Raw genomic sequence first — 71,921 nt, forward strand, 5'->3', positions numbered from 1 at the left:
TAATTAGTGATTGATGGGGGAGAGGGCCCAGCCCATTGTGGGTGCTGCCATCCCCGGGCTGTGGTCCGAGGCTCTATAAGATACTAGGCTGAGCAAGCCACCAAGAGCAAGCCAGTAAGCAGCACTTTTCTATGACGTCTTCATCAACTCCTGCCTCCAGGTTCCTGCCCTGTTTGAGTTCCTGTCTTGACTTCCTCCAACAATAGACCACAGTGTGGAAGCATAAGCCAAATTAATGACCCCCCAACTTGTGTTTGGTCATGGTATTTTATCACAGTAATAGAAACCCTAACTAAGACAGCTAGTGTTTTTCCTTGTGGCTCACACTCTCAGATGCTTATTTGGATTTTCTATAGATTTGCTTTGTCTCATTGAAAACTCTCTCTCTCTCTCTCTCTCTCTCTCTCTCTCTCTCTCTCTCTGAGAGAGTTCACTTCCCAAGGCCTTCTCTATGGTTTTAGAAATCAATATCTTATTTTCATTTGCTATCCCCAGCCGTCTTATGCTCCACTAAGCCTGGTACAGGATGGATACAGCTTTCAGGATGGAGTTCTGCATCCCAGCAGGTTTGAATTAAAGGTCTTAGCATGACCAAATGGTGGGACTGAAAGTAGAACTCTATGGTTAGACTGTCCTGGGTCACAGGATGCTACCTGCCAGCAGTCTGGTCTTGGCAAATGACTTATATTGACAAGCTTTAGGCTCTTAGTCTGTCCAATGAGAACTGGAGTCCCTGGCACACAAGGTGGTGCTGAGAATCGAGAATTTGAAGAGATGATGTGAGTACAGTGTAGGTGTCTCTCAGAGCTGTCACTGTCACCATTGCTTGCACTGCTTCTATATTTCACATGGAGAAATATATATGCTTATATAATTTATATGTGCAATTTAACAAGAAACCATTAATGTCTCTTCCTATGCAGCAAACTGCAGCCTAATTTAGTATGGAAACAAACAGAAACCCAACGTAGGGGCACATGTGTTAAATAAACAGTAGGGCCTAGGCCAACACAGACAGCTGAGCTCAGCTAGTCACAGGCACCCTAAAGATCAGATCACACTGAAATTAGGTAAATGCCCACTCTCATTACTGCCCAAGCAGGAGACCTCCCAGCTATATCCAATCAGGCGATCTCGCCACTTTGTTACATGTGGCCTGTGAAAATTCACAACTCACACTGCTGCATGGAGCTTGAACCTCTTTTGGTTTCAAGGGCTGCCTGCCTTCATGAGTTCTTAGCCCAAATTAACTCTGCTATGATTATGAGCAAAGAACAGTGTTATGCAAGCATAAAAACATCATTATGAAATTTATTATTTTGTACACTAAAAAACACTTGATTTTGAATGTTTTGTTTTTAGCAATCCGCATGCCTATCTATCCATCATCTATTTAAAAAATTATCATTTATCTTATCTATCAATCACCACTTATTATATATTATCTAATCTATCGTTTAGTTGACTTACATATATTTATCCTACTTAATTTATCCATCCTACCTGTCATCTGCCAATCTTTTATTTATACTCCATCCATCTTATCCTTTTAATCAATCACATTCATCTATCAGTCTTTCATCTAATTTATCATCTACCTTATTCATTTATCTACCTATCATCTATATTTTATTATTTCTTAGAGACCACTATGTAAGGCCATATGATATGGGAGACGGGCTTGGAAGCCCACCCTTGGTGGAGTGTCAACTCCATAGGTGTTGGCTCTTGCCTACCATCTCATTCTCATCTGCTGTCAGTTCTTCCTTTGTTCGTTAAGTCCCAGCCATGTCAGTATTCTACATCTTCCTCCAGCATGCCACACCCATTCCAACTTCAGGACCATTGTATCTGCTGTTCTTCTATACTGCTAATCCCAGCCTTCATCCATCCTTCGGCCCATCCAGCTCTATCCAGCTCTATGGGCTGGCTTTAACACCTAAGATTTAGCTTCAGTGTCATTTCCCAAGGGAGATCTTTCTGTTTTTGCTAGGGATGCCATCCCCCCACCATTCTTAATCCCCTTTGGAGCTCTGGTTATTTATTTATTGGTTTATTTGGTGAGTTCCAAGGGGGAAGGGAGCCCTTGTCTGTCTGGTGCACAGATGAATTCTCACATTTATCTCCTGCCTGTGCCTCTACCTGTTGAGCATGAGTCACACTGCCTGACCAGCAATTTTGTCTCAGGTCACATGGGAAGCTGCGCTTACCCCTAAAGCTTTGGGTTCTCCGGTCAAGAATGTCTCCATAGGTCTAAGGTCAGGCGGCTGGGTGGCCCTGGGCGCCTGCGCCCCCAGCGGTGACTCTTCGAACTGCATGATCCCTGGAGGCTGGCACAGGGAGGTGGGCAGAATGGCTGGAGGCGGGCGGAGGCCGCTGGAGTTGCTGGGCGGGATGACAACGAACACACCATTGCTGGCAGGAGGTGCAGACATCGTGTTCAGAGAGCCTGGAGGACGAAGGCTCAGTAGATAACAAGGCAGTAAGGGTGATTACATATTTGCTTAAGGCTGTTGGTTGACAAATGGCACATCTTCCTGCTCCTGCTTATTGAGGCCCAAATTCCCAACTAGAGCTGGGGAAAGAGAAGAGACTCACAGAAGGGAAGTAGGCTCCTGGTGAAAGCTATGGGGGTTTTTGACTTGAATCTTAGGGTTTTTGGACTCTTGACTCTGATCTTGAATTCTCCTACATTGCATGGAAGGAGTTGTATTTTCAATGCTAGGCAGGGAACCAAGCCTACCCGCGAGGCAAGCCCACTGCTGCCGAGTAGTATCCTTGGCTCAAGTGGAACCTTTGAGAGAAGCACGTCGGGTTTCAGACCCCGGAACAAGTAGCTGAGGTGCCTATTTAACATATCAAGGTGGACCTGGCTTCCGGGTTCTCCCAGCATCCCTCAGTCCCTACCTGGCCGGCTTACCCTGCTCTCTGGGCTGAACTTTCCAGCCCAGGGGCAGGGCTTCCTCTCACTCAGAGGCTCTTCACTATATAATCCAGACATTTTGCTCCACCTCCTCTCCTTTCTCTTCTCTGCACTCTCCTCTCTTCCTTGAATTGAGCTTGAATTAGCTCATTCCGTTGGCAGAGACTACGTAGCAAAGCATTTATTTAAACATCTTCCTTTTCCCAGAGAGCGTGAATAACGGCTCAGGAACACACAGCCCAGTAAGGCGGAGCTTAGCTGAAGTACCATTTTATTCACAGGAAAAGGACCAGGTGGGACATGTCTCTTCCTTCCTTCTTCTAGGCCTACACCTGTTGACTAGCCCAGCGCAGCATCCTGCTCCCCTTGGCTACCCAAGGGATGACCACTATTGTAGCCAGGATCAACACGGATTATGAAATCCTTAGGTGCGGCTGTCCTGGGAAACTAGGGAACATTGGACCCATTAGCCAGATGCCAGGCGGCAGCTTCCCAGGTGCTGCAGTTACTAATCTAGTGGATTATAAGACATTAAACAGTCACCCTCCTTGCTGTCTTTCACATGTGGTGAAGGATCCAGCAGTCTAAGTCACAGCTCTGTGACAAATGCCAGGATCTGCACCCTGGGCAATGTAGTCACTGTGAGACAAGAGGCAAGGTGATCAACTTTTCCTGCCTCAGTTTCCCGACCAGAAATGTTGGGGGAAGGGCCCTAGACCTTATCACATGATAGGCCTGGTAAAGGCCATGATTTCCACAGTGAATTCTTCCAGCATCTTTACCTGAAGCATTTTCTTAAACATTATATATTCAGCTCACAAATGTGTATTTGCTCGCTGCTTTGAGGGCTGTGGTTTGTGTTCATGAGGCACTGCAGTTGTAGATCTGTGGGCGTCAGGCTATGCTCTGTTCCAAGTTAATCCACACAGGGTAAAAGGGTGGCTTTGGGCTATGCCCTGCCCTGGGTGACTCCATTTGAAAGGCAGCATTGGCCCTCCTGTGAGTTCAAGCGATGAGGCACGATGTCTCACTGTATACACAGGTACCACCCCCTGCCCAGCACCACCCACGAGGCACAACTCCTAAGGATAAAGAGTACCACTTGTTGCTTTAGATGTCATTTACACTGATTTCTGTGGTTTAGAGGATGAAGGAAAATAGATGAGCTACCAAATATTTTTATACAATGAAGGTAAAGCTGGCTGTGGTGGGAGTGGCTAGAGTTTGGGTCTTGAGTGTCCCTCAAAGGTGCACATGTTAGAGAAAGGCTTGTTCCTCAGGATGATATGACTGACAGGCGACAGAGCCTTGTATTAATTTTCTCATTTCTGTGACCAATTACCCCAAAATAAGCATGTTAAAGCAAGGAGGGTTTATTTTGGCTTAGCTTTCAAGGGAACACTGTCCATCCTGTTGGGGAAGGCATGGTGGCAGGAGTGTGAGGTGTGTGGTTGCAATTCACCTGTAGTGGGGCTTAATGCCCACAATTACCCTGTATGCCTCACCTGCCCAGGAACCAGGTAAGTTCCTGGGATGCTGCAAACTGTAGTTCTTGGGAAATGGCAAAGCCTCATGGGAAAATACGGTGGTTTATAGGGGTTGGCAATACACCTGTAGCGAGGAAGCAGCGAGTGGGCAGGAAGTAGGGCCAGGCTGCAAAACCTCAAGCCCTGGCTCCGCCGGCCCACTGTCTCCAGAGAGGTTCCATCTCTTAAAGCTTCTACAACTTTCCCAAATAGTGTCGCCAGCTTGAGACCAAAACTTCAGGCACATGAGCCACAGTGAACTTGTAGGGGACAGAGGCTGGTGGAGGGTCCTTTGGCCCTGAGGGTGGGGGCATATCCTTGACGGAGATTCAGGGGTCTTGGTTTCTTCTTTGCTTACTAGCCACATACTCTGGCCATCATGCCCACAGGCTCAGAACACAGGGGCAACTTAACATGGCAACTAAACTGGTCATCAGCCAGTTTGGCCAAATTGGTTTGCTGCAGGCCAGCAAGAGACCCTGTCTGAAAAAAAAAAAACAAAAAAAAACAAAAAGAAAAACAAACAAACAACAACAAAACAAACAAACAAACAAACAAACAACAACAACAACAACAACAAAACCCAAGGTAGATGGCACCCGAAGAATGACACCCAAGTGTCATCTCTGGCCTCTATATGTATGTGTGCACTTTTGGGATTCTGCTTCAGTCTGCCTGCCTATGATGTTATTGTCTACCTGCCATGGGGGTGTGGCCGTGCCCAGGGCTATATAAAAGGACAGACCCTCCTTGTGGCTCTCTAGCTCCCCTTACTCTGTCTCTGTCTCTCTTTCTGGGGTACACCTCCCCCTTTCCTTCTTCCCCATGCTCATTTAATAAGCCTTATATAATCTAATATCTGCTGCCTGGTATCTTATTACCATCTTATTTATAAAACATGCACTCACACACAGGCACATTGCATATATACATACACACGCACACACACGCGGACACTAAGCTGTGTGTTCCTGAAGCATACGCTGGCTCTTCCTGACCATTACATCCTCCAGAAATGGAGGAATATATGTAAAGCAGTAAGACACAAGAGCCTATTTCCTCAAGGAGCCTAGAGTATAGGAAGAGGAAGGAAATATGTACAATTCAGGCTAATGAACCAGAGAGGCTGATTGCCTCCCTCCCATTCACAGAGCATCTCGGAGGCTGAACTGTGATAGGTCCCAGAATTCCCAATTTCACTAAGGAGGACTCTAGAGAATTCATCCACTCCTGGACCTGAATCCTTGTTTTGTCACAGTGAGTGGGAAGCCGGGTTATACTTCCTTCCTCAGAACAACAGTGCAAATGGCTTGGTTTTCACACGTGGTCAAATTAAAAGCCAAATGGGGCTGAATGAGTCTTCTGCTGCCTGGCTTCCCCAAGTGAGGATGTTTAAAAAGTTACTAAGGACAGTTTAAGACCTCGGAGTCAGAAAAGGTGGGGATTTAAAGTTAAAAGGACACACTTGCTTTCATGGTTGTCATTTCACCAGGGACATGCGAAGATCATGTCTGAGGGCCATGATGGGTCATATGTGTATTGGGGACACTTTCTGAGGTCAGAAGTCCTCTGGGCTCCTACCAGGCTCAAGTCTCCTAGCAGGAGAGCACTTGCGTCATTATCAGCATCTCTCCCAGGCAGGTGGTGAGAAATACGTTCACACACAGACCCCCGTGATCCTCAGGAGAAGAGAAACACCTACAGAAATAGGCTTTGCACCCTCGCAGGGCAAGTGGCAAATCCAAGCAGGAGTGCTTAATGGTCCTGGGATTCACACTCTCCCCTCCCCCCCCACCTCCCCACTCTCCCAGCTTCTGTGGAAGCCAGTGAATCTATCTGTGGTATTCCAGGTGACCCCATCTCTGTGCTCCCCGCTTTCTTACCAGCAATCAGCCAGGATATCCCCACCACTCATGCATGCACAGGTAGGGGAAGGAAGGAAGAAAAGCCACTGCACCTGCCTTAAGGGAACTGCTGCCCAGAAACTCAGCATATCCCAGCAACACAGGACAGCTGTGTTGATTATCAACTGCTGAATGAGCCGTGGTCATTACTTCATGCAAAGCCCTTTACAGTTTATAAAGAGCTCTCCTACAGACTGTAGAGCAGCCTAGGGGAGGAGGTTGTTATTTGGGCCATTTTGTGGGGTTGGGGGTTGGGGGGGGGGTGGGGGCAGGGGATAATGGGGGCAGGTCATGGGCCTTGAAGGCCGATGTGGTTGGAGATGTTAAGGCCAAACTGTCAGCTGAGACCAGACTCTGAAATGAGTGATGTCACCAAGGGTGTCAGGGGACTTGTCAAAGGCAGGTGGCTGAGAAGCTGTGGGTGATTTTTTATACCCTCCCTCCCACAGCTGCAAGTGAGTTTGAGAGTCGATCTGACACTGTACAGGAAGGGGGTGGGGCATGTCTCCGGTTACCTTTCCACATGGTGGAGGAGTTTGCTGGGAGAAAGTCACAGGACCTGCGGGTTCCTAGGTTGGGTGAGGGCTCTTTTGCAAAGAGGAACACAGGAGATGGGATATGTCTCTGTCACCCCCCCTTTCCCCCCCCCCCCCCGTTAGAGAAGTGTATACTTCAGGGAGGGTGGCACCTACTCACAAAGCAGCCAGCGGGTGTGTAGTCCCTGTCCTCTTTCTCCTCCTTGACCCCTCCCCAGCCTTGGAGACACCACTGTTGGTCAGCTACAGGGGTGGGTGTTGGGGGTAGGGGAGTGGCTTGGAAAAAGATGAAAGCCAGTGGACGCCCTTCTTACCTGCTGTACCTACCTGGGCTGAGAAGCAGCCCCAGGTCAAGATATGACACAACACAAGACCAGGCAGGCTAATTGCTGATTACTAAATTGCTGCTATTTGGCCTAAGTGACTGGAAAAGCCACAGGACTGTCACTCTGCTATAATTGCTGTGAATTTTTAAAAATTAATATAAATAGTTTTACTTAGGGACAGATAGGTACCTGTTTACATTATAGAATATAAAATTTGATTTACATCCTACAAAAAAAAAAAAAAAAAAAAAGAACCAATATCCAAATTCAAAAGAACTTCACAGAGTACATTCCACCTTAGGCCTGAGTGAAACTGCAAAGCAAAGCCAAGCCTCCAGCACTCCAGAAAAAGAATAATGCCCAGCTACCAACATCTGGCCCAGCATGGAGGAGGGCTTTAGCTGTTAACAGCCTCAGTCACATAGGAACCTGTAGTGCTAGCTGGCATGCTATCCAGAGCACCTTTGGCTGGCCAGCCAGCCAGCACTCGCCTAGGAACATCTCCAGAGAGCCTCTTCTTCCACCCAGGTCCCAAAGGAACTTTGCTTATTTCCCTGTAGGAGGTGCTTTTTTGGGGGAGGTGTTGGCAGCTGGAAGGGAGTGACTCTAAGGGTGATCCTGAGATGAAATGCACGGTAACACATCTGGGACTAGGCAGCTCTGCTTGGTAATCAAGTCCCAGACCCTACGTTCAGCCTGGTAAGAATACACATTACTATTTGGTGAGAGGAAGTAGCTGAGTGAATTTGGGCAAACTGCCTAATCTCTCAGGGCCTCTGTTTCTCTGTGTAGCAGTGTGGTGAGGTGTTTCAGGCTTCTGAGAGTTTCCTATATACATATCCTGGGTTTGCAGCCATTTCTCAGACCAGGCAAGAACGCTCATCTATGTAGGTCTGGCTCTGTGGCACCAGCTCCGCATGTTGTGTTTAATCTCAGCTTTTCCAGGATGGCCCAGGCCCACCCCACAGTCCCAGAAGTGATGCCACCAGAGGCACACATGCCATGGAGAATCAGCTCACCCAGCCATTTTCTCCTACCCCCCCAGGCTGGACCTCACATACCCCATGGTCTTCTACTATACCCCCTGCCCCCCCTCCCACTGCCCGCCTCACCCCCCCCCCCCCGCCACCACAGAAGCTGGGCAGCAAGGACAGCCCAGTCCTCTCCCTGACTAATGCTTCTCATCTGCAAACAACACGGTATTTGCCCAGAAGACTTTTCCAGTAGCCACCCTGTCCTCTAGCCAGGGAAGGGACAGGCAGAACACCTGCCTAGCTTGGACTTCTAACCTGAGCTAGCTTTGGGAGGAAGGGAGTCTCTGCTACCTTCGGAGAGTTATTGTCTCCCTGGGGTTCCTCCACAGCAGGTACCTGGGTGATCTCTGGTCCTGGCTTTGAGGGGAGAAGACACACACCCCTCCTTTTTCCCCCTTCACTGTGCAGTGGGTCTCTGGTTGCCCTGAGCTGGAGTGGGTGGCCCTGGGACCCTCCTTCCCAATCTTAGTGCCAGGTGGGTTCCCTTCAATGATCTCTTTCTCTTTCCCTCCCTGGGAGGGGCTCCCCAAACCTCTGCCTTCTATAAGACAATAGGGGTACTCACCGGCTTGCCACGGCTGCTGCGCAGGCTGCTGACTCCCCTCTGCCTCTGCGCTCCTACATTCACACATTATCCTGTGAAAACCTTGCTATTAGTGTGGGGCTTGGAAATCACTGCTGGGGAACTGCGCCTCTGGTAGGTTCTCAGTCCTTCCTGGCTCAGAGGCCTCCGCCTGTCTCCCAGAGGTGGGGGCCAGAGGAAGCCACTTGTGGGGTCACTGGTCTGCAAAGAGCCCAAGAGTGTCGCATTCCCTTGCTGCAGCCTCTGGAAGAGAACACCAAGGCCCAGAGAAGAAAGTGAATTACTGGGCACCCATTACTAGTGTCAGGGCGAAGATGGGGACCCATATCACTTTCACCCTCCCCTTCACCCCTGAGAGACTTGAGCAGGGTGCCTGTGTTATGCTCACCCAGGCTTGACCACAGTTAGACAAGAGGCCCAGGAGGCTCGCAGCTCTCTGATGGCAGGTGGCAGAGGGTCTAATCATGAGCATTCGTGTGAACATGTGTTAGCATGTGTGTGTTTTTGTATGCACAGTACCCTTCAAGTGCTTGGGAAATTAGCCTGGCTTCAGGATCTCACAGAATAGCTTCTGAGGCAACTGGGAAAAGCCACAGTAATTAGGTAGAGCCCGTAGGTTCAAGACACCCTTGGGACAAGCCTGGGCCAGCTAGTCATTAACCCTGACATAGATCAATGTGGCAGGTTGAATGTAAAAAATGACCTTAGTCCCGAGGCTTCTGTGTGTTTACACCTGCAGAGAGGGTCAGAATTGTCCTCAAAAGTGGGCTGCCCTGTGACTTCCTATGCTGACAGGAAGTGGGAGTAACCAGTTCCCACCGGAGACCAGCAGATTTCACCTGATCTGTGAGCTTTGCATGTCACACTGAACATACTTGGCTTCCCCGATGGACGATGATGCACATGACATAACCCAGTTGTGCCTGGTGAGGCCCTACACATGCAGCTGTGGTCAGTAAGGTCCACTGAACACAACTGTATGAGGTAGTTCTGCCAACCCCAGGACAGACCAGACCTGCTCAGGTAACAGCAGACTGGGAACAAATGAATGCTTTCTGTGATATGCCAGAGGGTCGGCCTCTTTGTTATAAGCATAGATTTGAGCCACATGCTAAGATTTCTAGACTTATGGTCCTGAATAAGGAATTGGACCAGGGACACATGGATAGTGATTTTAGGAACAGAGATAGTTCTTGAGGAAGAGAAAGGCTCTTCTGAGAACAGACATAAGACAGACACCTGGGAGAGCTTAGTAGCTCAAAAGTTTCCAATATCAGGCCCCTTTTAGGTCATTTGCATAGACCTACATTTCCCTACACTTGCCCTCTGTGTGTGGTGCTACTCTGTTCCTCACCTGTAGCTGTGCTGGGGAGGTTTCTGGTCTCTGCCAACTGGTTTCTTACATTATTCACGATGCCTCTTTCTCCATGTCTAAATCTCCTGTGATAATTTTTGGGGTAGCCTGATCATCTCTTACATCAGCAACCATAGGCACTGTTTGGGGCTGAGGAAACAGATACCCCCAGAGCATGCTGCTGTGACTTTCTGAGCTAAGTGCCTTCCTTTCCTCTATAGGACACTGACATTTCAGAACAGGAAGGGACTTCGGCATGGTAGCACATCTCTGTCACACCAGTGCTTAGAAGATAGAGGCAGGAGGATCAGGAGTTCAAGATCATCCCTTGAACTACAGCTACAAGGGAGTTTGAGGCCAGCCTGGGAAACATGAGGTCTTGACTTACCTCCCCCTGAAACTACCTGAACCTCAACAAAACAAACAGTGGGAACAGGAGAAGGTGAAGATGTGGGAGTGGCCAGGCTGAAAGTCTAGCACCCAGCCCTGCTTCTCCCCACCTCTGCTGTAATGATTAATAATGAGATGCCAGGTAACAGATACAACATGGAGAAGTTTATTATAGAAGCATGGGAGAGCAGGAAAGGGGGCCGGGCACCCCAGAGAGAAAGGGAGAGAGAGGGAGATAGAGAGAGAGAGAAAGAGGGAGGGGGCAAGCAAGAGAGAGGAAGAGGAAGAGAGAATCAAGAGGGGAGCAAGAAGGGTATGAGAGAGAAATGAGGTGAGTTTGTCCTTTTTATATCCTGCCCTACCTAGTGGCGGGCAGGTAATGATGTCATAGGTTGCTAGGCAGACTGGGGGCAGTATGCTACCATCTGCAGCTTCACATAGACCTTGAGCTGGTAGTGATTCGGCCAGTACAGCCAGATCTCCCTCTTGCTGAATGATTCTTGTCCTTGTTTTTTCTTTGGATATGGCTGAATCTGTCAATTCTGTTTGTACATTTGCTAGGAAACACTACATAGCAGGCTGGCTCCTATAACACGGAGGCGTTCTCTTCCTGCTTGTCCTCATCTGCGAGAAGCCCCTTCCTACCTGCCCTGTGCTTGCACTGCTCCTCTGCCTCCTGTCCACTGCGTGATCCAAAAGTTGAAGCACTAATGACTGGCTCAGCACTTCAGCACCTGCTCATTTATTTCCACCGCTGGTTGTATCCTCATGGCTAGCACCCAACACACGATAGGTGTGCAGTTATTGCATACAGGAATGGATGAATGCTTCTAGCTCTCAGGTCCAGCACCCAGCACATCCCAGGTAGTCATGGCCATATCTTCTTTCCTTCCCTGCAGGCTCTGAATGAGAGCTTTGAGCAGAGGGGCAGCTCGGGACACAGGTTCTGAGAAGAAGTGATAAAGAGAAGGAGGTGGGGGAGGGGAAGTTGAGTCAAGAGGTCTGGTTTTTCTTAGTGGTGGAGTGATATTGGGATTTCCTTCCAGAGTATTTTTATGCCACACACTCCGAGGAACCAGCCCCAAACACAGGGACAACCCTTCAGCTAGTGTGTAGCACTTTGTCCTGCCCAGGGGTAGACACAGAGACTTTAGGGAGGAAGGGGAACAGGACAAGTTATTGTGGTGTGGTAGAAGGATCTGGTCTGCGGATCCAGTGTCAGGGAACCCTATTGTATATCTACTTAGTCACTGTAGTTGAGGGAAGGGCTCCTGTCTCAGTTAGCATTAACTTGTGAGGTATCCACTGGAGAAGACAACCCAGGCAAGGGTTTAAGCCAATGCAAGCTCTCTATTAGCCAGCAAGTGACTACACTGTGTTTAGGACCCAAGTGCACTCCTGAGCCTTTCTCAGGGTGAGCTTTTAAGCACAAAGACTACACCCCATGTTGATACTCCTGAGCTAACAAGAACAGTTTAGCCAGAAGTGGAACTACAGAAACCAAAAAGCAGGAATAGTACATGTAGGGCCTTTCCCAGAACTATGGACTCGGATGGGTGAGGTCTTTGTTCTAGTTTTGTCAGGCTTATGTGTTTATGTGCTGGGTTCTAAGGCCTGAATGGTACTTCCATCGTGGTGTAAATAGTGCTAAGGTCTGGGGGGCTTGCCACAAACTGTCGATGTAAATAGGTTAGAATCAGCTGAGAAACTGCCTCTATCAGGTTAGACTGTGGAATGCCTGTGAGGGGTTGCTTTAATTGATATAGGATGCTCCAGTTCATTGTGGGCAGTGCCATTTCCTAAGAAGGTAGTTCCAGGTGGTGGAGATGCATGCATTTTTTATCCCAACTCTAGGGAGGCAGAGGCAGGTGGATCTCTGTGAAGTCAAGGCCAGCCTGGTCTGCATATAGTAAGTTCCAGGACAGCCAGGGCTACATACAGAAATCATTGAAGAAGAAGAAGAAGAAGAAGAAGAAGAAGAAGAAGAAGAAGAAGAAGAAGAAGAAGAAGAAGAAGAAGAAGAAGAAGAAGAAGAAGAAGAAGAAGAAGAAGAAGAAGAAGAAGAAGAAGAAGAAGAAGAAGAAAATAAATAAATAAAGAAAGAAAGAAAGAAAGAAAAGAAAGATAGCTAGGTAATAAGCCAGGAAACAGCATTTCTATATGGTTCCTGCCTCCAGGTTCCTGCCTTGACTTCCCTCAGTAATGGGCCATGACCCTGGAGCTGTACGCTGAAATAAGTCCATTTCTCTATGAAGTCGTTTTGGCCATTTTTCTATGAAGTTTGTTGGTGTTTGTCACAGTGACAGAATGAAAGAGAGCATCTTTGCTTTGAGTCTCAGTTTCCTCTCGTGAGAGATGGACTGAGGATATCTAGCTATACTCTTGTTGGATGTTTGGTCTCTGAACGGTGAAGTAGAGGCACTGTTTGAATGTTGGTTGCCCACTGTCTTCCTAGCACTGTGACTATTGCACTAGAGTGCATTTGAGTGAATCAAGAACTCCGTTATTGAAGATAAAGGCAATTGCAGGGCCCTCTGGTGACTAGTAATATGATGTGTCACCAGAGTTGGGACTATGGGGGCTTCAGGGTAGTGGATGCTGCAATATGGAAGTTTTGACTCTTTGTTCAATTTTTGGCCCTTCCTACCCTTCCTTATTATAAGTAGAAAAGAGATACCTGAGGGGCTGAAGAGACAGCTGGTAAAGTGCTTGTTTGCAAACATAAAGACCTGGGTTTGACCCATAGAGTCCATGTTAAAAAGAAAATGTCAGAGCTTGATGGTGGTGGTGCATACCTTTAATCCCAGCACCTGGGAGGCAGCAGGCAAGTTCAAGCCAGCCTGGACTACAGAGCGAATCCAGGATTGACAAGGTGACACAGAAAAACCTTGTCTTGAAAAACAAGACAAGACAACACAACAACAACCAGAAACAACAACAGTAACAACAACAACAACAACAACAACAACAACAGAAAAGGTCAGGCATGATGGCACATGCCTGGCATTCTAGGCCTAGGGACATGTAACAGGCAGATTCCCAGGCCTCACTGGATTGCCAGCCTAGTCTACTTGGTGAGTTCCATACCAGTAAAACGTTTCTTTCTCAAGGGGTTGAAGAGAATGCCTGAGAAACAACACCTGAAATTGTTCTCTATATGCATGCATACACATTCACACACACATACAAGCACACTCACACACCCTTGCACAATTATGCACTTCCATATACATCAAACACATATGCATACACGTGTGAAAAAAATGCTTGAACATAGGTACTTAATGAAGCAGTGCTAGGAGCAAAGGTCAGACTAGTGAAAGCAAGGCTTTTTGGTCCTGGTAGATTCTTCAGTTGGAAGCAGCCTTAGGGATCTGAAAGAGCCACGGCCATGATGTTGAATGGCACCGGAAACATGGATCCTATACAGCATTTGCCCATGTTGCCCATATAAGGACTCTGGAAATGGCAGAAGGGGGGCCTGGGAAGTGATGAGGGTCTACTACAGGCTGGAAGGTCCTGTTAGTCCATAGAACCCTTTTGTGCAATTGAGGCAGGTGCCCCTTCATGAAGTAATAGAGGGGTTGAAGTTCGTATCTCTACCATTGCCCAACCCAGAGAGCTCTTTTTCTTGGCCTTGAGTGGCTTGCTTGCTCCAGTTCTGGCAGGCAGGCAGCTATCTCACTCACACACCCAGGAGTGCTGGGACACATGCCAGGGTTGTCACATACCCAGGAGTGCTGGGGACACACACCATGGTTGGGCAGTTCATACCTTTTGTTCTGATGCTCATGTTCTGTGGGTGGGGACAGTTACTCTTCATGATTAGAGTGGAGAGAGGTGGATTAGAGGCGGAACGGACAGTTGGCCTCTACTATTATAGAATTGGCTTCTCAACAGTAAGCATACAACTGGAGAAACAGAACAACAACAAAAAAAAACCACAACCTTGTATGCAGTTTGTTAAAGTTAAAAGAGCCCTAAGGTCAGAGGGAAAACATTTATGAATTAGAAAAGCACATTAATAACAGACCAAAGGGAAGGTTAAGAGTAAAAAGGTGGAAAATGGAGGTTTGCCTTGGCCAGGGTCAAGGTTGCAGGTGTTTCATGAAGCAGCAGCAGCACTTCCTTGCCACTGAAATGGGCATCCCACTATTCCAGCTATTTCTGGGTAAGATCAGCAACATGTTCGTATGAGTGTTCAGGGGGAACATGATTGGGGAGGGTGGGCTGCACTGGCATGTTGGTGGCACTGTCTGGGCTGGTGGTGTTGACAGGTGCAGTGGTAGTGTTGACTGTGTTGCCACCAAACATGGTGGAGATCACTGCCATGTTCTGAAAGACAAAGGACAGAAAGCCGTCAGTGTCATCTGTCAGGAACGTCAAGAGAGGCTGTAACTTCTTTCCCTTCCTCTTTCCAAGCCTTGGGTAGACCCTGTCTCATGTATGCTGGGCTTGGTCACATGATTTCCCTTGGCTAAGGAGACAACAATACCAGTGAGGGTATAAGCAGAGACCTGTGAAGTTTTTGCTTACTTGGACTTGATCTTTCTTGACACTCATTGGAACAAAAAGCAGTCTGGATTGACCTGATGAATAATGAGGCCTAGTTTTTTTCTGTGCACAGCCAGTTTGCCAACTGCCAGACTCGTGTAAACATCTATCCAAGACCACCTAACCTCTGGGTATCTCGGCAAACCGACTGTGAACCTTGGCAATCCCAGCAGATCAGAACTGGGCACAAGACCCAGAGGATCATGTGCCAAATGCCTGCTGGGTGAGCGATTACATCTTGGGGTTGTATTTCTGAAGCTATCAATTGAGAAACGCCATTCAAATTAAATTTTAGGCCTAACAATAAATGTCAAATTAGGGATAGACCCGCACAGAAAAGAAGGTGTCGATACAACCCCATGCTAAGTAAGACTGTGTATGTGGTTTTTTTTTTTTAAAGTGTGTGTGCACAAGTGCATGGGAGGGAGATGTGTGAATGTGTGTGCGCACATGCATATGGAGGCCAGAGATGGACTTGGTGTGTCTTTCCCCAGCTGCTCTCCATTTTATTTTATTGAGACAGGATCTCTCACTGCACCTGGAGCTCACTGACTGGCTAGACTGGCTGGTCAGTGAGCTCTGTCTGTCTCTACCCTGCCTTCCCTGAGCCCCAGTGCTGGGGTTAGGGACACATGCTGCAGAGCCTGCCTTTTGATGTGAGTGCTGGCCATCTGCACTCAGGTCTTTGAGCTTGTACAGCCAGCATATTACTGGATCATGTCTCTAGTCTTTAGTGAGGCCCCTTGGCTACACTGAAAAGCTTCTAAAAATCTTATGGCCTTGGTCCCAGAGAGGAGAGGGTCTATCTAGAATGCAATTAATAATGAGGCTTTTGTCAAGTTGCAAAATCCATAACCTGGCACACAAACATGCCCAGAGATTTTGGGGAACTTATATTAGCAAAAGGACCACTACATATGAACTGATGTTGCTCAGAGAATTGCCTGTCTTTCCTGAGATGAAAAAGGAGGTCTCTTAGGAGAAAGCGAGAGTGTTGCTAGACATTAGGACGCCAGAGAAATGTGGGCTAGGGAGACACATCCAGGAAGCAGCAGAAAACAATGGCAGGCCCTTCCTCAAAGCTGAGCTGATTCCCAATGAACCAATCTTCTCTGCCACCAGGTGGGTAATATTACTCCTTAGGATAAATTAAACAAATAATTTATTCTGTGCATGTGGATGTTTTGCTTGCATATATGACTGTGCACCATATGCTTGCCTGGTCACCTGTAGAGGGCAGAAAAAGACACCAGATTCCATGGGTCTGGGCTTATAAACAGTTGTAAGCTGCCATGTGGATGCTGGGAATTGAACCTGGGTCCCCCAGAAGAGCAGCCAGTGCTGTTAACCACTGAGCTATATCTCCAGACTGCACCATAGGATTTTAGAATTTTGTGGAACAGTGACTGTCCTGAGCATTTTAGTTCTCTGGTGAATGGAAGATCCACCAGATAACATTGGAGTTATCTGATTTTTTTTCTCACTAGACTCTGTTGGGTATATTAGTAGAATTTGCTTTAATTATTATTGTGATTATTTTTGAGATAGAGCTTCATGTAGTCCAGGTTGGCCTCAAACTTGACAAATAGCCAAGGATGACCTTGAATTTCTATTCTCTTGCTTCTACCTCCAAAGTTCTGGGATTATAGGTCCATTCCACCATGCCTGGTTTATGTAGGGCTGGAGATCAACCCGCGGTTTCCTGTATGGCAATGAGCTCTTAACATGCATTCTCAGCCCCAAAGTTGTTTTTTAGTTTCTAGGTTGCTATGTCAACAAGGTTCATATTCCAAACTGGACCCTGGACTTCAAGCATGGTGAAGGAATTAGACAGAATGTTTAGAATCCTGGAATGGGGATAAACATGGTTTGCTTCTTTTAGAAGTGTTAGTAACTTCATTGAAAACAACCACCACGACGACCACCACCACCACCATCACCACCGTCTCAAATCCTCCTATTCATGCTCCTCAGGTGACTTTGTAGCTTTTCTCCTTAGAGCTGGAGCTGATCTTCTGCTCATAGGTTCTAAGTTTCGCCATGTGAGTGACTTTGGCTGTAGGACATCAGCAAGAGGGCACAAACAAGGACTAGAGTGCTTGCCTGTAAGGGATTACAGCCAGCTGCCCTTTGAGGAAACTCGAGGTGGCATACCTGAGGGCAAGTTAATACAGGAGCAGAAATGAACTAGCCTCAGAGAGCTGGCTACCAGCTCTCCTGAAGCCCACCTGGCAGCTGGCTGTGGATTAAGGAGTGAGTCCATCTGAGATCAATGGACGAGGGCATCATGTTCACAGTACAAAGGGATGATACTCAGAACCAAGAACCAGGTAAGTCAGTGGTTCTCCACCTTACTAATACTACAACCCTTTAATATAGTTCCACATGTTGTGGTGGTCCCCAAGCATAAAATTATTTTTGTTGCTACTTCATAACTGTAGTTTTGCTACTGTTAGGAATCATAATATAAATATCTGATATGCAGGATGTCTGGTGTTTGACCTCTAGGCTGAGAACCGCTGAAGTAAATGCTTTCTGTTATAAGGTACTTGGTTTGGGGATAGTGTGTTATGCAGCAAACTTATCTGATATACCTTCTTGGTCCTCACTTCTCTCAAACTCTAGTCACCTCTTGCTAAACCTTCCTAGAGCAGCCTCTAATTCCTAGAATAAAGCACAATACTTACCTCAAAATGAGTCCAGCAGACAGCCTGGCACCCAAAATGTGAGACCACACAGGTGAGGATGAATTCCAGGAAGGAGAAGGGGAGGAGAATACCAGAGATTGCCTTCGTATTGACTGTCTGTTCATTCTAGAGGCAGAGAGTAAATGGGGCCATTTCAGACTTCAGGGTTGACTTAGATGACCGTCTTCATTAGCTCTCTTAAAGCAAACTCCATAGGCCTCACCTGGAAGACTGGAGGCAGTGTCTGTGTGTGGTGCCTTGGTGTAGATGCTATTAGTGCTTTTATGCATCTATGCATCTGTTCAATACACCCCAACTTCCACCTGTTGGCCACTGCATTGCTTTATTGTGGAATTTTATGGCCTCCAGAGCTCACTTGCTGTTTGTACCAAAAGCCTGGAGTTCAAACAATTCTCCAGAGAACAGATTTCTGTGGATGACTAGTAGGACGGGTGTGGAAGTACTCTAGATTCCTTGCCCTGAGGTCATGTTTCCTTCCTCTCTCTATAAAAACTATTTGTTTATAAAAGAAAAAAAAACCTACTCTAATTTTGAGACTATACCTAACTGGTGGGCCCTAATAAGTGCCCTGACTATGAACTTACATGAGGATCTGGGGGTCCTTACTATGAGTTGGGATGTTCCATTGAGCTTGGGACCATCAGTCCTACCTGCCTTAGCTTGTTTGATCCCTGTGGTCTTGCCTGAATCAGAGTTTTGAGGGCAGGACTGAGCGCAGTGTACTTTGGACTGTGGCCCTATCCACAGTGGATTGTATAGGTGGGGTTCTGGGAGAATGTCCCCTCCTCCCCACACGTTTCCTTTCCAGGAGAAGATGGGAATCCCAGGGTTTGGTCTCGGGACTACTGGAATCCTAAGCTTTTGTTCTACACAACACTACGGGGGCGAGCATGCTCTGTGATGACAGAACTGCCTGTTGCCCAACAGCCCCTTTCCAGAAGAATAGGTCTAAATCCCCCACGACCACAGTCTACCTCTTTGTCAGTTCATCCTGTTGCCCAGGGCTGGACTCCAGAGGGCAGCAACCTTGCCTGGTTTCCCGCCGTGCCCTGTCAAAGCTAAATTCTGTCAACCAGATTAAGTCTTCTGGGGCCTCCAGGGAGGCTCTCCTTTTGAGGAATGGCTGCACTCCTGCTCTGCTGGGTTTCCTTGGCCTACTTGATTAGTCCTGAAGGAAGACCAGGCTGCAGCTCAATACAAGTAGCCGTATATCTACCCCAAGACCGTTTTCCTCTTCATCTCAGAGTCTTCGCTGTAGTACGGGCAACTCTGTGGTTGTCTTAGAAATTGCAGGGTTTTGGTGGAAGTTATATAATTTATGGATCATATCAGGATAGGATTCTGTGGCAATTCCTGCCTGCTCCAGAAACATTGTATAAGCTCTCCTGGTGCTGAAGAACCCTTTGGAATCAGTCACTTGTAATGCTCACCTTCAGACCATCACTACTGGAAGAGGGAACGCACAGATTTATAATGATAGTGATGATACCACCCAGGGACAAGATGGAACTGACCACATTCATGCCAATGCTGCTGTTCACCTGAAGGACATAAAGGGATGGGAATGTTAGCAAAGGTCAAAGTTCAGCATTTGGGAAGACTCGGGCAGGAGCCGGGGATAAAAGATGACAGGGTAGCAAGGGGAGAGTAGGGATGGTTGGAGCAGAAGCCTGCTAGTTTACCCTGGGGGTAGTTCAGCTTCCAGCAGAGTGGCTGGATTCGCATCTGGAGGGCTAGTCCAGGAGCAGCTTGCTTGCGGACAGATCTTGAGAGCAAAGGTCCCAAAGTTCTGTTTCTTGTTCAGTGGGCAGCTTAGAGTTCTCAGGGTGAGGCCTGTGGCCTGCACACCAGGCCAAGTTCCTGGTCTTATTTGGGGAGGTGGAAAATGAGTTTTCCATGGAGTGTTAGAGTTTAGCTTGTTTAGAATGAGATTGCTGGTGTCAGAAGGCAGGGGAGACTCGGGAGCTCCACAAGGCCGTGATGATACGGAAAGTGTTACGGCTCCTTATTTGAGCTGCTGTGCTAAGCACGACATAAGAAGCAGGCTGATGCCAAGCCTACTGGCAGGCAGGTCAGGTGAGATGCAGGTCTGGCAGTGCTTCACCAGGGGTCAGCACTGACTGAGTCAGCAGCCGGGAAGCAGCTGCCAATGCAGCTCTGCCATAGCTGCCTTGACCACCTTAATCAGCAGTCAAGCCCTGGGTGCCCAGCAGTGGTTCCCAGGAATAAATGTAGTCTCAGCTGGTTATGGTGGATGAGTACAAGAGACCCCCCCCTCCCCCCCCACCTTGCCAGGCAGCCTTTATTTATAAACCTTGGGTAGTAGGGAGGGGTTTGTGGGTGAATGTCTGATTTGCTAGGGCTAAGAGTGGCAGGATACTTAATCTACTTACAGCAGTGCAGTACCTCTTTTACATGCAGTAACATGGGGCCCTATCACATGAAGGAGAAAACAGTACTTAATTATCTTATAGCTGAGGGGATAACATCTAGGTACTATTAAAGGTCATTTGCTGGAGGCTGAGTATCTCAGTATAGGGTGGGGTGCTTCCAGGAATTCCCTGTGCTTGCTGAAGAAGCTCCATATCAGGAAAGGGTCAGGCCTGTAATTTTCCTTGAGGGCTATGTGACACTCCTTAAAAGATCTGGGGTTACCAGATCCAGTGGAGTGAAAATCCCACTGAGAAAAGGGAGTCCACTAGTATAAGACTGAATGCAAATGGTTATCTGGAGAAGTCAGACTTCAACAGAACTCAGCAGAGCCCCACTGGTAGTGAGATAGTGATTGTTGGTGCCTTGTCCTTCCAGGGCAGGAGGCACCCACTGGGAAAACATTAACATCTGGCTAAGCAGCTGAGGGAAACAGTAAGACTTGGAGGGCTAGTGTGCAGGCAGGATGAGGTTGCTGGCCTGCTTTGCAGAAGGAAGAAGCAGGGACGCCATGCTCTTCCCAAGAAGAGTTCATAAGAAAGACAAGAACCCTGAGGGTGAGGCCCGGGCTGGAGCCTGGGGAAGACTTCCCAAAGTGAGGGCTCTGCTTCACCATGGGAGATATCAACAACCTTTACTTGTTTAGTGCCTGTCTCTACTCAAGCTGCTTCCCAGAGTGGGATTCTGGGGAAGAAAAGAAAGATCAACATGGCACATTTGGGCTGGGTCTGGGGCAGCTTTCAGACATAGAAATTGAAGGAAAGATTTCAATTAGAAGTCAGACATCCAAGCTACGGGGGTGGTTGTGGTGGTGGTGCAGGCCTTTAATCAAAGTACTTGGGAGGCAGAGGGAGGCAGATCTCTGAGCCAGTCTGGACTACAGAGGGAGTTCCAGGATAGTCAGGGCTGCACAGAGAAAAACCTGTCTCAAGAACCCAACCCAACCAACCAACCAACCAACCAACCAACCAACAAACCAACCAACCAACCAAACAAAAACCCCTAGACAAACAACCAAATTAAACCAAATCAAATAAAACACTCAGACATCTGAGCAAGACGGAGTTGGAAGAGGCCCTGAAATGTCACACACCTTACTTGGTAAGGGCATTAGGCTTTCCTGAGGGTACGGGCAATGTTTGACCAATCTTGTTGGGACATATTAGGTTAGTTGATGTTGGGGAGCCAAAGGGGTGCTCCTTTTGTAAAGTAGAAATTTGCCTTGCAGGCTGGGGATTAGGAGTCAGGACTTGCTTTAGTAAATAACCTGCTGTTCATTTACTACTTTCCCCAAGAGACAGAAGCCATGGGGAGGAAGTCAGGGAAAGTAGGGCTTGGGACCAGCTCTGTGTTTATGCTGAGGCTCCTTAAGGTTGCAGAACATGTCAAAAAATGAACAGGCTCTTCTCTGGCTCATGACATGAGGAACACCTCTCCGAAAGTCAAGGAGGACAGAGAGACTTATGCTTTATAGTTAAGGCTATAATTATTCCAGGCATACTTGTTTGGGTCAAACTAATGAAAAAGTGGAAAATACCTCAGGGAGATGGCTGAAATACATGCTCATCTTCATCTAGCCCAGGCCTGGTTTTCTACTTAATGCAAAACACCCCCAGGTTAGTGCACAGCAAATTTTCATGACTTTTCAAATTGCTAAGTGTGTTTTGTTTATTTGTTTTGTTGGGAGACATGATTCATCATGTAGCAGAGGCAAATTCAAAAGTTTCGGAACTAGAGAATTCTGGACTCTGTCCATACTCTCTATGTGATTTGAGGCAAATTACATACCATGTCACATACTCACTGTGTGCTTTGAGGCAAAGCCTGACCTTTCTCTTATGACAAGAGACAAGACAAAAATTTCCCCCACCTTTCCTCAGCTGGAGGCATTTTTAATGTAATCTGAAACTGAATCCCCATCCTCTTTTCTGATCACAACATGAACGGTCCTTTGGGAAAGCACCCAACCACATTCTAGAAACTCAAGGTCAAAATGCCTACCTAACTGCATATTTTTGGCTTCTGTTAAACTGCTGGCTTGCTTTACTTCTTCCTGTAACTGCCAACCAGGATGCAGTTTTCTGTGTTTTTTGCCTTTAAAAGCTTCCTGTAAAATGTGCTGGAAGCTGTTCTGTGAAAAGTGTTTTTTCCCAGACAGTCACCTCATGGCTTAATGCAGTCAACGTGGATTTTGGTTGTGCTGGGTGGTCTTTGGGTTTCTACCTGGTAACATTTGGCGAACCCATTGAGATTTTTACAAGGCTCTCACCAGTTTGATCAACTCTAGGTCTTGTCATAGGCTGTGGGACATAGTAGGCACAGACGTCCTCCTAGAGGTTATAACCTGAGGTGTTCCAGGGCTCCAGGAGAGATCTTGGTGTTTGCAGTGGTTAAGATCCTCTGCTACCCCTGTCTAAATTTCCTTCAATAAGAGTTATCTAGTGCCAGGTGTGGTGACACACACCCTTAATTTCAGCACTTGGGAGGCAGAGGCAGGCAGACTGCTGTGAGTTTGAGGCCGGCCTGGCCTAGTCTATAAAGTGAGTTTAGGACAGCCAACATAACACAGACAAACCCTTCTTGAAAAACTAAAAACAATCATCTAGTTTGTTACTTCTTCTGGAGGTAACTCTGGTTAAGAAGCCTTCTGTTTAGAAGAGAGGGGGAGAAAAAAAAAAAAAAAAGACTAGACTTGGTCGCTGATCCAATGTCTGGGATCCATGTGAGGTCGCTGGACTTCCTTGGTCTTTTCAGGTGTATGAATGTGTGGTGGCCATCCCTGGTTAACTTTACTAGGTATCTTTCTGTGTGCCTATGTGTTTCTGTCAGTTCTGTTTTCCTGTATTGACCAGTGCTTTATCTGGTGTGAGAAACCCCCTGGTTTAACATCTGTACCCTCTTGTTGGGGGCCCAAATCTTTTTTGAAACCCCCAACCCTCTGCTTGTCCCACTCCTTGAGTGTTCTCTTGTTTTGTTTTTTTTTCACCTCAGTCTATGTGTAGAGGTGTGTGTGTGTGTGTGTGTGTGTTGTGTAGAGTTGGCTCTCATCCAGGGCCTTTGCCATCTAAGCAGGATACACACAGGGAAGGAGACAGTTCTCCAAGCTGTGAACCCCTTCCACTCCCTTTTCTACCTGCTCTAAGCAGCCTTATAGAAGGGGAAAAGATTCTTGGCTGAGCCTGGTGGGAAAAGAAGAAGTTCCACTCCTTGCTTTTTTTATGATTTATGCTCCTTTCAATCAGTGAGCCTTATAATCAGAAAATTCAAAATCTACTATGCTCTGAAAAAAGTAGAAAAATTGCCCCCAGGCAAGATGGGAGGACTGCTGGCAGACAACGCAGTCTAAATAGAACAGATTTTCCCTTCTGTCCAACACAGGCCAAAGAGATTTTAAACAAATGTCACTAGGTCTTTTTTTTTTTTTCTGAAAGATTAAGGACAGCTGCTAAAAAAGGATTGCATTTGTCACCTAGTTGGCCTCAGATATTAGAGATAAGTTATAAAAGTTAGAAAAATGTAAAGGTTGGGGCTAGAGAGATGGCTCAGAGGTTAAGAGCAAGCATTGCCTGCTCTTCCAGAGGCCCTGAGTTTTATTCCCAACAACCACATGGTGGCTTACAACTATCCATAATGAGATCTGGTGCCCTCTTCTGGTGTGCAGGAGTACATGCAGGCAGAGCATAAATAAATCTAAAAAATTTTGTAAAGGTATAAGTAGGTCTCAGTTTGCTGGAAGTAAATTGAGACGTGTTTAACAACAGAAAGGTCTTGTGAGATGTGACTTTCTGCATAAAACGAAAGCCATCGTCACGTTCTCTGATGAGGAGACACAGTTAGACTTACAGATAGCCAGCAAAACGCTGGTGTCCTGCTCTCTGTCAGAAGAATATCTTTCCCTCAATCAAAAGATATAGCTGGGCTATCTCTCAGATTTACGACAAAGATTCCCAGAGGTGTGGGCAAGAACTCACCTTCTAGGACTGACCCTACACCAAGTCACTATAATTATTCAACTAAGCAGTTCAACTTCCCCTGTCCAGAGTAAACAATACCCAGTGACCCTGAAAACAAACAAACAAACAAAAAGGAAATTTCAGTCCATATCGCCTGGCTTATAGAGACAGGCATCCTGATGCATTACATCAGAAACTCACAAATCCACAAATCCATCACACTCAGGTCAAGAAAGCAGAGGCCACTGATTGCTGACAATGCCACATGAACTATCTCTAGACTACGAGCCCTTTAAAATTAAGGTTTCATTGGCTGTAGCCCTTGTCCTCCCTGCCCCTTTATGCCTTCCTGAATCTCGTGCATAGAGTTATGGTTCAATTCCCACTTCTCTCAGTCCCAGACCTGGGAACTGAGGAGGAAAATGGATACAGGAGAGGTGATAGCTAGACTAGAAACACAAATTCCATCTTGACTATTGCTTGCTGATACCTACTTTAAGTGTCTGATTGTATTGGAAAAAAAAGAAAGCTGTGAAAAAATTGGGCTTGTGAAACAGATTGGATTAACAGTATGGCCCTGCACTTTAAGTTGCATGGCTAATTATGTAAAACAAAGGACTGCTTCAGCCAAATTAATGGTCCTTAGGGACAACTACACCTCTTTAGAGTAGGATGAGTCCACAATTGACTCATTCACTGAGACAAGTGGGGAATGTGACAGGGAAAACTTTTCTTCATCTTGTCTCAGCTGGAGGCTTCTTTGGTGTAATCTTAAACTGACCCCCTCTCCTTTCTACTCCTGCTATGAAAAATTGTATGTGAGAGCACCCAACCCTGTGCTCAAAGCCCAGGTTGAAATTCTCTAGCTAACTGCTGTACTTGGCATCTGTTAAACTGCCGGCTTGCTTTACTCCCTCCTGCAATGACCAACCAGGATGTAGCTTTCTGTGTTCTTTGTCTTTAAAAGCTCCTTGTAAAGTGTGCTGGAGGCTGTTCTCACCAAAGCTTTTCTTTCCAGGCAGTCACTTGCTAGCTTAATGCAAACAGTCAACTTGGACTTTGGTTGTCCTGAAAGGTCTTTGGGTCTCTACTCTGCAATACTGTACCTCAGTTTCTCCTCTACAACATGGGAGAACAAAACACAATGGAGTTGTGAGGATCAGGTGGAGAACAGTGTGTAAACATCCTGAGCCTAGTGCTAGACCATGGGGTTACTACAAGACCTCCCTGTCCAAGTGTGGGGCAATTTTAAGACTCATAGTTTGTCAAAGAAATGGCATAGTGACTTACCATGCAACTGTTGGCATCCTTTTCAGCCCAGACTGAGAGGGCTCCAGAGATGATAAACTACATAGACATTAAAAAAATGAATGTGTTATTAAATTACAAATCTTGTTTCTCAGACATGTAAATCTGTGTGCTCAACATTACTGCTGTCCCAAACTTTAAGTACTACGTATTGTGGCACTCAGATACCTCAGGTCATGTAGGTTTCCCTAAGTCAGTGGTTCTCAACCTTCCTAATGCTACAACCCTTTAATACAGTTCCTCATTTTGTGGTGATCCCCCACCATAAAATTACTTTATTGCTATTTTATAACTATAATTTTCTACTGTTATGAATCCTAGTATAAATATCTGTAAAGACCAATGTGTGTTGTATCTAGACTGGATAATATAAATATATAAATATCTGTGAAGACCAATGTGTGTTGTATCTAGACTGGACAACCTAGCATGTTTTTTTGATGGTCTCCTCAAGTTTCCAAACTTATTCACTGCTGACACTGTCTTATCCTTGACCATGGTCTTATCCTGGGAAGTTAGGGGCAGGGTAGTATAGTGGTCATAGTACTGAGGCTGAGAGAGAAGAAATTGGGCTCCTATTTCATATCTGCTACTAAGTCATCTTTCCCTGCTCCTAGACTAGCCCGATAGTCCTAATGAGGTCCCTGTTCTCACACAGTTGATCACTGAATTACTGTTGAAGCTGTTTCTCCCTCATCTGTAAAATGACCATTGTGGTAACCATAGTTCTTTCTTACAGCACTTTACTCTATACTGCCAAGGATCGAACCCAAGGCCGTGTACACGCTGGGCAACTGCTTGACCACTGAACCATATCCTTAGCCCTGTATTTCTCTCTTGTAAGGATCACTGAGATGAAACACTTCTAAATGGCTAAGTGTATTGAGTTCGTACAGTCAGAAGGGAGCTCTGAAGTGGATGACCTGAAATCTTAAAACAATAAGTTCCTCCTACATCATTGAGTTTGGGGGATAAAAACCTAAAACTTAGATGACACCCAATAACTCAGGAGTGGGGCATCAAACTAGTGTGATGTGACAAGAGGATGAGATAAAATTGAATATGGTTTGACAGTGCCTTTTCAGCAGATGGTACAAGAGCCAACGAGAAATCCCAGCAGATCTGAAAGTCACTAGAATTAATGAGAAATCATAGTTATTTCTCCAGATAGAAGATCAGTGTGCAGGTGTCATTTGTTTAGCTGGTGTGGTGGTGCAGAGGGAGAGGAAACTCTTTCAGGGAGTAGTCTGCAGGTTTTGCAAATAACTCAGGAGATGTAGTTTTTTGGGAGTTCTCATTCATGTGGGGGTGAGCTTTCAAGTGACACAGCTGCCTGGATGTGTCAGAAAAACAAAACAAAACAAAACAAAACAAAAAAGCCCTCAAGATCCCAATTAGCTGATTCCTCAATAAGCCCAGAAGATTAACTCATTTCAGTAGGCATGATCTCAGTGTTCACCCAGCCGCTCCCTGGGCTTTCCTGTTGTTGGAAGTACCCCTCACTTTTCCTGGCAACCCAGGCTTGAAGGCTTGGCTTCCTTTCTGTTTTTTAAAAAAAAATCTTTCTATATTAGAACTCCTCTTAAACTCATCCTTTATTGCCTGTGAATTTCATTCAAATTTTCCAGGTAACGGGTCACTGACTCGGGTTTTTTTTTTCTTCCGTGATGTTTTGCGTGACCCTGAGTGACCTGCATCCTAACTCCCAAGGTAAGCCCCTTAAGAGACGTCTGTCCTTCTGGATGAACCTTGTTTCTTCTATCCCTTTGCTTTCAAATATACACTCTGTGCTTGCCAATGTCTGCCATCTGCTGGTGAGTTCTCTGCAGGGTACAGGAAGGCCTTTCTCAGGACTGTTTACCTGCAATAGGCAATTTCCTATCACTAAATGGTTAAACGACTTGCTTAATTAATTCCTGAAAAGTTTGCAGTTGCTTTCATGGGTGGGAAGTAGATGCTATGTATAGCATGGAACTGTGGACCCCGATGTACATATATTAGGGCATTAAAACAATGTAAAAATAAAAAGGATTAAAATTGCTCTGGGAGCTGGGCATGGTGGCGCATGCCTTTAACCCCAGCATTCTGAGAAGCAGAAGGAGGTGGATCTCTGTGAGTTTGAGGTCAGCCTGGTCTACAAAGCAAGTCAGGACAGCCAGGGCTACACTGAGAAACCCTGTCTCAAAAAGCCAAAAAAAGAAAGAAAAAGAAAAAAAATTGCTCTGGGTGTCTATGCTAGAGGAAGCAAAAAGCTGAAGCTTGGTACTGGCCGGAGGAAAAACTTGCTTCCTAGGAGATTTCACACAGCTCTGTCACCTTGTCAGCTCACTTTGCAGGACAGACTGGAGCTGAGGCAATGGTGGGCCAGTGACAGATAGGACCACACCTTGACCCTGACTGCTTACTTATGTAAGGGTACTTACTTACCCTTTACTTAAACCTAAACCCCAAGATAGATTTGGGGGAGGCATCTCTGGGCCTCTTTATTTGTTCCTTTTCTCACTGTGGTCACAGTGAGTAAATCATCTTTCTTTTCTTTTTTTTTGACCTGTTTCTTCAGTTGGTCTATTAGGGGTGGGTACTGGAGCCTGGCTTGTTCATGCTGCATAGCCTAGGCTTTGACCCGAAAAGCTCTGGTAATAATATGGTAATGAATGTTTGCAGCCAAAAGTTCTTTATAGTCAGGAGGTGAAGTTGCCAGGGCGGGGATATCTGAGCTCTTCAGCCCTTGGCAGCCTGCAGACTTCTAAGCTGTAAGGGTTATATGACTGGGAATGGAGTCCAAGCGTCATTTTACGCCCCCACCCCCCCAGTTCTCCTTTGATGATTTAGAAAAGAGGCCATATGACCTTGTACTCACAGACAGTCCTCCCCAGACCAGGTACCCTGATAAGCCCAGCACAGAAAGAGTCTGGTATAATTGAGGGTTGAATGCAGAGAATAAATGGAACAGGCCAATGAGGATCTGGATGGCCTGTAGAAAGAGCAGAGAGAAAACTGGTGAGAGAGCCAGGCTGGGCTGTGAGCTGCTGAGCTGCACTTTGTCATCCTGGCTGTGCTCCAGAGCTACTTGAGGTATGAGTGGTATTGGGGTTCACCTAGACCAACATGTAGACCATGCCAACACATCTGGGTGGAGTCTGTTCCAGGTGTGCTTTAAGGTTCCGCAGGTGACACCAATGTGTACCCTGAGTAGTGAAAACTTGGGTTTGAACTTGGATTCTCAAATGCTTTTAAATAGCTGTCCACCAGGATCAACAGGCATTTCACCAGTACTAATTAACAGGATAGAAAGCCTAACACAGAATTACAATGCCTATGAAACATCACTGTTGCTTATCTTCCCACCTACAACTCTAGCCTTTCTTGGTGCTTGGGACCAGCGTTTGGATTCTTGATAGACAGTCTTTAGTGTAAGACGTGGCTCGGATACATTTGGGATACAAACTATGCTCTGGTAATTAAAAATTAATAATTGTTCAACACTCTAGGAAACCTGGGCCACTCACCCAGGGCAATGGTCTTTCTAGTGAAACTTCTGCTGAAAGAGATGGCTGCTCAATGAACTGGGGGGGGGGGGGGGGGTGGCGGTGCTGAGGATTGCAGAGTGGGCCTGCCATTTGCGGCATTACCCTAGCCCTAGTCTTAAGGAGCCGAGAGCCTCCTTTGCCCTCTGACCCCATCTAAGGTACCAGAGGTAGGCTTACAAGGCTGAAGAGATGACATCATACTCACCCCTAATGTTCTGACCTCTTCATTTATGAATTTCTTGGGATCAAACTCAGGAAAGGACATAAAGGACATGTTCCACTGGAGAGAGCCTGGGGTCTGTGTGGGCCCAGGGACAGTGTTCAGGGGATTCTGAGGGTATCCAAGCAGGATCTGGGCACTCGTTATTTCTGGTGAGTACTGGATGGCTCCTGATGGCATCTGCACACCAGCCATTCCTGCCGGATATTGGAGGCCGGTGGGCTGAGCCTGCAGGCCTGTCACTCCAGCTGGATTCTGGATCACAATGTGTGGGTTCTGTAAGTTTGCACTCCCTGGATTGTACTGGAGCATGGTTGCTGAGGCTGGGTAGGTGGCCTTTTCCAAAGGCTTCTCCTGGCTTCCAGAGACCATGGCATATGTATGCTGGACATTGCCTGGGACAGTAACAGCAGGCACATTCTCCTGTTTGCTCATGATGTACAGCTGCTACAAACACACACAATACAATTTCCACTGAAAAACCAATAATTTTTCTTACTCCTTCTTATATCTAGCATTGTCTTTACTAAAATGCAGGCCTACTACACAAGATAAATGTCTGGTTTTCTGGAGTCCATGTTCTTTCTGGGATACAATATTTAGATTAGCTGGGGATACTTAAAAAGCAAGATCTCTTAAAATTATTTAATTTAATTTTTTATGTGTATGGGTATTTTGCCTTCACATATGTCTGTGTACCGTGTGTGTGTCTAGTGTCTGAAGAGGCTAAGGTGTTAGAGTCCCTGGAACAGGAGTTACAGATGGTTGTGAGCTGCCATGTGGGTGCTGGGAATTGAACTGTGTGAACACTTTTTCATTTATATTTCTTTTCTTTTTTTTTTTTTTAATCTTTAAAGACAGGTTTTTCTGTGTAGCCTTCTCTGCCCTGGACTTGTAGACCAGGCTGGCCTTGAACTCACAGAAATGCCCCTGTCTCAGTCTCCCTGAGTGCTGGGATTAAAGATGTGTGGCACCACGCCTGGCTCCTATTCATCTATATTTCAACTGCTATTTCTAGGGTACTGGAGGGTCTGAGGTGAGCTAACTCTTAACCACACATGGCTCCCATCTTCAGTGTCTGAGGCTGCTGGAAGAGGATAATGTGACTGTGGTCCCAACTTGACTTCTGATAACGTAGATCTGGAGGATGTCTTAATTTTTCTATGCCAATGAGGAAAGATGCTTAGGGTCAGGCAGGCAGCCTCCTTAGCACATTAAAGATAAAGGTAGAAGTATTTTCCATTCAGACGAGGAAAAAACCCTCACCTGGCAATACCCACTTTTATTTAGTCTTATTGCACACAGATTGTGTACTCCTTGCTGGCAGGATGTCAGATGCTGTGGCACAAAATAATGTGAACTGGATTCCAGCGTTATGCACTCAGGAAGCTTTCTGGCCTCTCTAGATGACAAATACAAAGTAAATCCATTCCAGTGCTCTATGGTGGCAGCAGGTGCCAGAGGGAGGCTGATGCAACTTGACCCTGGTGCTGTCTGATAGACTGGCCCTAGTCATCCAGATAATGAAGCCATAGGCAAGGCAGCATCGGGTCTAGAGGTCAGACAGCTCTGGGTTTGTTTTAATTTTAGTTTTTATTGCCCGCAGGTACAAGAGCACTAGCTGTTTCCTGTCTGTGAAAGGTGGACATGGACAGCACCTTCCTTGGAGACCTCATTTCCAGCACAGGAAAGCACGCTTAGCTCTCCCTTTGTTGAAGGGTAGCAGCTATCTGTAACAGAAAAGCTATTCCCTGCCACCCCCAGACTCTAAGCTATTATATTTCCAATACTAAGTCAAGCGGATCTTAAAGTGGGGACTCTAGTTCAGCAGTGATGAAAATCTTAGCTCACTCTCCAGACCTTCTCAGTTTGTCTTCTAATGTGCTTCCTAGGTGGTTCTGATGCTGGCAAAGTTTGAGACCCTCAGTAGCACAGAAAGACTTCCCACCCTGTATTTACTTGGTGGTTTCACATCTCCCTGAATCCAAACAGTTAAAAACATAGAACTTCAGAAAATACCCAGTTTTTTCCTTGTTTTAAGACCACGCTGGTTTCTGAGGCCTTTTGCAATTTTCCTTGTCTGTAAGAAAAACACCTGGCAGGACTGGTGGGTGTAGGCTTGTGGGCAAAGTGCTTGCCTTGTGTGCACAAAACCCTGGGTTCTAACCCTGGCACCAAATAAACTGGGCATGGCTGCACATGCTCAGGGGCCCAGCACTTGGGAGGGGAAAGCAGGATCGATGAAAACAGAAGTTCAAGGTCATCATCCTCTGATATGCAGTGACATTGAGGCCAACCTGGGATACATGAGACTTTATCTTGAAGCTAAAAACCAAGAAAAAACAACAATAGCAGCAAAGAACCTGTCAAGTAGGGGCTCCTCAGGAGTCTGAGGCAGGAGAATTGCAAATTCAAGGCTTACTTATATTACAGAGCAATTTTAAGACATAGGGCCACTTAATAAAACCCTTGTCTCAAAACTAAAATTAAGTAAAAGCCAAAGGGCCTGGGAATGCAGCTTGGTGGTAGAGCACTGCTCAATGCACAGGAGGCCCTGGACCCAATGCTCAGCACCTGATAGAAAGTGAACAAGAGAAACACCTGTCATTGGTCCAACACCTGACAACCAAGGACTTCCCAATGATGCTTCTCTTATTTCCATGTTCCCCGTGCTCCATTAAGCCCCTTGGGGGACCAAGGCTCTAGGGAGGATGACTAATTGCACAGCTCACAGGAGTAGACTTGGAAGCCAGGTGTAATTCTATGCCACTGTGTTTTTAACTTCTACAGAGGAATGCTGTGCCTGTTGGGTAGTAGCTGTAGCAATTATAGCAACTATAGATGTTTATGTCTCACAGAGCTACAGATATGAAGCAATTCCTCCAGCCATATACCATTAAGATAATGAGGCTAGCTAACCTGAGCATAGTCATACAGGAAATGCTGAAGCTGCTGAGGGTGTGCGTGTTAAACTCAGGGTGCTGTGTACTCTAGATAGACATTCTATTATTGGAACTGCAGCCTGAAACTGAGATCCAAACGGTTTGGATGGAATATCTGTCTGCTTCTCATTTTCAAGGGAAATGCTATGCTGAATGCTGCTCTCTTCTCCATCCTCTTTCTTTTTCCCCCTTTGTTGTTCAATGGCAATATCACTGTAAACATGGTGCTTGACACAGGCAGCTGATCCCTGGGCTGGGTTCCAGAGGATCTCATGGGACCATGGGAGGCTGTTCTTTCCCACCAGTTCTTGGCCGAGGTGGTAAACGAACCTGGCCACAATGCATTTACCAGATGGACTCAGAGAACAGTCATCCAGAAAGACACTCCTCCCACTCTCCCCTGCCTTGGGTGTCCAGCCTTCTGTCCTGTGACAGCTTCTCCAGCAGAGTGAGAAATTGCTCCAGGAGCCTGTCCTGACTCTTTAGCAGCCTGCCAGGTGGCTGAGCAGTAGTCTCCAAGGTTGGGTTATTGTCAGCTCCTACCATGCTCGATGTATGTTTATAGGGGGACCCCTGACTCCTTCAGCTCCCAGGGGATGTTCCCAGGACCTGTCCAGGTCATGGGGCCCTCTTGATAGGGTCTAACTAAGTTCTGTCAAGACTCCATGAAGGAATTCCCAGACGTCTTACCTTGAGTCCTGGCAAGCCTGTCTCCTTCTTTCGGCCCTCACGGTTTCTGCAGTTGCTGTAGGAATTTCTCACAAGGGAAGAACTATTAGGTTTCTCTTTCAAGTTCCAAAGTCCTCCTTGAAGTTTCACCAAGAGCCAATGAGCCAATGAAAATGTCAGCTCCCACCTCGAAGTTATCTGCCCCTCAGAGTATTGCAACCCTGTGTAGAAGATGATTCTGTGGGGACTTTCCTTCCAAAGTCTGCCTTTGAGAAAAGGTCACGTGCAGAGTGTCAGGATGTGATTGCACTTGGAGATAGGGACCTTAAAAAAGGAGTTAAGTTAAAATGAAGTTAGGCCACCATGGGACCTAAACCAGTAGGAGTGGTGTACTTAGTGTACTTATTAAAAAAACATCAGATCTATGTCAGGCCAGCAGCCACGAGTCCAAGGCATGGTGTGTGCGTAGGAATGTTTACCAGACCAGAACTGATATAAATGTTCTAATAAAGAATATACATCGTGGATGGAAACATGGAGGGAAAGACAAGGAAGGACCAGGAGGAGAGAGAGAAGGGGGGAGGGGAGGAGACATTGTACCCCTAGTGTAGAATGGCCCCCTTTTATAGCAGTTTAGAGAAGTTATCTGGCCTTGCCTTGGGTTGTTTATGTTCATTACATTGGAAGAGATTACAAGTTGCAGCTCACTAGATTGTCAGGTAGTAAATTTTATAACACTGCTCATATTTTCCAAGACCAGCCTTTAGGGCTCTGAACCAGGGGTTTAGGAGTTAGGTTGAATTGTTTGGATGAGACACCCCAAGCCTGGCAGGCTCTAGGCAGTTAGGGTATGATTGTTAGAGTAGGGGATTTTGATTTTTTTTCTTTTAAAATTTTAAAAAATTTATTCACTTTACATCCAGACTGTAGCCCCCACCCTATTCTCCTCCCGGTCACACTATCCCTTTCTCTTATCCCCTCCCCCTTCCCTAGTCCTCAGAAAAGGTGAGCCCTCCTTCCCTATCATTTGTCCCCAGTCTCAAGTCTCAAGTCTCATCTGGATTGCCTGCATTCTCTTCCTCTGTGGCCTGGCAAGGCCACCCCACCAGGGGACACCAGCATCCATGCCAGAGGTAGCCCATACTTAGCATGTTATGGGACCCACAAAGAGATTGTGCCGCCTATCAACTACATTGGAGCTGGGGGTCTGGGTCCTCAGGCGTGATCCATGGTTGGTAATATCAGCCTCTGCAACCCCACCCCCACCCAGACTTGTTGCCTCTGTTGGTCTCCTCATGGAGCTCCTGTCCCCTCCAGGTCCTTCTATCCCCCAACTCTTCCATAAGACTCTCTGTGCTCCACCCCAGAGTTTGGCTGTGAGTCTTAGCATCTGCTTTGATCACCTGCTGAATGGAGTCTTGTCCTGTTCCTTCTCTTCAACCCTGCTATCTATTCTATTTGTCTTTATGAATGTAAATTATGAGTCCTCCCTAGGGTCCTCCTTGTTATCTGACTTCTTTAGGTCTGGGAATAGTGCTTCCTCAAGACCCAGCCATTCCACTCCTGGCCATATACCCCCAAAATTCTCCACCATACAAGGACAATCGGTCAACATAGCAGCTTTATTCATAATAGCCAGAATCTGGAAACAACCTAGATGTCCCTTAATTGAAGAATGGATAAAGAAACTGTGGTCATTTATATGATGGAATACTACTCAGCTTTAAAAACGAGGTAATCTTGAAGTTTTCAGGCAAATGGATGGAACTAGAAAAGATCATCTTGGGCTGGAGAGATGGCTCAGAGGTTATGAGCACTTGTTGTTTTTCCAAAGTTCCTCAGTTCAATTCCCAGCAATCACATGGTGGCTCACAACCATCTGTAGAGAGATTTGGTGCCCTCTTCTGGCTTTCAGGCACACATGCAGGCAGACTACTGTATAAATAATAAATAAATCTTAAAGAAAAGAAAAGATCATCCTGAGTGAGGCAACCCAGACCCAGAAAGACACACATGGTATATACTCACTTATAAGTGGATATTAGCCACATAATACAGGATGATAACCACACTACAACACACAGAAACTAAATAACAAGAGGATTTTGATTTGTGACTTTTTAGTTTTTATTTATTGAACAATTTCCCCCAGACAGTATATTTTGATCATGTTTTATGTCCCACAATTCCTCTTAGATCATCTCCACCTCGCTATCCTCCAACTTTATATTTTTCTCTAAACAAACAAATGAAAACAAACACACTCACACAAAAATGGAGAAACAAAAACATGCAAGCAAAAGACCAATAAGACAAAGCAAAATGAGACAAAAAATTTACAAAAATCCAATTGAGCTCGCTCTGTATTGGCCAGCTACTCCTTTGCATGGGGTCTACTCCAAGGTGTGGTTAACATAGGCAGTGAGACTCCACTGAAGAAAGTGGATTTTTTTCCTTTGCCAGAGGGTAATAGTTGCAGATAGATTCTTGGTTGGAGTGGGAACCTATGTCTACTTAGCCCCTCTCAGTGCTTGGACACCATCTGAGCTGAAGCCATTGAAAGGCCCAAAATGAACCCAGGACAACTACCCTAAGTTTCTCCAGCCCAGAGGCTTTGTTTCCCTTCCCCCAGCTTCTGATTCATAGAAAATTCTGCCCTTTCAGCCTCTCTCCCCTCTGCTATTCCCCCATTGCTCTCTTCCCATGACCATGTTCAGTCTGCTGGCCATGTCCAGTCTGCTGCTTCCTCTCCCTGCTCTGGACTCTTCTAGATGTTGCTGGCTGTTCTCTCACTCATATTTATAACAAAACCTTCTCCTCAACCATACTTTGGAGCAGCCATGTCTTATTTCATTCACCTGTGTGGACCTTTGTGTTATGTCTCTACAGTCTAGACACAGAAGCAGACACACACACAGGGTGAACACTTAGGAACATAAAGGCAGGGACCTGATGGCGCGTCTATCAACCAAGAAACACCAGGTATTGCCACAAATACAAGAAAGGCCTGAGAGAGGCACACAGCAGGTTCTCTTCCCTGCTTTCAGAAAGCTCCAAGCATGCAAACACCCTGATCTCAGACTCCAGCAGGACAGCGAACTTTTGCAAACTGAAGTTTAAGAAAAAAAAAAAAGTCCAATTGACTGATTAGAACTTTTATGGTGATGGTGGTGAGCAGAACTTTTGCAGATCTGGAGTCAACTTCCTGTGGGCTACCTTTAATCCCCTTAATAACCGTTGGTTCATTGCCCATCTTCTCGTCTGAGTTAATGCACTATGACTATCAGCTAAGCCCTTTTGGACTATACAGTAACTATTTACTAAAGAACTGTTGTTAGCTTTCTCCAAACCCAAAGCTAAGAATGTCATCAGATAGCATCGCAGACTTGGCAGAAATTTCCTCACTTTGCTGTTACCAACATACCCCACGTTTCTACTGGCATATCCTTCAAGTGCCTTGATATATGACTTTCTTTATTCTGTAATTCTAAAAACTTCATCAAACCGTCGCAATGTTGGAACACATTGTTCAAAGTAGCCTGAAACCGTCCACGGCCATGGTCACTCATATTTGGTTCCAGAATAAACTCATATTTCCTTTGAGGCGGGTGCTGGGTTTTATACGGGCATTTCACTCTGTCTGGATTTCCTTAAAGCTTCACTCAACAAATCGGTCCACGTGGCTGTGTGTGAGGCGTTGGTAGGGCAGGCCAGCAGGACGATTCACTCGGCATTCTTGTGGCGTGTGTAGGGTCTTGGCAAGGCAGGATCGCAGAGAACTGATGCCGCACTGAACTGATGCAGGCACTGAGAACTGATGCCTCGGTTTCTTGCCTGTTCTTGCCATGGAACTGGAGCGAGCCCTTTCGTCTCAGGGCCCTGCTTTTCACCGGTGCTTCTAAGCCTTTCTTCCTCCTCCCATGTCCTCTTTTTTTTTTTCTAATCCGGGGGCTCCCTGGCATGTTGGCAGAGCTGCCCCCAGGACCTCTCTACTCTTTCTACATTGCTGGGAAGAACAGTTAGCTCTCTCTCTCCCTTGCCCCATCCTGGCCAGTCACTGTGGTGGGAGGAGGATTCATTTGTCATGCTTTAAAAATTCAAAGAAGTTGTCACCCATGGAATCTGCCACCTTCTTAAAACAAAACAAACTATGCTTTGCCCACGTTTATTGCAGCACTGCCCACAATACTCAGTTATCAGGTCAGTCTGGATTTTTGTTCCAGTTTCACTTATGCAGCTGTGAAAAAATACTTTGATGGAAAGCAGCCTACGTAGGGAAGTGTTTATTTGGCTTATACTTTCTGGTCACAGCCCATCACTGAGGGAAGTCAGCAGAAACTCAAACCAGACCTTGAAGGCAAGCATGCTTGATAGTCCATGAAGCACTAACTCTGACCAAGGAACTCACTGTCAGCCAAGAAAGTACAGCAGAAACCACAGACGAGTGCTGCCTACTAGCTTGTGTGTGGCCTTAGGCTCAGCTCCATTTCTTTCCTTCTTTCTTTCGTTTTTTTTCCAGACAGAGTTTCTCTGTGTAGGCTTGGCTGTCCTGAGCTCACTTTGTAGACCAGGCTGGCCTGGAACTCACATTGATCTGCCTGCCTCTGCCTCCTGAGTGCTGGGATTAAAAGTATGGGCCACCATGCCCAGCTTCAGCCAGATTTCTTATATAACCCAGCACCATCTACCTAGAGAATGGTACTGCCTGAAGTGGGCCGGGCATGCATATCAACTAACAATTGAGACAGTCACTTGCAGATATTGTGGTTTGAATAAGAACGGCCCTCATAGGCTCATATATTTGAATGCTTGGTCATTTGGGAGTGGTACTGCTTGACAGGATTCGGAGGTGTGGCCTTGTTGGAGGAAGTATGTCACTGGGGGTAGGCTTTGGGGTTTCAAATGCTCAACCCAGGCCCAAGGTCTCTCCCTGAAGATCTAGATGTAGACTTCTCCACTCCTTCTCCAGCACCGTGTCTGCTTGCGTGCTGCTATGTTTGCCACCATGCTTCCGGCCATGCCTCTGAACCAGAAAGCAAGCCCCAATTAAATGCTTTCCATTCTAAGAGCTGCCATGGTCATGGTGTCTCTTCACAGCAATAGAATACCGACTAAGACAGCTATATCCACAGGTCAGTATGCTCTAGGCAATTTTTCAATTGAGTCTCTCCTCTCAGATGAATGTAGGCTGTGTCAGGCTGACAATTTAAGCTAACTAGGATAATTCTCATAAACAGATGAATGAATAAAGAAAATGTGGTGTATACACAATTTTTTTTTTTAAGGTTTATTTATTTATTATGTGTACAGTGTTCTGCCTGCATGTACCCCTGAAAACCAGAAGAGGGCACCAGATCTCATTATAGATGGTTGTGAGGCACTATGTGGTTGTTGGGAATTGAACTCAGGACCGCTGGAAGAGCAGTCAGTACTCTTAGCCTCTGGGCTATCTCTCCAGCCCCATAATGGGGTTTTATTCAGCCATAAGGAAGAAAGAAATTATATCATCTGCAGGAAAATGAATGAAACAGGAGATTGGTGTGCTAAGTGGAATAAATGAAATGTGGAAAACAAAATATCATATTTTCTATTATATTTGGAATTTATATGAAATATAATATTCTTTTATATTCAAACTTGCATTTAGATTTATTCATATATATGACATAAAAGTAAATGCAGGCTATTTGGAGGATGGAGGTAATTAGAGGGAGGCAGGACAGGAGAAAGTAATGGGGGGGGGACATGGTTGGAGGACGTGATATACTTGAATAAAAATGTCATTATAAAACCCAGGACTTTGTACAATGATTATGTGCTAATAATAATGTATGGAGGGAGGTCTGTAGGCAAGGAACATTCTTGGTAAAAGGAACTGAGCGTAGAAAGGCTTCCCTGAGCTGGGAACAGCTGGCAAGATGGGAGTCAGACTCAGCAGAGGAAAACAGCTGGACCGGACTGGAGATGCCCAGGGAAGTCTGGCCCTGCAGTGGCCTGGCCATCATAGGAAGGGCTTTTGTTTTGTTTTTGTTTTTGTACACAGGGTTTCTCTGTGCAGCCTTGGCTGTCCTGGACTCACTTTGTAGACCAGGCTGGCCTGGAACTCACAGTGATCCACCTGCCTCTGCCTCCTGGCTCCTGAGTGCTGGGATTAAAGGAGTGTGCCATCATGCCTGGCCAGGACTTTGTTTTCTTCTTTTTATAGGTATGAATTAGAAAGTTCTGTAGGAGACATGAAGCTAAGGAGTGACATGATTAGATATATACCAATATTTTTTACATGCTTAAAAGTTATTTACAGCCAGGCATGGTGGCCACACGCATGTAATCTCAGCACTCGGTGAGGCAGAGGCAGGTGGATCTCTGAGATGGAGACCAGTCTGGTCTACAAAGCAAGTTCAGGACAGCCAAGTTTACACAGAGAAACCCTGTCTTGATAAACAAACAAACAAATATATATATGTATATGTATACACACACATACATATATATGAAATGGATGTTTTGCCTGCACATATGTATGTGCACCACATGTATGCCTGGTGTCCACAGAGATAAGAAGACATTAGGTCCCCTGGAAGTGGAGTTACACATGGTGTGAGCCATCATGTGGGTGCTGGGAACTGAACTCAGATCCTCTGTAAAAACAACAGGTGCTCTTAATTATTGAATCATCTGTCTGGTCCCCTATATTGAAGGTTTTATCTAAGATTGAATCTTAGGGGAGGCAAAGAATAAGTATAGATGGTTTCTGGCTTAGGAAGGGAAGGGCAAAAAGTCTGGGAGACTATTTGAGTCTACTGAAGTAACCTAACCTTGGCCTGGGGGGCGGTGGTTGATGTTTGTAGTGATTGTTCTGAAAACATCATGAAGGTATAGTTGGTGAAATTTCTTAGTAGGCTAGTTGAGAGAAGAGTTAACAATGACAACTGTGATTTTAGTTTGAGTAGATAGGGTGATACTGGGACACAAAGAATGACCTCATTATCATCACTGCCACCATCATGTTCTGCCTTATGATCAGCATTCTAGAAACGACAGGATACAGGATCCACACTGCATGGACTGCACAGGAAGAAGACATGAGTTCAAATCCAGTTCCACTATGTGCTGGTTAGTTTTTTTTTTTGTTTTTTTTTTTGTCAACTGGACGCAAACTGGAGTCATCTGGGAGAGAAGAAATCTCAGCTGAGGCATTTCTTCCATTAGACTAGTGTGTGGGTGTGTCTGGGTGGGGGTTCTTAATTGCTAATTGATGGTGGAGGCCTAGCTCACTGTGAGCAGTGCCCCAGCAGACCAGAGGAAGCAACCCAGTGAGCAGTGTTCCTTGTGGTCTCTGTTTCAGTCCCATATCCAGGTTCCTGCTTTAAGTTCCTGCCTCAGCTCCCTTGATGATAGACTGGAACCTGTGGGACAAATAAATCATTTTCTCTCCAAGTTGCTTTTGGTCAGAATTTTAGCTCAGTAACAAAAAAGCAAACTAGAACACATGGATTACTGGCAGGTGTACTATGGCAAATTACTAAGCTGCAACGATCCCTGATCTTTTCAGTTTCTTGACCTTAAAGAATTGATAATTCATTCGCTTCTGTATTGTTTAATATGAAATGATACAACAGACAAAAGTGCATTAAGCAGAAATAACATGGTAGACAGTGACTTAATGAATGTTAATTACTTGGTTTTCTGGAATACTGAGTTCATCAATCAAGTACTTATTGGATATTGCTATGGTTTAGATATAATTTTCCCTGAAAGTTTGTGTGCTGAAAGCTTGTCATCCACTGTTATGGTATTGAGAGGTGTTGAGATCTTTGAGAAGTATGGCTTGTAGGAAGTGACTGGGTTATGGTCTTCTTTGTGAAAGAAATAATGTTGGTCTTTTGGGGTGGGTTAAATATCTTGCGAGTGGACAAGCTCCTGAAAAAGTGGCTTGATACAAAAGATTGGCATCTTCCTAGCATCTTACTTCTTTTCTTTTTTCATGACGCTATATTGTGATGAACACAGGGGACTCTCACCAGATGTTTGTTCCTGTTTGAACCTTCTGGCTGTCAGAATCAGAAGTCAAATAAACCTTTCTTTTCTTCTCTCTCTCTCTCTTTCTCTCCTTCCCTCCCTCCCTTCCTTTCTTCCTTTCTTTTTCTCTTTTTGAATCAGGATCTCTCTATGTTGTCCTGACTGTCTTGGAACTCACACTCTGTCCACCTCTGCTTCCCAAGTGCTGGGATTAAAGGCATGTGTCATCACCACCTGGTTGGCAGGCATTTTCTTATAAACAACACAAACATTAAAACAAACACACCTATCTTTTCACTAAGCACACCAGAGGTGTTTAGTCATAGAAAGAGGGTAGCATTATGTTACTAGATCATGTGTCATGCATCTAGAAGTTTTGACTGACAGAGGGAGGTCCATTACACCATTTTATTTTCCTCTTATCCAAGTGAATTTAACCTTACTCCTCCTGCCTTTATTGCTGTCTGCAGTTATGTAGCCTCTATTGACTCCTGGCTGTTGATTTAACTTTATGAGAAATAAAAATGTACCTGACGATAATATGTGATAGAAAGCCCAATAAAAGGAAAGGTGAGGGACCGAGTCTAACAGAATGATAGGAAATGGATAGGCTATGTCTGACTCTTATCTAACATTCTAATTCTTCAAGTCTAAAGGTGAAGGGCCATTTTAAAATCTCTCTACTAAGGTTTGAATATGATTTGTCCATATTAAAGTTAAGAGGTGTCAGGAATGTCTACAGATCATAAAGGTGGAGAGCCTAGGATGTGATTGAGTTGCTAGGCCTTTGAGTAGGACCTTATGATTGAAATCTTGGGGCTTTATATGGAAAGGCAGAGAGAATGCCCTTCCCCCTTCTGCCATTATACAATACAATAAAGATACAATTTTCTTTCTTTCTTTCTTCTTTTATTAACTATTTGGTGATAGTAACAAACAACAGCCACAACCACAACAACCCCCCCCCCCAAGAAAGCAAGCAAGCAAACAAACAAAAAACTAGACTAATATACTCCCATTTGACACCTTGAGAAATGTCTTATTTTATCTGGATGCTCGTTTTGGTTTGGTCTATTCTTAGGAAGAGCTTCTCAGTAGAGTTTCCACAGAATGGTGTGGGTTGACATGCATCACAGCATATGACAATGTATTGGAAGGTGTTTGTGTCAGTCAACCGAATTCCTAAGTTAACTAATGATAGGAAGATAAAGACTGTTCACTTACAGTTTTGGAGATTCCAGTTCAAGACTGGGTGAGAGAATTCACTCCAGCCTCTGGTGGACAATGGGAGAGAGTGTGTTGATTCTGTGAACCAAAGGAGAAAGAAGGGGCCAGGGACCCCAAATCCTCTTTGAGGCCATATCACCAATGATATAAGGATCTTTTTGTAAGGCATCAGTTCTTAAAGGTTCCAGAATCTTCTGACAATGTCAACGTGAGGACTAAGTCTTTGATAGTATGTTTCTGAGGTATCTAAATGATGAGATAAAACGATTTGGCAGTGGTTCTTGAGTTGCAACTTGAGTTGTGGTAGACTAGCCAGAAGGCTTAGTACAAGGCAGATAGATGGCTGAGCCCCATTCCTGGAGTTTCATTTTTGAAAGTAAAATATAATTACTGTTGTGTTTGAGTCAGAATGGCCCCCGTAGGCTCATATGTTTGGCTGCTTGATGCCTGTTAGCGGAACTTTTTTGAGAAGGATTAGAAGTAATGGCCTTGTTGGAGGAGGTGCTTAACTTGGGGTAGTCTTTGAGCTTCTTTCTTTTTTTTTTTTTGTGGATCATTCCAAGTTTTATTATTTTTTATTTTTATACTTTTATTGAATGCATGATTTACACATCATGCACCAACATTCCTATCCTTCCCCCAGTAAAATAAAACAAGCAGCTGAACAAAAAATCTTGCCGTAGAAGCTGTAGTGTATCACACAGTATAGCCTTTTTACCCACATATGTTTACTTTCAAATGCTCATTGCTACGAGTCATGGGTCTGGTTTGAGGTCTACACTATCATTACTGGATCTTCACTGGGACTTCTGTCAGATATCCCATTGTTGCTGTGTGTCAAGGGGATTCTTAATCTTTGAATCTGCAGGTCTGGGCCCCATATGTGTTCCAGCAGCTCATACATGGGGCAGATGTTAGGGTGAGGTTGACTCAGAGCCTGGATCAGGGCGTAGTCCATTGTCCTTATGGCAGGGCCAGCTCACCAGCTCCCATGTCCTCAGGGCAGGGCCCACTCTCCTGCTCCTCTGTCATCAGGGCAGAACCTACTCTCCTGCTCCTCTGTCATCAGGGCAGGACCTACTCTCCTGCTCCTCTGTCATCAGGGCAGGACCAGCTCACTTGCTCCCATGTCATCAGGGCAGTGGCGGCTCACCTGTTCCTGTGTCATCATGGCAGGGCCATCTCTCATGTTCTTGTGTCCTCAGGGCCAGCTCTCCTGCTTCTGTGACTTCAGGGCCAGCTTTCCTGCTCCCATTCAATTCTCCAGATTGTTGCTGTCTGGCTGGCCTCCTACTCCTCTGGGTACTGGGTCTTTTGGGCCATCAAGCAGGTGGCAAGTGGAGGCCCCTCAAAGTCTTCATTGATTTGCTCACAGAAACCATTGATGTTGGCCCAGCTCAGCTTCTTGTCCTGGGGCACTTGTGGTTCTGTTGATTCATGCCTCTCGAGTTTCTGGTTCCATCTGCCATGGACCCCCACCTTGGTGCTGCCCCTAGTATCCACCTCTGCACCATCCAGCTCTCAGCACTGAGCATGGCCCTGGCCTGTGAGAGGAGGTCCATGAGGCCTGTGGTGTGCGCAGTGCAGTCCTTGCTTGGGCTCAACTGAAACAGCACCCCTCTCCTCGACCGCCACCTCCTGGGCCTGCACTATGCAGGCAGCAACCCGGAAAACAGTGGCGGCCCTGGGTCCCTGGGAGCCTGGTCCCATGGTCCTGCAGTGGGAGGGCATGGACAATCCACATGACAGAATTTCCTTCTCTCTGGAAAACACCAGCACTGTGTTTTGGAGCTCTCAGTATGATCCTTCGGTGGCTGTGCAGTCACTGCTATTCTGCAGATCAGACACAGTGTGCAATTGACGCCATCTTGGATGATCTGGGCTTGGGTATTTCTAATACATTGTGCTAAGTGTTTCATCCCAATCAGGCCTCTCTTGGGGGTGAACATTTCTGTGTATCTCTGGAACACAATCGTCCTCCTCAGAATGCGCTGAGGACCTTATCTTTTGAACCCTGCAGACTGGTGCCACCTTGCAGACCCGCTCCATCGTGGCAGTCTTTGTGTTTCAAAAGGCCACATCAGGCCCAGCCCCACTTTCTCTGCCTGAAACTTGCAGATTAGTGTGAACTCTCAGCTACTGCTCCAGTGCTATGCCTGCCTGCCTGTTGCCGTGCTCCCTACCACTACGTCATGCCTAACTCTTTGATACTATAAGCAAACTTCCATTTAAATGATTTATTTTATTAGTTGCCTTGGTCGTGGTGTCACCTTTCAGCAATAACTAAGACAAATACATAATTTTTCTCCCTTTCATTTCTTCCCTTTAATCTTTCCATGTATCCCCTGACGCTCAACTCTCTCTCAAACTCATGGCCTCCTCTCAAATTGTTATAGTTGTTACACACACACACACACACACACACTTATGTAATGTTCAGTTCATATATTATTTCTTGTACATATATGATTTCATGGTGGATCACTTGGTATTGGATAAACAATTGGAATTTTCTTTTCTGGAGAAGACTATTCCTCCCATTCTCAGCCCCCCTTAATTGTTTTCCAGTTCTTTGTGTAGGAATGAGGCCCCATGAGCTTTCCGCCTCCAATGTTATAATGTCTATTAATACTGTCCTTGTTCAGATCTTGCTTAGGCAGCCTTGTCAGTGAGACTTCATGGGTGTAGCTTCTTGGACGTTTTGAGGAGACATAATCTCCTGGAAGAAAGTTCCTATGCCTCTTACAACCTTTCCATCCCCTCTTCGCTTTGGTGTAAGAGCTGTGTTATATATGTATCAACTGAGGCTGGAAACTACACAATCACTTATTCTCCGCATTTTGAATGTTTGTGGTTTTCTGTAATAGTGTCTATCTGTCACAAGGAAACATTTCTCTGATGAGGGTGACACCTGTGCGTATAAAGACAAATATTTAGAATGTAGTTGTATGGTCTCTAACTTAGTGTGACAGTTGGCTTTAAATGCCAACTTGACACAACCTAGAATCACCTGAGAGGAGAGTTTCAGGGAAGAGTTGTCTACATTGCGTGGTTTATTGATGTGTCTGTATATCATTGTCTTAATTAAGCTGATTGACAGGAGAAGACCCAGTCACTGTGGGCAGTAGCATTCCCTAGGCAGGGGTTCCTGAACTGTGTAAGAGTAGAGAAATTGTACTGAAAACAAGCAAACAAAGGAGTGAGCATGGTACATTCATTTCTTTCTGCTCTTGACTATGGGTGTTGTGTAATCAGATGCTTCAAGTTCCTGCTGCCTTGGTTTCCCTTCAGTGATGGACTCTAGCCTGAAATTGTGGTATAAGATAATATTTATCCCTCTAAACAGTTTTTTAAGGGACAAGGGTTTATTCTGAATTATAGTTCCAGGGTACAGTCCATTATGGCATGAAATTCAAAGCAGCCATACCTAAGTAGTTTGTGTCAGGCATTTCATTGCAGCCACAGAAATGAAATGAGAGCTCCTGGTATCAGACTCTGTTGTTTATTTAAAAAGGAGCCAGAGAACAATCAGAGGTTGCAGCTGTGGTACAATATAATTATTTGTAAAAACAAATGTGTCAAATTTTCTCTCAAACCTTACTCTTGTAGGCCTATCCTGAAAAGAGGTGTGGCATATTTGGGTTGTATAGCTTGGTGGAAGGTCTTTAGGTCATTTGTGGCAGGAGATATCCCTTGTGTGACTCTGTTGGTAATTTTGTTTTGTTTTGTTTTTCAAGACAGGGTTACTCTGTGTAGCCTTGCCTATCCTGGACTCACTCTGAAGACCAGGCTGGCTTTGAACTCATGAGATCTGCCTATCTCTGCCTCTGCAAGCGTGCCCAGCTCCTTCGGCAGTTCTAACAAGAGGGTTGCGTAAGCCCCTTGAGGTACAAATGGATAGGCCTGCCCCCAAGACTTCTCTAACCCTAACTCCACCCTACAGAAAAATAAAAGCCCAAGATCAGGCCAAAAATCCCACCAATTCTTGAGTTTGCTCCAAGATTAGGACACAAAACTCTCCAATCCCAGGGTACCCTTGACAGCTCTGCCTACAAGAAACCTTATGTAAAGCCTCATATAAGTGCTTCCTGCTCAGTTCCTTGTTACTTTTCATCCGAGCAGAATCAGCTACTCTCTTGTGTCTTTCCCAAATGTCCTGTGTGAGGTTTGCTGTGTGGTGTGACTTATTTCTTGGCTCTGGACTGCCAGAATACCTTTTCCCATAGGGATATAATGCTTCCACTGGGGAATCCATCTCTCTCAGAGATGCAACACCTCCACTAGGGAAGCCTTTCCCCTCAGAGCTGCAATACTTACAGGTAGTTTTGAAAAGAGCAAGTTTGTACCCGCCCAGTCTCCTCTGCTTCTGGATTGACAGGTTGTGGTTCACCTCAATGAAAGCTCCCACAATTACCATCTTCCCTTTACTGAAATGTCCTCCCTGGAACTGAGCTAATGTAGGTGTTATTCCTTTGACTCTCCATATTGTGAGCTAATTAGATTTCTCTTCCTCACAACTAGACTGTGGCATATATTCTGATACAAAGATGAACAGCCAATGGATACATGTGGTGTCTGCTTTGTAAAGACCGAAATTCCTTGAGATCAAGGACAATGTCCTCTTTAAAATATTTACTCAAGTGCTTCTATGGAAAGAGCTCTTAACATATCAAGTAGGCATTCCAAACACAGTTATTAAGTAAATAAGTGATTATAGAAAGTAATCACATTTCTAGATATTTGTTCTTCCAACCCACAAACTCTCAGGCAAGGAAATGCCTGCATATATGTACACTGAAGCTGGCTTATAGATTTCCACACACCAAAACAATAAATGCCCTGAGGAGTCCCATTGGTTAAAATACATATTACATTTCTATTTATTTAATAGGCAAACTATGATTTATCAAATTGAATCAAATCACAAGATTCAGCGTGTAAGCAATGGGTAAGATATTTCCTCATTTGCCAGGAAAGGGAGAGCCTGAGTTATGAAAGGACAGAAGGGGAAGGACTTCTTTGGGCTTCAGTGAGAGATGCTCTTTAGTTTTGCTTAATTACACAGTCGGTTTCATTCTCTTCTTGAAGTTCTTTCATAGTGTCCTCTGGGCTCCCTCTGAGTCTGAGGAGGACTTGTTTCACTGGAAAACACAGACGTAAGGAGGAACATTGAATACAGGAAGATGGGCATGCTCAGAGGGTAGACATTGTGTGACTCTACTTGCTTCTGAAAAGGGCATGACCTCATCTGAACTCTGCTCACCCATGGGCACCACCACTCCTGATGATCTTCTGCAGAAGGTAACAAAGAGGTGCGATGGCAAATAACAGTCCTCGTCCCAATAGTCCAAAGACCTGGAAGCAGGACAAATAGAGAGGACATGAAAACAAGTTTGGGCACCAACAAACTTGATTTTGAAGCTATCATGGACTGTCTCTCTGGCTTTGGGAAATCCCCCATTGTCTGTCTCTTGGTCCCATTGGGAAAAAATGTCTCTCAGAGTCTTTACCAAGGACAATACGTGCAGTAAACTTTGAACCCCTACCCAGATCTAGCCAATGGACAGGACATTCTTCACAGTTGAGTGGAGAGTGGGGACTGACTTTCACACGAACTCTGGTGCCCCATATTTGACCACATCCCCTGGATGGGAAGGCCTGGTGGCACTCAGAGGAAGTATAGCAGGCTACCAAGAAGAGACTTGATACCCTATGAGCATATACAGGGGGAAGAGATCCCACTCAGTCACAGGGGAGGGGAGTAAGGGGAAAGTGGGGAGTAAGGGGAAAGTGGGAGAGAGGGAGGAATGGGAGGATACAAGGGATGGAATAACAATTTAGATGTAATATGAATAAATTAGTAAAATATATTAAAAAAAAAAGAGGATCCAGTGTGGGTGGAAAAGAGTTTTTTATTTTACCTCTCACCATCAGAGGGCAGTGCAAATGCGTTGGTCTTTTGCCCAGGTCGAGAGGTGTAGTCTGCTGTCAGGGAGGCAGTGAAAGTGCTCTGGGGCTGGAGAGATGGCTCAGTGGTGAAGAGCACCACCTGCTCTTCTAGAGGTCCTGAGTTCAATTCCCAGCAACCACATGGTGGCTCACAACCATCTATAATGTGATCTGATGCCCTCTTCTGCAGATAAAGCACTCATATGCAATAAATAAAATAAATAAATCTTAAAAAAAAAGAAAGTGCTCTGTGTAGGAAGCAAATAGTGTTTGGACTGTGTACAATGACATAGAGAAAAATGAGATAGAGTAAATAGGAGGCAGAGTATCCTGAGGGGTGGAAAGATGGCTGCAGAAAAAAAAAGCCTCCTGGGGGATGGGGGACTTCCAGCTACAGTTAAGGCGCCTCAGTTTCAGTGATGGGCAGTTTGATGGTCCTAATGTAAACCTCTACCATATCTCTGAGCCTCCAGATAAATTCAGGTCCTGAAACAGTCTGCTTATCTGGGACAGTGGCATTTTGAGGGGGATAGGAGGAGAAAGTGAAGCTTCCCTCTTGCTGGTGGAAAAGAGCCAGCAAAGTGATTCTTAAACCGAACTTAACTCAGCAAAGAAGGAAACCAGGGGAACAGAAAGCCTGACACTAGGCAGGAAGGAAGGCAGTGGAAGTGCCTTTTGAAGCCACTGAAACCACCGAAGACACAGCGATAGCTGTATGCCAACCCCCGAGACAAACGGAACTAGAAGAACAACAACCAAGAGCAGATTTCAAGTGCAATAATGAAAGCTCTCCAAGCTGTTCTTTTTTTAAAAATTAATTTATTCATATTACATCTAGATTGTTAGCCCATCCCTTGTATCCTTCTATCCCTCCCTCCCTCCTGCTTCCCCCTTACTCCCCTTCCCTATGTCTGTGACTGAAGGGGACCTCCTCCCCCTATATATGTCCAAGCTGTTCTTAAACTTCCACTGCTGCACTGGGAATCCACCTGCACTGGCTAGCAGTAAATGCTAAAGATCTGAAGACTGCTTGTAACTAACTCAAGGTAAAGATGAACTCATGGCAGAGGTTAAAAAGCCATAAGATAAACAGAACAATCAATGCTGTTCCTCTTGTCCCAAAGCTAATAAGACTGAAAGGTAAACTGATTGAAACGAGTAACAATTATTTTGTCTTAATCACAATTCTGAGATCTCAGCTATATAATAAAACCGTTAGCTGATTACAAGCAAAAGAAAATAGTATGGTGGGCTGGAGAGATGGCTTAGAGATTAAGAGCACCATATGCTCTTCCATAGGTCCCAAGTTCAATTCCCAGCAACCACAGTGTGGCTCACAGCCACCTGTAATGAGATCTGGTGTTTTCTTGCTGTGGGCAGAATACTGTATAAACAATAAATAAATGTTTAAAAATAGTAAGTTTATTTATTTCCTCTTTGGTTGGCTTGGAAAGGTGAAATATCATTATGTGTCCAAGGCAAAAGCCTGGAGGGAGTGATTCCAAAGAGACACACTTTATTTAAATCTAAATCTTAGACCAAAACTAAAAGACAAACTTGGTGGTGGTTGCAGCCACGGGCTCTTTTTATTTGTTCTTCTTCTCAGAGTAGCCACATTAAACAAGTATCTCTGCACATTTTAGGATTGTCTTGTTAATTGATGTCTTGAAGACAGTCATTCAGCTTAACTTGTTAGAGCTATTTCGGCTCAGGCTTGTACCCTAAGACTATAGCAATGTCATCTGAGAGGAGGTCAAGTTTGTACCCCTTAATATAAAATATAAAGCTCAAAGGCCCCAGGTACCTGCTTCTGTTGTCGTTGTGTGTCTATTATGTACTTTATTAAATGTACAATGTCTCTTTCCCCTTTTCCACATCCTTCCTCTGAGCAGCTACCGAGATCTCCAGCTTACCTTCCTGCCTTGGTTTTTCTTTCTTTCTACTGACAGTAAGTCTCCAGAGTTCTGAGTCTATTTTAAAATAGTTTGTGTGTGTGTGTGTGTGTGTGTGTGTGTGTGTGTGTGTGAGAGAGAGAGAGAGAGAGAGAGAGAGAGAGAGAGAGAGAGAGAGAGAGAGGGATTGGAATGTGTCATGTGTGAGTATGTTTCTGTGTGGAGGGGCAAACTCTAGGAAAGGGGTGGGCTGTGGTGACACAGAAGAGGCTTGAGGATGAGGGAGAGAGAGAGCCTGTGGTTGGTTGTGCAGGTGGAAGGTGCAGGGGATCTCTCCTTTTGGGGTCATAGACATTGGGGTCATCATCAGCCCAGATGAAAAAACTTCATTTAAACTACACAGACAGACAGACAGACAAACACACACACACACAGACACACACATACATACATACAGACAGACAGACACACACACACTCGTGCGCTCCATGTAATTTTAAGGGAATAGAAATATGATCATTATATGTTGTGGTCAATTGAAAAGTAAGGCCTAATAAATGTTTATTATTAGGCTCTAATTATTACAGTGGTGTTATCTATCTATTAATCAATAAATACAGAGGCACCTGCTGTATTTTTTGAATATTTACTTGGGGCATGGCAGATATTACTTCCTAAGCTATCTTTTACCTCCCAAGCCCCCTTACCATGGCATCTGCTCTAATTTCTAATTGGACTACCTCCTATCTATAATTCCATGAATACTTGCTAATGTTTATCTCCTCCATCCATGCTGATCTGGCCATGCACTCCTTTCCAATGCTAACCCATGGTGCTGTTCCTCCCCCCCCCCCCCCCCCCCCCCCCCCCGCCTCATCCTATCTTGCTTCCTTCTCTGTCTCCTCTCTCCCTTGTGGTCCCTTCATGCCTGCCTGTGAGCCCCAAACCCCACATCCCTTTCTTCTGCCCAATCCCAAGCTTCAGCTTATTTTTAAATTAACCAATCACTTTAACTTAGGTGAAGTAAGGTTTACACAAGAAAAACAGGTGTACGCAAGAATACGCTCATCTGAGCGGGGACTAGATCTTAGGGGCCGATAATTAGCATCAAAATACATGGTACCAGACTGACCAGCAACACTTATGTGTAGGAATAGAATATAAGTGGGGGCTTTTTATAATCCCATTCTAGCTACCAAATAATGAGACAGAGACCTGTTATATTTGTTCAATAAGTTTTAAGCACTATAACTGGCAGATACTCATCTTTTCTGACCTGACTATGCTAGTTTGGTTAGCCATTTGCCTATTAATTACCATCTTAGTCTTGCCCTGGCTTGCTCTGCTCCATGTGTGTCTTCATGACAACTTGCTGATGGTGACTCTTCATGGTCCACCCTGGTTCGTGGCATCCTCTTCTTTTCTCTTCCCTTCTCCTCTCTCCTCTCTACCTGGGACACCTGGCTGGGATTGGAAGTTCTGCCTTCCATTCTTCTCTGCTCAGTTACTGGCTGTTCAGCTTTTTATTAGCCAATCAGAGATGATGGAAAACATTTTTTAAAATTTAAATACAATATTGAGAGAAGAGATTCTTCAACAATCTTGACTATTCCTGTGTCCAGTCTGCAACCAGATCTTGGGGCACAAAACCAGCATATGATTACACAGTGTTCCAAACCTTCTCCAAACACTGACTTACTTTACTTTTACCCTTCTTCCTTCTGTATTTGTCACCCTCCCTGTCCCATATCAGATCTCCCTAGAATACACCATCTCCTCAACCAGATCACTTGCACTCTGCTATTCTCCTCTCTATGGCTCCTACCCTCCCTATCCAGGCAGTGGGCTTGCTTTCGTCACTTAATCTAAGCTTTGTGTTCACATCTGGAGAACTGGACCCAGGAACAAGAATGACCAAAACAACAACAACAACAACAATAATAATAATATAGGAAAAATGAGCAGTTTTTGAAGTATTCCTTAGCCATTTTATTTCTTCTTCTGAGAACTCTCTGTTCAGATTCCAAGATCATTTTTTTTGAATGTGTTGTTTGTTGTTTTGACTCTTTGGTTTTTGAATTAAGATATATGTTGTGGATATTAACCCTCTGTCAGATGTGTAGCTGGCAAAGACTCTATCTCATTTTGTGGGCTTCCACTTCTTTGATTGATACTTTAGCAGTATAGAAGCTTTTTAGTTTTATGAGGTGGCACATGTTGGCCTCAATTCCTGGTCAAATGCATCCCTCCTCATTTCTGTGTCAAGAAGCCTTGGGCTAGGCCAAATATGTTTCATATCTCACAGCATGCTAGGTGGTGCTGAAGCAGTAAATTCAGAACTAGTTTTTGAGGATATTTAAGGACAAATATCTAGGCTGTGTTACTGTAAGATCTTGAAACATTTTGAATTCGGTGCTTCTATAAGTTCTCAAGTGAAATATGACTAAGTCTTGGCTTTTCCCCTGAAATCTTTCTACTCCATCTCCCTATCTCTTGTGTAACACAATCTGAGGTATCATGGTCAGGAGTTCATCTGGGCCTGTTCATAAAAGATCATCACAGTTGACCTCATCACAGTTGGGCTTGTTGACTGTAGAAGTTCCCTCTTAGAAGAAGGGTAGGAAGGGTCCCAGCCGCTACTCCCAATCACTTGCAGGCAAATATACCCTTATTGCATTTAGCCTCAGGGAGATGCAAGCAAGGATAGGCTGGGAAGGGCTAGAAAACAGGTTTTATTTAAGAGACCATGGGGGAAATTGTAGAATATATACAAATATTGAATAATGCTTATTATTAAACAACTATAACTATTATGGCGGTATTATCTAACCCGTTATTATAATCAACAAAGACACAGGCACCTGTGGTATTTTAGAATATCCCCATTTAACCTAGGATTGGATAGAATTAACCCTCTAAAGTATCCTGATCACTTCCCAGCCCCCATCCCAGGCCATCTGCTTTAATCATTCCTCTCTGGGCTACCTCCCATCCACAATCCCAAAAGCTTGCTAATGTTCTTCATCTGGGCTGCTTTCCTCCATCCACATTGATCCGATCTGGCCATGTGCTTCTGCTTTTCTCCACACTAACTCATCCCAATCTCCTCTTTCTTTCTTCCTCGTCCTGTACCTGGCTTCTCTCTCTCCCCCCTCAAGCTCCTCTGTCCCCACGCCTGACAACCTCAAACTCTGACATTTTCTCTTCTGCTAAGTCCCAAGCTTCAGCATTTAAAAAAAAAAAAAATTAACCAATCAACTTTAAATAGGCAGAACAAAGGTTACACAGTAAAGACAGGTGTCTTGGAGAATGTGCTCCTCTAGGCAGCAACTAGGTCTTGAGGGCCAGTAATTAGCATCAGAATACTTGGTACCAGATCAACCTCCAACAGGGAGTCAGCATCCATCCTGGCTGCAGACCTTCCAGTGTGGCTGCTTTAAAGGCCACACATGCTCTTGTCAGTAGCCTCTTACCCACTGCTCTATAGGTAAGCCCAATAAAGACATTGGTTAGCCAGGATGGACATTCATGGAATTTTACCTTAGTTTATCATCAGGACATTAGAAGGAGAGGTAGATATTGCTTATACTTCTGCCAGGGGAAAATTTATTTTATAATAATAATGTATTTTATATGAATGTGTGTGTGTATGTATGTATGTATGTATGTATGTATGTATGTATGTATGAATGTATGTATGTGTGTGTGTCTGAGTATACGTACATCCACCACATGAATGCAGGTGCCTATGGAGGTATTACAGGTGTTTGTGAGCTGCTGTGTGGATGCTGGGTGTTGACCTGGGTTCTCTTTAAAGGCAGTAAATGCTCTTAATCTTGGACATGTCTCTTCACCAATGGGAAAGAAGTTTTAGCAACACCATTTAGGTAAAGGCCTGTTACCCAGTTCCTTGTGTCAGAATCTTAACATTGTGTTCAATGCCTTCTTCACATCTTTGTGCAGGGCTTGATGTATTAAGCCTATTCAGTCTCCCAGAGATCTTACCTCTCAACCCTCTTCCAGGGTTTCCCCTTGCCGTCACTTAATCCATATGGAAATTCAACGGATGCCTTCTGAGTGTCATCATTCGCACTGCATCCCTGTACCATGACTCTATGTCTTAATATCATGAGGCAGAAACCTTGATCATGGCCATCAGGGGAAGAGCAGGGATTGGGGTAGGTGTGGGTCATTGCCCTTCCCTTTACAGTGGGAAAAGTTGAGTTGGGGCAGAATGTCTCTGGTATGGTAAGGATGGAGATGGCATCAATCTTCCAAGTTAGAGAACTTTTCCTGCAAAGTGTCCAATAATAAATATTTTGGGCCTTTCTTGTAGAAAATATATAAATATCTAATAGTGTTTATTATTAATACCTATAATTATTATGGCAGTATTATCTAACCTGTTACTGTAATCACCTTCCTCTCAGTAGCTACCAAGATCTCCAATTTGCCTTCCTACCTTGTTTTCTTTTCTCTCTCTCTCTGTCTGTCTCTCTGTCTCTGTCTCTCTCTCTCTTTCTTTCTAATGCCAGTAAATTTCTCTCAAGTCTCCAGAGTTCTCTTCTGAGTCTATTTTAAAAGTGTGTGTATGTGAGATTACATGTGTGGAGAGGTCTGCAGTGTGTGATGTGTGAGTAGGTTTCTGTGTGTAGGAGCAGACTTTAAGAAGTGGTGGGTTGTAGTGACACAGAAGAGGGATGGGGATGAGGGATAGGTTGTGGCTAGTTGTGCAGGTGGACGTTGCAACTGCGGGGGATACAAAGGGTTCATGGACAGTCACAACTTCTAGAGCAAGACCCAGCTCCCTTCCATCCATCAGTGTCTCTCCCACAGACCATAATCTAGCTCTCTGGACTCAGGGAGACAATTTCTGCAAAGAAATTACTTCCCATGGGAATCTTACCTCTGCACTTTTCACACAAGTTTTCAAACCAGATGCATGCATTCACTGTTTCTAGCCAGCAAACTGGACTGCATGCCCCCCCCCAAAGGAGGTCAGCCCTCTGAGACTATTCCCTTATAAATCTCGAGACTTACAGCAGGCATCCTGAAGTTGGCACCCCCTGAGCTCCTGCTTGGCCTTGCAAGTCCTTTAGGTTTTAGGATAAAGCAAGATGTTTGCCTGAGACAGAAGAGCTTTCTGAATTGCAGAATACCAAAATCAAGGGGGTAGAAAGTGCTGATGATACCCGGCCAAGAGAAGTCCTTATACAGAGTACCACCAGAAAGGAAAGTGAAACAGCTGGCTAGCCATTTTTAGCTAATCTCTAATATGTTTTTGGATCTGAGGTTCAGTTTTGTTTTTCTCTAAGAGAAGCATTTAAAGGAAATCACTACAGTTTTGTTTCACTTTCTCTTTCTTTCCTATTTATATCAAATCAAAGCTGCTTATCTCATTGTTTTTGTTTTGTTGTCCTAGAAATTTTTATCATAAAAGAGTATTGCACTTTTTCAATGGCCTTTTCTACTTATTTTCACCAATTAATTAACTTTAAACACAGTCCCTCTCCTTACTTTCCTCCCCTACATTGGTTTTGTTTGCTTGTGAAAAATTTAACCTCTTCTGAGATGACTCAGTGGGTAAACATACTCCCAGCTAGGACTGACAACTTGATTTTGATCCCTGGCATCTTCGTGATTGAAGGAGATAGATAACTGACGCTCAAGAGTGGTCTTTTTATATTCACACATGTGCCATGGCAAATACTCCTGCAAAATAAGTAAATAAAGTGTACATAAGCACACACAGAAAATATACATGAGCACACTTTATTTATTTATTTATTTATTTATTTATTTATTTATGAAAATCGTATTGATTTTTGTTTTATGTGTATACGTATTTGCCCAGCAGTATGTCTGTGCACCATGGGCATACAGTGCTCTTGCAGCCAGAAGAAGGCATTGGATCCTCCTTGGCCTGGAGTTATAGTCTGTTGTGAGTCACCATATAGAAGCTGTGAATCAAACCTAGGTAGTCTGGAAGAGTAGCTGGTACTCTCAACCACTAAGCTATCTCTCCAGTGCCATATTCTACGTTTGAAGCAAAATTTAGAAGCTTTCACTCAGAAGGATAAGTCTACACAATTGGCTAAAATAAAATTTTAGCCCTGATAAACTTATTGAATAGTGCTGGCTATTACAGCTATTGTGATGCACAAGGTTGTGCTACACATCCATTAACAAAATGACCATTTATTCATGGGCAATAGATAGAAGACCAGGGTTCCAAATGGCAAGATTGTCCACATAATAGGTTAAGCAGACAAAAGCCTAATATATAAACAACAGGAAACAATTCTATGTCCATTTTAGAATTGCTGCTATTTTAGCAGACCATGTCAGTGTTGGTATAGACCTGTGGTGGTACAGAAACATGGAGTGGTATCAATTAAGTCACATATTTAAGTTAAAATGTCAGAGGAAGGCAGACAGCAGCATAGGGGTTCAGATTGTCTTGTCTTTATCCAGAACCCAGCAGACAAATACTGTGCAGGTGCACGCAGAAGTTCTCAAACAGCCAGCGTGTGCACGCACTAGAGATTTTACTATCCTCATGCCTTGCTATTCCCTGTAGCACACTTAGATGCTACAGTACCAAAACATGTAACAGTGTTTTCAACAAAATCCTATATGTATCAGAACTTATACAATAGAAAAATGAGCCCATTTCAATAATGACCAGGTATATGCTTATTTTATGTGTATCCAGGACCAGAAATCATGCAAAATATACATTATTCCAGCGACTGTTTCTTGTCTTCCCACTTCATCCTGTATCAGTTGTTCTTTTAACCTCTACTCAGTTGAACAGAGAAATGGGTATTTGAACTCTGTTGTTGATGCTCTGAGAGCATGTACAGGTTAAGCCTGAAGTTAATTTTGAAGTTTGCCTAGCCAAAGTCAGTGTAGTGCTCACGGCTGGGTGGCTCAGGATGCAGAGGGAGTTTGCCTTTTCTTGTTTTATTCCATCTATGGCCCCAAACCTGTGGGATGACTCCATATTTATGCTGTATTTTCTCCCTCACTCAAGTCCTTTCTGAAAAGACTTTCACAGTTATTTCTGGAGAATACTCAAGCATCTCCTAAGTGATTTAAATCCTGCCAAACTGAAAAGGAAGGCCATCCATCACAGATGCTGTCCCTGTCAGTGATCTATTGCTGTGAGGATGCACCATGAACAAGGCAACAACTATAAAAGAATGCATGTTCTTGGGGCTTGTACAGTTTTAGAGAGCCAGCACTTGATCATCATGGTGGGAAGCAGACAGGGAGCATTGGAGTAGTAGCTGAGAGGTTGACATGCTGAGCAGCAGACAGCAGGCAGGGAGAACATGAGGGGCAGGTGAGGTGGAGGGAGGGAGGGAGGGGGAGGGAGAGAGGGATGGAGGGATATATATATATATATATATATATATATATATATATATATATATAGAGAGAGAGAGAGAGAGAGAGAGAGAGAGAGAGAGGGAGGGAGGGAGAGAGAGACAGAGAAAGAGACACACACACACAGAGACAGAGAGACAGAGACAGAGAGATGTTGTCTGTGTGCCCCAGAGAGCAGATTGGTGTGCTCTTTTGAGACCTGAGAGTCCACTATCAGTGACACAACTCCAACAAGGCCACATCTACTCTAGCAAGACCAGGTCTCCTAATCCTTTTCCAACAGTTTCACTACTTGGGACCTAGCATTCAAACATATGAGCCTCTAGGGGACATTTTCATTCAAACTGTCACATAGGGTCATTGATAGTCTTAGATAACAATATTTAAATACTTGTCTATAGACATAGAAGTTAAGATACAGTCATTTTTTTGGGGGGGGGCAATTAGACTGTTTTGAAGTTTTATGAAGAAAGCATAACGCCCTTAGGATTCTGGGAGATTTCTTACTCAGAGCGACAGTACACTCATGACATCTTCAGCAAGGGTGAGAACTGTTAGGTTGGCCCAAGTCCCTGGCCAACATGGAGCCACATAAGCCACCAAGGCGGGTGAGCTGCGTGGGAACCAGCCCCTTTTGGAAGATGGAAACTGCGTGTTCAGCATTGTCTCAGCCATCTGATTCTTACTCTGTGAGAAGAGCCTGGCCGCAGCATCCTGTTTCTCCCCCGTGGCATCCTGTTTATCTTTTTATTTTTTAAAGCTGAAGAGTAGAACCAAACAAAGCACTTCTCATATTTAATATTAAAGCAAGCAAACCATGAAGGGCCTCTTACAGTTAGCTTAATGAAACACAAGTACAGTGAGGGAATATACCTGGTGTTATGCCCCATGGTCCTTGATCATGTGAAGGGAGTTGAGACTATTCCTCCTAGCCCTTTGCTTTTACCAGGAGATAATGTGGACATAGTAGGCATTCCCTTCATTCTTGCTTTCAAGTGCACTCACTTGTGATGGTTTATGCAACTTTTTTTTTTAAACAGGGTTTTTCTGTGTAGCCTTGGCTGTCCTGGACTCGCTTTGTAGACCAGGCTGGCCTTGAACTCATAGCGGTCTGCCTGCCTCTGCCTCCTGAATGCTTGGATTAAAGGTATGTGCCACCATACTCAGCTGTTCATGCAATTCTTTCTAGAAAGGTCACCTCATGGGAAAACCATTCTGCATTTTGCCCCATCCACAGTTCACTGTAATTTCACAGCTTTCTTAAATTTCTGCAACTGCGTGTCAGTTTCATGATGTAGATTTCCTAATACATATCTACCAAGTAGCATTTGTATTTGTGGGGCATGTGAATTTTGTGACTTGGGGAACCAGCCTGGAGCTAGGGTGAGGTTGAGATGCATCCAAACCCCAAATCTCAGCCTTGAGACCAGTAGGTGTGAGGATCGCTCCTTCCCTGTTCTGCGCTTGCATGCCCGATTCATGCAATCTTGCGATCTCCCCCTCTGCCACCTTTAAGGTAGTCAAATAGCCTGATAACCAGGACATGTCCAGCTTGCACTTTGAATTCCCTTCTATGCAAATGAAGCATTCACTGCACTCAGCCCCAGCCAACGATGTATACTCACCCAAAACCCCCTTTCTCCCAATAGAGCCATATCACTGCAGGAGCTGTATTGGAGACTTACTCCCAAATCAGGGTCCTTCTACTGTTTCTTTGTGTTTTCATGGATTTCTTTTAAAGGGACTTACTGATTTCCTCCTTAAGGACCTCTAGCATATCACAAAAGCCATTTATGGTCATTTTCTTGTGCTTCAGCTATGCTGTAATACTCAGGGCCTGCTGTGGTAGGGTGGCTGGCCTCCAGTGGAACCCTGTTGTCCTGGCTGTTACTGATGCCATTTTCATGCTGACATTTAGGCAAGTGGGTTTGGGAAGATTGTGATCACAGGTGCTGTTGATATCTGGTCTTGTCTTTGTGGGTGGATGCTTTGTTCCCAGATTCTTTGTCCTCTCTGGCTCTTAGAAGGGTGAAGGGGCTGTGTGTTTTCTGGTAGGAAATTGTTCTGGGATCCTGATAGGTGTGGCCCAATACACCGGTGGTTCCAGGTAAAATGTGTTTCTAGGTATTGCAAGCTGATAGCTAGGATTGGGTATTGGCTAGGAGGGGTGGGACTGATCGGTCCACTGGAGGGTGGAAAGCAGGGTGTTCTGCCAGGATCTGCTTAGTCCCCTGGGAATGAGAGCAGAGAGTGAGGAGTTGGCCAAAGCAGGTGATCTGCTACAGAGCTAGGCATGGGACTGGCCATAGGATCTGGAGGGACAGAGGGAGAGATGAAGAGCTGCAATCAGCTTACCGGCTTAGCTGGCTGGAGTGACCTGCCGATGCCCAAGGAATGCCTGTTGGAGTTGGGGGCTGGCATAAAGTGAAGCGTTGGAGCGGGAGGGAGTTTGGAGAGGAAGATTTGTGTGATCCACTCAGAAGGGATGGGCAGGGGAAGCAAGGCTTCAGCAGGTGGTCTGCCACAGAACTGGGCATAAGGCCAGGGATTGGTTTTGGAGGAGCAGAGGGAGAGGTGGAGATCTGCAGTTAACCTACCTGCTTCCATAGCTGGAGCTGCATCCTGTTATCATAATGACCAGAGGTTTTCTCTAAAAATTTCTGCTTAAGAGAGTTCCTTTTGTTCCGTCGTTTACAGCAGCTCCCCTTTCCCTTAGTGTTCCCAACTCAAGCCATCCTATGACAATCTAAACTCTCTTTTTTTGGGGGGGGCTGCTTTCCCTTCCCTTGAAGATAGCCCTGCAGTTCACATTTCAATAAAGCTCTCTTCTTTAGCCTTGGTGCTGCTCCAGTGGTCTCGCTCTCTCATAAACCTTACAAGAACAGCTTTAATTGATCATTCTGATACTTTCTCTCTCCAGAGCCCTTCCAAATGTGAGGTTCCTTATTATGGAGAAGATCCCATCCCTGCCTTCAATGACTCATTGAAAGGTTGCTTCCTTAGCCAGCTTGGTTCTCTGTCTTCCTCATCACTTACTGTACCAATACCAGAATAAGCCACATCCAGCACTCTGTTCATTCTTTCCTTCCCTCGTGCTGTTGCGTGTAAGAGGAAACTGCTTACATGGTACCTCACAGAAGACACACATTTCTGGAAGCCACAGGCTATGTCACCACACTCAACATCCCCCTGTTTTCTTCTATGAACAGAACCTCACACATATCAAGTGCTTAATCCATATTTATTATATGAATGATACCAAGAGCAAAACTGGGTGACTAGGTAGCTGTTTTCTATCTCACAAGTTCACAAGCAGAAAAACAAGTACATGCTGTTTATAGTAAAGCATACACATGGGTGCTGATGCCACACAATGCATAAATGCCATCTTAAATTTCCATCTTCTTTTTTTTTGATTTTATTTATTTATTTATTTTTAATTTTTTATTATTAATTTATTCTTGTTACAAATTTCCATCTTCTTAGGGAAGGCTAGCAGGGCTGAGCTAAATAATGTTATGGTGTTTGGGTTTAATCAAGTCCTGATACGTGCATGGCAGTGTCTACTTCTAAGCTCCACGTCTATATCCCTAAATGCGCTCACTGTGAGAGATATCCTCCTCGGTCTTTAGGAAAGGAAGAATCGGATGATGTACATTCAGAGGGAAGAGGCCTTATTTTGGCCTCTAGCTTTAATACTTGAAAGGCTGGATCTCTCTGGAATGACCCCGACGGCGGCTGTTTCCACTTGAACTCCTCCATGTGTCTGCCATGATGACTTGGGGATGGTCTATATGTACCTAGCAAACAGAGGCACAGTGAGACTTAGTAATGACGATGCAAGTAGAATGTGCTAACCTGTCGGACTCTGACACTGTGTGACTCCTCCTGCCTCTGGGCAGGGAGCCAGAAACAAGAAGACCCACTCTCTTAGGGGACATTCTTCCACCCACCAGAGAGCCCCCAGGACTTACATGCTTGGTTTTATGGTAGGAGAGTGTAGCTGAACATCTATGTGTCAGCACCAGGCAGATGATGATCATCCCGCTAAGGATCACTATTCCTGGGATCTGGAAGCAGAGAAAACAGAGAGGCCACGAATGCTGACCTGAAATGTCTGAGTTTGAACTGTGGATTTGCCATGGGCCACCTCTGAGGCTTTGGAAACTCCCAAATTCTTTCAGGCCCATAGTAAAAGGTCTTCAGGACAGATTAAAAAAAAAAAAAAAAAAAAAAAAAAAAAAAAAAAAAAAAAAAAGAAAAAGAAAAAAAAAGAAAAAGTTACTTTACTCCCTTACAGCCAGCGCTTCTGTAAAGAAGGATAACAATTACTGAGGCAAGCACCTTGGCAGGTTTCCCAGATAGAGAGAGGAAGCCCTGAGGGTGTGGTCTTGTACTGGGAGAAGGAAAAGGCTGGGACCCTGTTACCACCCAGAAAGAGATGGCCTACAGTCTGACAACTTGTCAAGACTACCTTGCAGAAGAGTCTGGAGCAGAGAGAGATGGTGAGGAGGGCCACAACTTGGTTTTCTAGTCAAGTTTAGCAATGCATACCTCTGGCTTTCTATTTAAACCTAAACTTCATGTTAGGACCCGAGAGATAGACTTGGGTGGGGCCCAGTCACTGGACCCCTTTGCTCTGCTTCTCAGTGAGGTTACAATGAATACATCGTTTCTACCTTTCACTATTACTTGTTTAATTGGTGTATTGAGGACTGGTAGCCGAGTCTGGATTGTTAGAGCCTGGACTCTGACCCTGACAACTCCAGGGACACTCTAGAGGGAAACAGAGAGGCTTCTCTGGCTAAGAGTGAGTAGGATGTGAGGCTATGGACAAGAGCAGACAGGAAAGTGAGATGGTTAGAGGAAAGAGGTGCCATGCGCAACACGGGGGAAAGCAACGCTACCGTGGAGAGAGCAGCATGTGCCACACCTCTTCCAAGGGAGAAGACTCCAACTATGAACAGGGTGCCTCATCTTCAGCAGAGGGTGGTTTTCTGGCCTGAATATAGACTTCTGCCACTGAGTGTATAGAGAAAGCTAGATCATTAAAAGGCCTGCTGGGCTGGGACAGTGATAATTTGAAAGGGGAGAGAGTTAAGACCTCTCCTTGGATTGAGAAAAATAGTCAGTGAAGTGATTTTCCCAAGGAGGAGACATTCAGGAGGAACTTACTCTCACTTCTCTCCAGGAATGGGCATGTGTGTGGATTTCCCACAACACCTGGGGAATCAGCTTCGTCATATGCCAGCCTAGTGCTGCCTCTTCCCTGCACCCCAGGCTTGAAATCAAGCTCCGTGGACTCAGACAGGAGATACCCACCCTGTAAGAACACTATTTTTCCTGGGAAAACAGACTCAGAAATAATAACAAACTTTGTACAAGCCTTTAAAAATGGAAGGTGACACTCATTCTCCCCAGTAAGCTTGGGCTCAGTACCTCCATGGGTCAGCTCATCCACTGTAGGTTTCCCACTGTTGATCAAGAGGTACTTACCACAGCCATCTTTCAGCCCTGGTTGACGGCCAGATTGCTGCTGGTCTTCTTAGGTTTCTATATAAAGCCTGAGAATGTCACTTTCACTTTCCCTATGAACAATTGCTTTGAGATAATTATTTGCTAAGCATGCGCAGACCAAAAAAAAAAAAAAAAAAAAAAAAAATTCCCCAAACTTGAAAGCAGTCTATGCAATTTGTTGGCCTATCACACACGCAAACAGGAAGATCCCCAAACACACCCTCAAGCAGCTGTTTTTCACCAGGGAAATTCCTTGCTTGAAAAATAATACAGTGCTGCCTGAGACAACTGCTTTGTCTTTAGCTATGGAAATAAGCAGACATGATATTTTAATGCCTTATAGCAAATGCTGATTTATTGTATAAGTAACATGGGTCAGTGGATGCTCTTCAGGGCTTTCTAGCGTGTGGCTCCTAGAACTAGCAGGCGTAAGCACTGGGAAGGCGCAGCATTTAAGCACACAGGTGGGAATTGAAGTAACACTGGAACACACTAAAAACTTTCAGAAGCCAGAGGATAGGAGAAGCCTACAGGAGACTCTCCTCAGAGTCCTCACAAGGACCCAGCCTTTAAGCAATGTGTTTGCAGACCTCCTGAGCTCAGACTTCCTGTCTCCAGAACCAAGGGACAAAATATTTAATAAGCTATCCTGTTTGTGTTACTCTGTTATCATAGCCCTCGCAAGCTCATAGAGTGAACATTCTTGTCTTTTAGTGACAGGGGAGCAGTTGTTGCTGGCACATCCAGCTGACTTGTAACATTGGGATTAACGGAGATGACATGAAAGTAAAAGAAAGAGGAGGGAATCCAGAGGCAGACTGCCCTTTAATCAGCACAGTGGAGGCCTTCAGACTCTACAGGTGAGGAGGCTGTGCATGGAGACAGAGGGCTTAGCGGTTTTATGGAGTAGAGAAGGAAACTTTTGCGGAGGAAGATTCCATCTGTAGCTCTTGAAGCTGTAAATACCGATGGAGGCTTGTCTGTTGACACTCCCAGGAGCTGTCAGGTTCCTAACTACCTGCAGATGTTACCAGCAAGTCAACTTCCCTGTGGGGAGTTTCGCAGCTTGTCTGAGTTATTTTTAAATTATTTTACTATGTTTCTTTTTTTTTTAACATATACATTTACATTATTACACATGAATAAAATAAACTACATACAGCAGGAAGAACCATGAGACAATTCACGAGTTACATAAATGTTACATTCATAGTGACTTGGTTGTTTGTATTTGTCAGACTTCAAGTAAACATCTTTCCTATCTTGTTGGGTCTAATTTCTGAATGAAATTCAATATCTATCATATTTCATCTCTGTGCTCCAACGTTATAGAGAGTGTTGGGTGACTGTTCAGACAGTAAATTGTCTCAGTTGCTTTTAAAATTCATTTTGGAAGCTGCTAACCTGCACTTCCAGTTCACTCGGGCATTTAAGTTTTATTCCTTCTCAAGTCTCTGATGGGGTTGAAGACCAGATAGTTTAGTCTTACAATCAAGTTTCCTTGGTTAGGGGATAAGATCTTTTCGTCTGAGGTTTTTAGGTCATTAACTCTTCCCAAGGGTACAGAGGAGAAATCCTTGAGCCAAGGACTCCTGTTGTAGGATCACTGAGGCACCCTGCTCCGTCTTTAAGTGCAATTTGTTTCCCTAGCTCTAATCAGGGCTCTAGGGCCACTATGACCAGAGCAGATTTGCATTCGATTTGTCCCTGCTTATTTTTTCACAGGAAAAGTCCTGTGACCTTTCCCCCACTACAACTAGGAAAGACTTCCCTGTCCCTATAAATTCTTTTCATTAGAATTCTTTGAATGTCTGGTAGAATTCTGCATTGAATCCATCTGGCCCTGGGCTACTTTTGGCTTTTTTTTTCCTTTGGCTTTTTATGACTGCTTCTATTTCTGTGGGTGAAATAGGACTGTTTAATTTGTTTATCTGATCTTGATTCAACTTTGGCAAGTGGAATCTATCAAGAAAATTGTCCCTTTCCTTTAGATTTTCAAATTTTGTGGCATATAGGCTTTTGAAGTAAGACCCAATGATTCTTTGTATTTCTTAAGTGTCTGTTATGTCTCCCTTTTCATTTCTGATTTTGTTGATTTGGATAGTGTCTCTCTGCCTTTTAGTTAGTTTGGCTAATGGTTTGTCTGTTTTGTTGATTTTCTCAAAGAACCAGCTCTTGGTTTTGTTGATTACTCCCAGATGTCTACTCCTCTTGGGTGTTTCTGCTTGTTTTTTCCCCAAGGCTTCCAGGTGTGTTGTTAAGCTGCCTATATAAGATATTTCCAATAACTTTCTAACTGGATTTCTACATGTAGAAAACCCCAAGTAGATCCATATTAATTACCATGCACAAAACTCATGTTCAAATGGATTAAAGACCTCAACATAAAACCAGATATACTAAATCTGTTAGAAGAAAAAGTGGGGAAGAGCCTTGAACTCATTGGCACAGGGAACAACTTCCTGAGCAGAATACCAACAGCCCAGGCTCTAAGGTCAACAATTAATAAATGGGACCTAATGAAACTGAAAAGCTTCTGTAAGGCAAAGGACACTGTCAACAGGATAAAGAACAGCCTACAGACTGGGAAGAGATTGTCACCAACCCTACATCTGACAAAGGGCTAATATCCAAAATATATAAAGAACTTGAGAAATTAAATACCACCAAACCAAATAACCCAATTAAGAAATGGGGCTCACCCTATTCAGATCTAGCCAATGGACAGCACATTCTCCACAGTTGTGTGGAGAGCAGGGATTGACTCAGACATGAACTCTGGTACCCCCTATTTGACCACTTCCCTTTGGTGGGGAGACATGGTGACACTCAGAGGAAGAGTAAGCAGACTACAAGGAAGAGATCTGATAGGCTGTGATCGTTTGGTGGGGGAGGAGGTCCCCTTTTGTCACAGACCTATGGGAGGGGAATAGGATGAAAGAGGAGAGGAGAGAATGGGAAGATACAAGTGAGGGGATAACAATTGAGATATAATCTGAATAAATTGCTTAAATAAATAAGAAACGGGGTTCAGAGCTAAACAGAGAATTCTCAACAGAGAAATAGTAAATGGCCAAGAAACACTTAAAGAAATGCTCAACGTCCTTATCATTAGAGAAATACAAATCAAAACGACTCTGAGATCCCATCTTATACCCATCAGAATGGCTAAGGTTAAAAAAACAAAACAAAAGAAAAAAAAAAAAAACCCAATGGACAGCACATCAGCACATGCCGGCAAGGATGTGGAGAAAGGGGAACAGTTCTTCATTGCTGGTGGGAGTGCAAACTTGTGTAATCACTTTGGAAATCAATCTGGTGCTTTCTTAGAAAATTGAGAATAGTGCTACCTCAAGACCCAGCTATTCCACTCCTTGGAATATACCCAAAAGATGCTCCACTACACAATAGGGACATATGCTCAAACATGTTCATAGCAGCTTTATTCATAATAGTCAGAATCTGGGAACAACCTAGATGTCCCTCAGTTGAAGAATGGATAAAGAAACTGTGGTACATTTACACTATGGAATACTACTCAGCTATTAAAAACAAGGAAATCTTGAAAATTGCAGGCGAATGAATGGTACTAGAAATGATCATCCTGAGTGAGGTAACCCAGACCCAGAAAGATACACCTGGCATATACTCACTTATAATTGGACACTAGCCCAATAGGGATGTCCCCTGAAAGTCTTCACTTAGCAGGAGATTGGGATAGATGCAGGGACTCCCCATTGGGACTCCAGTTGAGAGAGGCATGGGAGAATGGGGAAACAGAAGGATCCAGAGCATCCTAGAAACCTACAAGAAGACCATCAAGGCTGGTGGATCTGGACCCAGGGGTTATGCTCAAATTACTGTACCAACCAAGGACAATACATGCAGTAAACCTAGAACTCCTATTCAGTTCTAAATGATGGACAGCACATTCTCCACAGTTGTGTGGAGAGTGGGGACTGACTCTGATATGAACTCTGGTACCCACTATTTGACCACTTCCCCTTGGTGAGGAGGCCTGGTGATACTCAGAGGAAGGGGAAGCAGGCTGTCTGGATGAGATCTGATAGACTGTGGTCATATGGTGGGGGAGGAGGTCCTCCTTCTGTCATAGGTTTAGGGGAGGAAAATAGGGTAAAAGAGGGAGGGAGGGGGAACAGGAAGATACAAGTGAGGGTATAACAATCGGGATGTAATCTGAATAAATTAGCTAAAAAAATAAAAATTTAAGAAAAAAATTCTCCTTATTCCCAGTGTCATTTGCTACCCTGGGCTATTCAAGTGTGCCTCAGATTGTAATTCTGCTTTTTATTTATTCATAAGTGATTTTTTAAAAAAAAATTAGTGATTCATATCTCTATTTTAAAAAAGGTTTTTTTTTTTTTTTTTGTTTTTTGTTTTTTTTTTGTTTTTTTTTTTGTTTTTTTTTTATGTATACAATGTCCTGCCTGCATATGTGCCTGCCCACCAGAAGAGGGCACAAGATCTCATTACAGATGGTTAGGAGCCACCATGTGGCTGCTGGGTATTGAATTCAGGATCTTTGGAAGAGTAGTCAGTGCTCCTAACCTCTGAGCCATCTCTTCAGCCCCCTCATATCTCTATTTTTAAGTTGACTTTGGAGACTTCCTTCCTGGTTTTTAAAAGAGTTTTACCCAGCAAAGCACAGCTGTCCATAGGGTGTGGCGGTTTGAATGAGAGTGGCCTGCTTGGTATGCTAGTCAATCTTTAAAGCACACATACAGTATTTTAAAGGCTGTTATGCTTCCCAATATAGTAAATAAAAATTTCTCAGAAACATTCCTATGAACCATGGTTTAGAAGTCCAATTAGAAACAGAAATTTGATCATGTAAGGCTTGAACATCAATAGTCAAGTGTCATGTAACCATCTTTGCCTGGGGGACAATATAATCAACAACGGGGGCACTCAAGTTCTAAAAGTCATTGACTTAAACAGAAATATCATTTTATTTCTGGTTAACAAGGTGAAGTATAGGACAATTAGACACATAAATCCAATATGCTTCAGTAATTTATTTATCAAGACCATATGCTAATAAAGACATTTTATAAATATCTGATATATTTTAAAATGCCCTATAGTTTTATATAGTTAAAAGCTGTTTTTGTAATATCAAAATAAAGCACCATTTTAAGAGCGAAGTTGGGAGGGGAATAGAGTGAAAGAGGGAGGGAGGGAGGAACAGGAGGATACAAGTTAGGGGATAACAATTGAAATGTAATCTGAATAAATTAATTAAATAAAACAAAAAGAAAAAAGAAAAAAAGAGTGAAGTCACAGAACATAACCATTTATATAAGACAAAACCAAATTTTAACAGTGAAAACAATCTTTAAAATCAATTCCAAGTGTATTTTTTTGATGTTATAAGGTTTGTTTGCCAGCAAGAAAAGTTCTTGCACACCAACAGATGGAGGTACATCTTTAATGACTCATTAACCAAGCATAGTTTTAAATCTTATTTTTTTTTATAAACCCGGCTTTTAAGAAAGGACAGGAATTATGTAAAATCTTATCTCAATTTAAAAGTACCTTTGGAGACCTGTTTGTTTAATTGGCTCATGCCATTTGTTGTTCAGAATAGCTCCAGCCTTAAGTTGTGAGTTTAAGTTAACTTTTTTTTTTTTTTTTACAGATGTTAGAGATTTTTTAACCATATCCAATAATTTACAAGCCAACAATCCATAACCAAAATAAACAGAACATAGTAAATGTATAAATTTAAAACCAGTCAGAAATAAACATTTAGTGGTCATATACATTTTTCTTTTCTTAAGATTTAATTATTTGTTATTATGTATACTGTGCTCTGCTTGCATGAACACCTGCAGGCCAGAAGCAGGCATCAGATCATATTATAGATGGTTGTGAGCTACCATGTGGTTGCTGGGAATTGAACTCAGAACCTCTGGAAGAGCAGTCAGTGCTCTTAACCTCTGAGCCATCTCTCTAGCCCCAGCCACATACATTTTTATATTTAAAATAGACAAAACTTTTCTTACCTTTTCTAGGCATAGTTTTAAGGGAAGAGCATTTTGTTACCTATTGAATCCAAGTCTCATGGGCATAGAGGTTTTTTAGCAGAACTAGCCATCAGCTTCCTTACCTGAGAAGCTGCTTGTGCCCCTCTAAGAGCATTTTGTACAGATCAGGTGTCTCTGGGCCTGCGGCCAGCTTGATCCAGGCAGAAGGTGGGGCCTTCTCCAGCAGTGCTAGACTCCCAGCTGCAGGAGCAGGGCTTGAAATGAGTTAACCTTAGTCAAGATTGGCCTTTTCCTCAGAAGATGAAACACAGAGCACAGTCAAGCAAGTAAACACAACTAGAGACATAAACTGATATACATGGACAGACACAGACAAAACCAAGTTTCAAAGACAGACAGAGTGCTGCATGTGCGGACTCTAGGATGAGAGTTCCACCCAAGTCCGAAGGGATGGATTGTAATCAATTCCCCTTAGACCAGCAAAGAATCAGAATGTCTTCCATCTCTCTTTTGACTGGAAGGAGCATGGCTTCAACCAGTTTCCCTTTCCTGAGTCACCAAGGATCTAGACCGTACCAAGACCAAACCAAGAAACCAAGAAAAACCAAGAAAAGAAAACTTATTTCTTTACATAAGAGCTGGCCATTTGGTGTCATTCAGTTATCAGACTGAAGGGTAGTCAAGGGTGGTGGGCAATCATGGTAGGGGCTCCAAATGTTGTAGTACAAGAATTGCCACAAACCACCAATCTCAGTGAGATATTGATGGTTTATTGAGTGAATACACACCCCAAGACAAGGCTGATTGCAATAAAGGCTACAGAAAGAACTTGGGAGCCTGTGATGCTGGCCTGTTTCTAAGGCAGGCCTTTTATAAGGGGGGAAAAAAAAAAGGCTAACCAGGTAGGAAGCAAGGGGAGGGCAGCATTACATCATTTTAATTAGCTAAACACAAGAAGAATCGAATTTGTTCTGAGTACATTGTATCCAGGTAGCTAGACAAAGCGTTTTAACCTGATTGGTTAGGATATAGGCTTGGAGACTTTCCAGTTCCCCTTCATTCCAGGAGAAAGGAACATAGCATGGTATTATGGTTTTATTCAAGTAGAACATATATCTTTAATTTAAGGAGAATGTTCAACAAGTATTGATTGTAAGTAAAAGGCTATTTAAGCTCCCAGGCTGATAGAGCCTGAGAACCTGAACTTAATTTCACCTCATGATCAAAATGAGACCTAGAAACAAAATGCCTTCTGTTATGCTAAAGATGAAAGCAGGTGTTAACAGAGTAGCTACAGTTTATAGCAGTTTACAACAAGGATGAGCCAAAGAATGAGAGGAACCATAAGATTAGAACATATTGATAGAGTTAGTTTAAGTCCAAGCAGAACAATTTAGTCAGAAGCTGAGAGAGGCCAATTTGAATCACTCAGTTTGCAGAGGAGTTTTGAGACAGAGACCTGAGTTGAACTAGCCAGCCAGAGTTCAGAAAGACCTAGAAAGGGTGAGCTTATTCATCACTAAGTCTCAGAGGCTGAAAATATTTTAGACCTATATTAGATTGTACAGAGACTACAAGCTTCCAGGACGAGGCCTAGGTGAGCAGACAGAGGCAGTAAGTCTCCAAGATGACAATCAAACCAGACAAGTAAAAGTTGCCTTAACATCTCTGCCTCTAACTTGTGAATCAGGGTATATACTTTTAACTACTGCCCCAGTGCCATGTCTGCCTGCTTGCTGCCATGCTCCCCACTACGATGATCATAGAGTATAAAACTATGAACCCCAAAATTAAGTGCTTTAAAAAATAATATGCCCTGGTCATGGTGTCTCTTTAGAGGAACAGAAAACAAAAACAAAACAAAACAAAAAAACCTAGACAGGTGGAGGAGACCAAGTTGACAGGTGGCAGGTCACAGAGCTATCATTAAACATCCATCTTGTTCTCCTGCCTATTTCTGTCACAGAGAACTGGAGCAGGCTCTCTCTTCTAGATACCCTGGCCTCCTTGCATGCTTATGGCCTCCCCCCCCACACCCCTTGACTTCCTTTTTCTTCCCATGTCAGGCCTGAGAGGTACTTCTGCAGAGCTGTTTCCCAAATTCTTCCCCCTTGATTAGGGAGAACAGTTAGCTTTTGCTTTCACTGTCAGCACTCTGGCCAGACACTGGGATCCTAATCTTGTTTCCTCCACATATCCTCTCCTGAGAGCTCACAGCATTTCCTTTGATCTGTCCTGTGTCCCTGAACCATAGTGACCATTACATTATTCTTTCTCATAAGCCTTTGAGCACTTAAGAGTGGGACATGGTTGCCATCTGTATGTGCAGGTACTTGGTGATTGTGTAATGACTGAAGAGAAGACTAAGTCTGGTGGGATTTACACAGGAGCTGCTGAGTCTGACGGAAGGACCAGGGCTACACACTGTGGGGAGGAGGGTGAAGGGCTTTTAGAACAGAGGCGCATTCTTTGTATGCTGGAGACTCTCATAGGGCTTGAAATAGGCATAACACAGCAGATGAGGGTATTCTAAGTCTAGAAACTTAGGACATCTTTGCACTTATAGGAAATCAATTAAAGACTCTGAAAGAGCTTCCAAGGATTTCATTTGTTGGAATTTACCACTTAATAAATGAAAACAGGGACGTCTGAGATGTATGTTAGTTAATTAAAACTGTGTATTTCATGTCAACATAGATAAGCGTCTTTAATGAAAAATAATTATTTCCCCAATAAAAATTTAGTAAGAAGAGAATTAGATTTTTCTTTTAGCAGTTATAGAGGAGGAGAAATATTTTTACATCTTTTAACACTAGGTTCACAAGTGAAGCCTCTGAACAAAAGACAGGACAGGAGAAAAGCATATGCATCTATTTACTATGATTTTTCTCTTGACATTTGTAGGAAACCAAAGACAATACAATGTGAGTAAATGTGGGTGTTTATGTGCTTGGTTTATTGAAAATGTGGATAGTCATGAACTGGATAAAAAAAAAAAAAAGATGATCTGGGACTGGAGAGAAGATT

The 71,921-nt window shown here is 44.4% G+C and overlaps 2 protein-coding genes across 2 annotated transcripts in view; both read right to left on the minus strand.

The window, feature by feature from the left end:
- The window catches only part of Ms4a15 (membrane spanning 4-domains A15), a 7,821-nt gene extending 5,259 nt beyond the window's left edge, over window positions 1-2,562 (minus strand). The window contains exon 1 of the mRNA XM_051147069.1: window positions 2,211-2,562. Coding sequence (XP_051003026.1) covers window positions 2,211-2,435 — 225 coding nt within the window. The 5' untranslated portion in view covers window positions 2,436-2,562. The remainder of the gene's footprint in view (window positions 1-2,210) is intronic.
- A 12,175-nt stretch (window positions 2,563-14,737) lies between these two features.
- On the minus strand, window positions 14,738-29,714 carry Ms4a18 (membrane spanning 4-domains A18). Its single transcript, XM_051146907.1, has 7 exons — window positions 29,265-29,714; window positions 28,390-28,503; window positions 25,512-25,568; window positions 19,283-19,379; window positions 17,978-17,988; window positions 17,818-17,934; window positions 14,738-14,911 (listed from the first exon to the last, which is right to left on the minus strand). Exons 1-7 carry the CDS (start codon window positions 29,712-29,714, stop codon window positions 14,738-14,740), a joined length of 1,020 nt encoding a protein of 339 aa, XP_051002864.1.
- Window positions 29,715-71,921: the final 42,207 nt, after the last annotated feature.

This window comes from Acomys russatus, chromosome 5 (genome assembly GCF_903995435.1).
Source record: "Acomys russatus chromosome 5, mAcoRus1.1, whole genome shotgun sequence".
Lineage (NCBI taxonomy): Eukaryota > Metazoa > Chordata > Mammalia > Rodentia > Muridae > Acomys > Acomys russatus.

What these genes read in the sequence shown, in the direction of transcription:
- Ms4a18 (XM_051146907.1), bottom strand. Translation starts at nt 29,714, where the DNA reads ATGAGCAAACAGGAGAATGTGCCTGCTGTTACTGTCCCAGGCAATGTC. An exon ending in TGGTCTGGGGAGGACTGTCT is followed by an intron (nt 25,569 to 28,389) that starts GTGAGTACAAGG and finishes ATGTCTATGTAG; the next exon opens with TTTATCATCTCTGGAGCCCT. An exon ending in AGGATGCCAACAGTTGCATG is followed by an intron (nt 19,380 to 25,511) that starts GTAAGTCACTAT and finishes TATGTCCTTCAG; the next exon opens with GTGAACAGCAGCATTGGCAT.